The following is a 72089-nucleotide window of genomic DNA, read 5'->3' as shown; positions in this document are numbered from 1 at the left end:
TTGTTCTTTAAAAGCTTCCCAGTCCTCCGTTTTCCCGCTTATCTTCGCTAAGTTATACTTTTTCTCTTTTAACCTTATATGTTTCTTTACTTCCCTTGTCAGCCACGGCCGCCCATGTCTCCTCCTGGGATCTTTCTTCCTTTTAGGAATGAACTGATCCTGCAACTTCTGCATTATACACAGAAATATCCGCCATTGTTCCTCCACGGTCTTCCCTGTTAAGGTATTAAACCATTGAACTTTGGCCAGTTGCTCCCTCATAGCTCCATATTTCCCTTTATTCAACTGAAATATTGTCACTTCAGATTGTACCCACTCCCTCTCAAATTGCAGATTGAAGCTTATTGTATTATGGTCACTACTTCCCAATGGCTCCTTCACTTCGAGGTCACTGACCAATTCTGGTTCATTACACAATACCAGATCCAGAATCGCCTTATCCCTGGTCGGCTCCAGCACCAGCTGCTCTAAAAATCCATCTCTGAGGCACTCCACAAAGTATCTTTCTTGAGGCCCGATACCATCCTGATTCTCCCAGTCTACCTGCATGTTAAAATCCCCCATAACAACTGTAGTAACATCTTTGCGACAAGCCAATTTCAGCTCCTGATTCAACTTACCTCCAACATCCAGACTACTGTTTGGGGGCCTGTAGATGACTCCCATGAGGGTCTTTTTACCCTTAGTGTTTCGAAGCTCTATCCACACTGACTCAACATCCCCTGTCTCTAGGTCCGCCCGCGCAAGGGACTGAATATCCTCCCTTACCAACAAGGCCACCCCACCCCCTCTGCCCGTCAGTCTATCCTTACGATAACACATGTAGCCTTGAATATTCATTTCCCAGGCCCTGTCCCCATGAAGCCACGTCTCAGTTATCCCCACAATATCGTATCTGCCAATTTCCAAAAGAGCCTCAAGCTCATCCACCTTGTGTCTAATGCTTCGTGCATTCACACACAGCGAGGGAGGGACACACACACACACACACACACAGCGAGGGAGTGACACGCTCACACACAGAGAGGGAAGGACACACACACACACACACCACGAGAGGGACACGCACACACAAACACTGCGAGGGAGGGAGGGAAACGCATACAGCAAGGGACGGACACACACCGCGAGAGGGACACGCACATACACACACACAGTGAGGGAGGGACACGCACACACACACAGCGAGAGAGGGACACGCACATACACAGCGAGGGAGGGACACGCACATACACAGCGAGGGAGAGACACGCTCACACACACCGCGAGGGAAGGAGGGAAACACACGCAGCGAGGCAGGGACACGCACACACAAACACAGCGAGGGAGGGACACGCACACACAGCGAAGGAGGGACACGCACACACACACCGCAAGAGGGACACGCACACACACACACCGCGAGGGAGGGAGGGAAACACACACAGCGAGAGGGACACGCACACACACACCGAGGGAGGGACACGGACACACACAGCGAGGGAGGGACACGCACACACACAGCGAGGGAGGGACACGCACACACACAGTGAGGGAGGGACACGCACACACACAGCGAGGGAGGGACACGCACACACACACACACAGCGAGGGAGGGACACGCACATACACACAGCGAGGGAGGGATATGCACACACACACACCGCGAGGGAGGGAGGGAAACACACACAGCGAGGGAGGGAGGAAAACACACACACACAGCGAGGGAGGGACACGCACATACATACACCACGAGAGAGTCACGCACACACACACAGCGAGGGAGGAACACACACACAAACACCGCGAGGGAGGGACACGCACACACACACAGCGAGGGAGGGACACGCACACACACACAGCGAGGGAGGGACACGCACACACACACACCACGAGGGAGGGAGGGAAACACACACAGCGAGAGGGACACGGACACACACACACCGCGAGAGGGACACGCACACACACAGCGGGGGAGGGACACGCACACACACAGCGGGGGAGGGACACACACACACACACACAGCGAGGGAGGGACACACACACACACACAGTGAGGGAGGGACACACACACACACACAGCGAGGGAGGGACACACACACACACACAGCGAGGGAGGGACACACACACACACACAGTGAGGGAGGGACACACACACACAGCGAGGGAGGGACACACACACACACACAGCGAGGGAGGGACACACACACACACACACACACACACACAGCGAGGGAGGGACACGCACACACACAGCGAGGGAGGGACACGCACACACACACACACAGCGAGGGAGGGACACGCACACACACACACACACAGCGAGGGAGGGACACACACCGCGAGAGGGACACGCACACACACAGCGGGGGAGGGGGACACACACACAGCGAGGGAGGGACACACACACACACACACACCGCGAGGGAGGGAGGGAAACACTCACAGCGAAAGGGACACGCACACCCACACACAACGAGGGAGGGACACGCACACACAAACCGCGAGGGAGGGAGGGAAAAACACACAGCGAGGGAGGAACACACACCGCGAGACGGACATGCACACACACACAGCGAGAGAGGGACACGTGCACACACACACCGCGAGAGGGACATGCACACACACACAGCGAGGGAGGGACACGCACACACACACAGCAAAGGAGGTACACGCACACACACACAGCGAGAGGGACACGCGCACACACACACCGCGAGAGAAGGACACGTTCACACACAGCGAGGGAGGGACACGCACACACACAGCGAGGGAGGGACACGCACACCCACACACAGCGAGGGAGGGACACACACACCGCGAGGGAGGGAGGGAAACACTCACAGCGAGGGAGGAACACACACCGCGAGACGGACATGCACACACACACAGCGAGGGAGGGACACGCACACACACACATCGCAAGGGAGGGAGGGAAACACACACAGCGAGGGTGGAACACACACCGCAAGAGGGACACGGGCACACACACACACCGCGAGGGAGGGAGTGAAACACACACAGCGAGAGGGACACGCACACACACAACGGGGGAGGGACACGCACACAGCGAGGGAGGGACACGCACACACACACACACCGAGGGAGGGACACGCACACACACACACAGCGAGGGAGGGAGGGAAACACACACAGCGAGGGAGGAACACACACCGCAGGAGGGACACGCACACACACACACACACACAGCGAGGGAGGGACACGCACACGCACACAGCGAGGGAGGGACACGCACACAGGCAGTGAGGGAGGGACACGCACACACACACACATCGCGAGAGGGACACGCACACACACACCACGAGGGAGGGAGGGAAACACACACAGCGAGAGGGACACACACACACGCACACACACAGTGAGGGAGAGACACGCACACACACACAGCGATGGAGGGACACGCACACACACACAGCGAGGGAGGGACACGCACACACACACAGCGAGGGAGGGACACGCACACACACACAGCGAGGGAGGGACACGCACACACACACACAGCGAGAGAGGGACACGCACACACACACAGCGAGAGAGGGACACGCACTCACACACAGCGAGAGAGGGACACACACACACAGCGAGGGAGGGACACACATACACACACACCGCGAGGGAGGGACACGCATACACACACACCGCGAGGGAGGGACATGCATACACACACACCGCGAGGGAGGGACACGCATACACACACACCGCGAGGGAGGGACACACATACACACACACCGCGAGGGAGGGACACGCGCACATACACACCGCGAGCGAGGGAGGGAAACACACACCGCGAGAGGGACATGCACACACACACACAGCGAGGGAGAGACACGCACACACAGCGAGGGAGGGAAACGCACACACACACACAGCGAGGAGGGACATGCACACACACACACACACACACACACAGCGAGCGGGGACACGCACACACACAGAGCGAGGGTGAGACATGCACACACACAGCAAGAGAGAGACACATACACACAAACAGCGAGTTAGGGACACGCAGTGAAGGGGGACACACAAACACATACTGTGACGGAGTGAGACACATACACACACAGCGAGCGAGGGACACGCACACACACGCACCACGAGGGAGGGAGGGAAACACACACAGCGAGAGGGACACGGACACACACACACAGCGAGGGAGGGACACGCACACACACAGCGAGGGAGGGACACCCACACACATACAACGCGAGATGGACACGCACACACAAACACCGCGAGGGAGGGACACGCACACACACAGCGAGGGAGGGACACGCACACACACACAGCGAGGGAGGGACACGCACACACACACAGCGAGGGAGGGACACGCACACACACACAGCGAGGGAGGGACACGCACACACACACAGCGAGGGAGGGACACGCACACACACACAGCGAGGGAGGGACACACATGCAGATACATACACACCGCGAGGGAGGGAGGGAGGGAAACACACACAGCAAGAGGGACACGGACACACACACACAGTGAGGGAGGGACACACCCCGCGAGAGGGACACGCACACCCACACACAGCAAGGGAGGGACACGCTCGCACACACACACCGCGAGGGAGGGAGGGAAACACTCACAGCGAAAGGGACACGCTCGCACACACACACCGCGAGGGAGGGAGGGAAACACTCACAGCGAAAGGGACACGCACACCCACACACAGCGAGGGAGGGAAACACACACAGCGAGAGGGACACGCACACACACACACAGCGAGGGTGGGACACGCACACACACACACAGCGAGGGTGGGACACGCACACACACACACAGCGAGGGAGGGACACGCACACACACACACAGCGAGGGAGGGACACGCACACACACACACAGCGAGGGTGGGACACGCACACACACACACAGCGAGGGAGGGACACGCACTCACAGCGAGGGAGGGACACGCACTCACAGCGAGGGAGGGACACGCACTCACAGCGAGGGAGGGACACGCACTCACAGCGAGGGAGGGACACGCACTCACAGCGAGGGAGGGACACGCACTCACAGCGAGGGAGGGACACGCACTCACAGCGAGGGAGGGACACGCACTCACAGCGAGGGAGGGACACGCACTCACAGCGAGGGAGGGACACGCACTCACAGCGAGGGAGGGACACGCACTCACAGCGAGGGAGGGACACGCACTCACAGCGAGGGAGGGACACGCACTCACAGCGAGGGAGGGACACGCACACACACACACAGCAAGGGAGGGACACGCACACACACACACACAGCAAGGGAGGGACACGCACACACACACAGCGAGGGTGGGACACGCACACACACACACAGCGAGGGAGGGACACGCACACACACACACAGCGAGGGAGGGACACGCACACACACACACAGCGAGGGAGGGACACGCACACACACACACAGCGAGGGAGGGACACGCACACACACACACAGCGAGGGTGGGACACGCACACACACACACAGCAAGGGAGGGACACGCACTCACAGCGAGGGAGGGACACGCACTCACAGCGAGGGAGGGACACGCACTCACAGCGAGGGAGGGACACGCACTCACAGCGAGGGAGGGACACGCACTCACAGCGAGGGAGGGACACGCACTCACAGCGAGGGAGGGACACGCACTCACAGCGAGGGAGGGACACGCACTCACAGCGAGGGAGGGACACGCACTCACAGCGAGGGAGGGACACGCACTCACAGCGAGGGAGGGACACGCACTCACAGCGAGGGAGGGACACGCACACACACACACAGCAAGGGAGGGACACGCACACACACACACACAGCAAGGGAGGGACACGCACACACACACAGCGAGGGGGAGACACACACACTCACACTCACAGCGAGGGAGGGACACACACACACACACACACACTCACAGCGAGGAAGGGACACACACACACACACACACACACACAGAGGGAGGGACACACACACACACAGCGAGGGAGGGGCACACACACACTCACACAAACACACATACTCAGAGCGAGGGAAGGACACACAGACACACAGTGAGTGAGTGATACGCACCCACACAGCGAGGTTGAGACACGCAGACACAGCGAGGGTGGGACATGTGCTCAGAAAGCGAGAGGGGACACACACACACACACACAAAGTGAGGGAGGGAGACACAGACATATGCACACACAAACAAACACACACAGTGAGGGAGGGACACGCACACACACACAGTGAGGGAGGAACATGCACACACACACAGTGAGGGAGGGACACGCACACAGCAAGGGAGGGAGGGACACGCACACACACACAGCGAGGGAGGTACAAACACACACAGTGAGGAGAGTTACACACACACAGCGAGGGAACGGGACACGCACGCATACACACACACACAGAACAATGCAGGGACATGTGCACACACAGTGATGTGTCTCCTCGGACGTGTAATCGTCCAGCTCTCACTCCACTCTGCTCCCTCACAGGGTCACCGTCTCTGTGACTCCCAGACGTGTAATCGCTCAGCTCTCACTCCAGTCTACTCCCTCACAGCGCCACCATCTCTGTGACTCCCAGGTACAACTAGGCCTCGAACCCCAGTGCTGATTTAGATTCTCCCAGGTGAGAGTCAGCCTCAAGCTCCTGCTCCAAGTTGCTCCCTCACACGGTCCCTCCCTCTGTGACTCGGTGCTGATTTCGAGCCTCCTGTTCTGCTTTTTATCCAAATCCAAGTCCCAGTCGGCCTTGACCCTCGCTGCTGATTTATATTCTCCTGCTCTGTGCTGCACTCTCTCAGGTTCTCTCCCCTTGTGACTCCCAGGTAATGGTAGGCCTCAAGCCTCAGCTGAGATTTATAACATCCCATTCCACACTGCTCTCTTACAGGATCGCCGTTGGGCCTGGAAGACAGTGGGAAAGAGGAGGATGAGACAGAGCAGAGGGTGTTACAGTGATTGAGGGAGCTGTAGGGGATGAAACAGGTTATCGGGGGAGCTAGGCAGATCTGCAGTATCTAAAGAACGTTACTGGAAGATACAGCGAGAGTTGCAGACATTGAAGAAGGCAAAGGAAATAGAGAGATGGTGGATTGTTCATGACGGAGCTTTGTAGAGTCTAAAGGGCTTCAACGTTTGTGAGAAGATTTGTAGCTTGGGTGCTCGTTGTTGTGGTTCTGTTCGCCGAGCTGGGAATTTGTGTTGCAGACGTTTCGTCCCCTGTGTCGGTGACATCCTCAGGGAGCCTCCTGTGAAGCGCTTCTGTGATGTTTCCTCCGGCATTTATAGTGGCCTGTCTCTGCCGCTTCTGGTTGTCAGTTCGAGCTGTCCGCTGTAGTGGCCGGTATATTGGGTCCAGGTCGATGTGCTTATTGATTGAATCTGTGGATGAGTGCCATGCCTCTAGGAATTCCCTGGATGTTCTCTGTTTGGCTTGTCCTATAATACTAGTTTTGTACCAGTCGAACTCACGTTGATTGTCATCTGCGTGTATGGCTACTAAGGATAGCTGGTCATGTCGTTTCGTGGCTAGTTGGTGTTCATGGATGCGGATTGTTAGCTGTCTTCCTGTTTGTCCCATGTAGTGTTTTGTGCAGTCCTTGCATGGGATTTTGTACACTACATTGGTTTTGCTCATGCTGGGTATCGGTCCTTCGTTCTGGTGAGTTGTTGTCTGAGAGTGGCTGTTGGTTTGTGTGCTGTTATGAGTCCTAGTGGTCGCAGTAGTCTGGCTGTCAGTTCCAAAATGTTCTTGATGTGTGGTAGTGTGGCCAGTCCTTTGGGTCATGGCATGTCCTCATTCCGTTGTCTTTCCCTGAGGCATCTGTGGATGAAATTGCGTTGAGTTTGATCCCACCCCACAGCTCACCAATAGGATAAACAACACACTGAGAAACCTACAAACAAACGGACAGATAACCAGGTTTGAATTAGGAGAATGAAAACTGAAAGCAACAACACCCTTAGATTCTATGGACGACCCAAAGTGCACAAACCAGACATCGCACTCAGACCCATAGTATCACTACCAGGGACACTATCACACAAACTGGCTCAAGAACTACAGCAGAAACTGAAACACCTGATCAGCGGATCCAGACACTCTGTACAGTCAACACAGGAATTCTTGGACATCATCAGAAATATACACATAGACAAGGAAGAAACTATGGTCTCATTTGATGTAATGGCACTGTTCACCTCGATCGACCAAACCCTAGCCAGAGAAACAATAGCCAACCTGCTGGACATACAGAACAGACAACAGGACGGTGAACCTATCAACAAAGACGGTATACTCAAACTACTGGACCTGTGCCTCACAACACACTTCACATTCAACAACGAAATATATGAACAAATCAACGGCACACCCATGGGCTCACCCATCTCTGGACTCATAGCAGAAGCGGTAATGCAAAGATTAGAACAAACAGTCTTACCGCAAATTCAACCCAAACTCTGAGTCAGATATGTGGATGACACCTTTGTAATCATTAAAAACACAGAAATAGAGAACACACACCGGATCATCAACGCCACACTCACAGGAATCTGATTCACAAGAGAGAAAGAAAAGGACAACCAACCTCGACGTGATGGTACAGAGAACACCGAACGGAGAATTCACCATAAAGGTATACAGGAAAGCCACACACACAGACCAAGTCTTGAACTACTTTAGCAACCACCCCAACACACACAAAAGAAGTTGCATCAAGACACTGTTCAAAAGGGCCACAACACACTGCAGTACACCAGAACTGCAAAGAGAGGAAGAAGAACACCTATACAATGTATCCGCCAAAAACGGATACCCCCACAATTTCATTAGGTATTGTCTGTATGGATTTGCTCGACGACTGTCCTCTGATATTGATGAGGACAGTGCAGATGATGTGGTTTATATGGAGTTCATTAAGGTCTTTGACAAGGTCCCACACGGAAGGCTGGTCCAAAAGGGAAGATCCCATGGGATCCAAGGTAAGTTGGTAAATTGGCTCCACAATTGGTGGAGGGTTGGTTTTGTGATTGAAAGCTTTTGCCCAGCGGGTGTACCACAGGGATCTGTGCAGGAGCCATTGCTGTTCATTATGGACATTAATCACTCGGATGTGAAAGCAGAAGGTAACATTAGTAGGTTTGCAGATAACCTGAAAGGTGAGGGTGTTGTCCACAGTGAGGGGGATGGACTCAGGCTGCAGTCTGATATCGATCAGATGATAAACTGAGCAGAGTAATGGCAGACAGAGTTTACTTCTGATCACTGTGAGGTAATGTACTGTGGGAAGTCTAATAAATGAATGATATACATCATGAATGGTAGGTCCTCCTGGAGAACTGAGGGACACAGGGACCTTGGTGGGCAAGTCCCTGGATGTCTGAAGGTGTCAGCACAGGTAGACAGGGTGGGGAATACACCTGAACTGGGAGCAGGAGGGGGACCCACATCCTGGTGGGGAACGTTGCTGGAGCTGCTCGAGAGGATTTAAACTCGTCTGGCGGGGTTGTGTGACCACAAAGATTCGTAAGGCCAGAAAGAAAGTTGAGGCTGGTACAAATGTTCAAGAGAGCAATATAAGTAGACAAGGCAGGGCAAGAACATAGCAGACAATTAGGGAAACTTAGTGGATTAAACTGCAGTTATTTCAATACAAAGGGCCAGACAGATAAGGTAGATGAACCCAGAGCATGGATGGGAACATGGGATTGGGATCCCATAGATATTACAGAAACACAGCTGAGGGAGCAACAGGACCAGCAGCTCAATGTTCCAGAGACAGATACGACAGGAAGGATAGAACAGGAGGCAAAACAGGAGGAGAGCGGGTGGGTTCGATTGGGGGAAACATCCCAGCAGTACCTCGAGGGAGGATTCATGTAGGATCGCCCAGTTAAACGATATTAGTGGAACTGAGAAATAAAAATTGGTCATTAGTTTTCTGCGGTCGGACTACAGCGATAGGCAATGGGAGATGGAGGAGCAAATATGTCAGGAGATTTCAGATATCTCTTAGAATAATAGGTTTGGAATGATAGGGGATCTTAACCGTTCCAAACCTGGACTGGGATTGTTACTAAGTTAAGCATTTGGATGGAAGGAATTTGTTAAGTGTGTTCTGAAAACTCCCAGTCATTACGTAAATGGCCCAACTGGAGAATGGGACTAAACCTGACCTCCCCTTGGGAAACAAGGTCGGGAATGGGACTGAGGTGTTAGTGGGGGAGCACTTTGGAAAGTTACCACAATTGTATTAGATTGAAAATAGCGATGGAAAAGGACAGGCCTGGACCACAAGTTAAAGTTATTCAATGGAGCAAGATAGTATTAGACATGAATTTTTAAAGTAGATCTGGGGAGGCTATTTGCAGATAAAGGGAAGTCTGGCAAGTAGGAATATCTTAAAACCGAGATAAAAGGAGCATTCAGCGCCAGCATGTTCCTGTTAGTGTGCAGCTCAATGCTGACTGAATTAGGAAACACTGGCTGAGTTTCGAGGCTGTGGTCAAGAAAAAAGGGGTCACATGTCAGATATAACTGGCTGACTCAAGGGAATCCCTTCAGGAGCATCGGGGCTGTAGGAATACACTTAGGGTGGAAATCAGGAATGTAAAAAGGGAACACGAGATAGCTTTGGCAGAGAAAGTTAAGGAGAATCCAAAGAGACTCTACAAGTGTATTAAGAGCAAAAGAAGAGCTCGGGACAAACCCGGTCTCCTTAATAATCAATGAAGGCAACAAAGTGTGAAACTACAAGATCCAAAACAAATATTTCACTTTGGAACTTACTGTGGATAAAGACTGGGGGGCTCAGGGAACTAAACAGTGTTTGGCCTGACTACTATTGGAATACTGTGTGTAATTCTGGTCTCAATGCCATCGGAAGGATGTCGTGGAACATGAAAGGGTTCAGAAGAAATGACCAAAGATGGTGCCAGGGTTGGAGGGTTTGTGCTTCAGGGAAAAGCCTGAATAGGCTAGGGCTGTTTTCACTTGAACATGGGAGGCTGAGGAGTTAACCGATAAAAGGTGTTTAAAATCATGGTGGTCATTGACAGGGTCAATAGACAAGGTCATTTCCCCAGGCGAGGGAAACTTTTCAAAGGTATCTAAAGGACAACTGGCTCCCGCAGAGTGGATGGAATAAGCTGCCAGAGCAAATAGTGGAGGCTGATAGAAATACATTTAAAAGGCATGTGGATGGGTGTATGAATAGCAAAGGTTTATGGGGATATTGGCAAAATTTTGGCAAATGTGACTAGAAACGTCATGCAGGAGTTGGTCCGAAGGGCCTGTTTCTGTGCTGTACATCTCTATGACTCAATGTCTTGAAATGAGTCCACATTATAGAAAAGGAGGTGCTGGAGGTTTTAATACACAAAGGTAGATAAATCCTCAGGACCTGATCAAATGGATCTCAGGACATTGTGGGAAGCTGGTGAAGAAATTGTAGGGCCCCTAGCAGAGATATTTGTACCATAGAGAGCTATGTGTGATAGGCTGTTAGACTGGAGGGTGGCATTGTGGACAGTGAAGAAGGTTTTCTGAGATTACTAAGGGATCCTGATGAAATGTGTGAATGGCTGAAAAACTGTAGATGGATTTCAATCTGAATAAATGCGAGGTAATGCATTTGGTACAACAAACACAGGCAGGGCTTATACAATTAATGGCAAGACCTTCAGTAGTGTTGTAGAACAGAGGGACCTCAGGGTTCAGCTACATAATTCTTTGAAGTTTGCAACATGGAGAGACAGGATAGTTTAAAAAAAGGTGCTTGCCTCACTTGCTTTCATTGCTCAGTCCTTTGGATATAGGAGTTGGGAAGTCACATTGAGATTATACAGGCCATTGGTGAGTCCTCTTCTGGAATACTGTGTCCAGTTCTGGTCGCCCAGTTATAGGAAGGATATTATTCAGCTGGAAAGGGTTGGGAGGAGATTTAAGCCAGGGAACTACAGACTGATGAGCGAGACATCAGTGTGGGTCAGTTGTTGGGGTCATTCTGAGAGGTAGGCTGTCCATGCATTTGGAAAGATAAGGCCTGATTACGAACAGCCAGCATGGCTTTGTGCGTGGGAAAACATGTCCCACAATCTTGACTGGAGTTTGCTCAAGATGTGACCAAAAAGATAGACGAAGGTAGAGCAACAGACGTTGTTTCTGGCTTCTGCAAACCCTTGGTCAGGGTGTAGCATGATACATTGGTTAGTAAGGGTAGATCACAAGGGATCAGGGAGAGCTAGCCAACTGGATACAAAATGGGATGACAGTGGGAGACAGAGGGTGGGGGGAGAGGGTTGTTGTCCAGACTGGGGCCTCTGACCAGCAGTGTGCTGGAAGGATTGGTGCTGGGACCACTGTTGTGCACTACTTACATAAACAATTTTCTGAAAATATAGGAGTCCCTGTTAGTATGTTTGTGGATACCAAGATTAGTGGAAGAGTGGGCAGGGAATATAGTTATCGAAGGGGATGGTAATCAACTGGGCCAAGGAATGAAAGATGGAATTTAATTCAGGTATTGGATTTAGTTAAGACAAACCAGGGAGGACGAACACGGGTAATGGTTGGGCTCTGGACAGTGTTGTAGAAAAGAGAGAGACCAAGGGGTGTAATTACATTGTTCCTTGGACTGGCATCACAGGGCAACAGGGTGTTGAAAGCGGCAGTTGGCACACTTGTACTCAATGCTCTGATCAATGAAGACATGAGTTGGTGATATTGGTAACTCTGTCGTCAATATTTCTCCTGGGCAGAGGAGGCCACGGGGTGACCTTTGACCATGTCGGGTCGATGTAAGGTGAATTGCCAAGGGTAGGTGAATCCAAAGCTAGAGGCATAAACGTGAGGTGAGAGAGCAAGGATTTAAAGAGGGAGCTGAGGGGCAACATTATCCACAGAGGATGGTGCATAGACAGAATGAACTGCCAGAGGAGAAAGTTTGAAGGGATATGGGCCAAACACAGGCAAACGTGACTCATTCCATTTCGGAAACCTTGGCCGAAGAGTCATGCCGCACAGAAAAAGACCATGTGTCTCCAGTTATTGGAGGAGGAGATATCGAGACAAGGCATGTTGTAGAGACTGAAGCAAGTTACAGCGATACGGATGGTCATCTGGACTGGAGGCTTCAAATATGTGAAATAATTGGTGAGGGGGAGGAGATGACAGAGATAGGAACTGTTATAGGAGTTAGAATGATTGAAGACACTGGTCCTCAATACAAGCCATTGATACAGTGTTGGAGAGGGAATAGGGAACAGAAAGATCACAGGCAGCATTACCACCCTCTCGTGGGAGGCCTGCTTTCTCCCCAGTTGTTCTGATGCTCACTAAGAAAGCACAGGCCTGGACTGATAACTGGCAAATCCCGATGCTGTCTCATTACAACAAAACTTGCAGCAGGCGTGGTGATTGAGCCTGGGGTGTGTCTGTACTGTGCTCCCCCTCCAGCACTTTCTCGATGTCATGTCTTGTTAGCTGATGTTTGGATCCCCCTTATTACTGTCTGCTCTGTGCACTGGAATGATCTTACCTGGCAGCAGGATTTATTGAAGACTCCCGACCTCCCTGACTTTGTCTTTCTGACTGACCAACCATCGTCCCAATCAGCAGTGGGCAAGTCTATTGAGTCAGGAACTCCATGAGTACCTGTAGAAGACACAGAAATAGGCAGTATGGGCAATTAGACGAATGCTTTGAGGGTTACACATATAGAATGGCACTGACCCCACAGAGATCTGGAAAATCCCATTCTCCATTCCTGACCTGTGCTGCCTCATCTCTCTGGAGTGGAGAATTCTGTTGGCTCAGGATGTGGAGTAGCTTCAAAAGTGAGAGACGCTGACAGAGGCAGCAATTAGACCCACACAGTGAGGGATACCACATGGAGAGGTACTGAGTCACATCACCAGAGTGCCGGGTCAAACAATTGTGCAGAAAGAAAGGGTTTTGATTCATGTTGCTCTGGGATATACAAACTGTGAGCAGGTGAGGTGATGGCCTAGTGGCATTATTGTGTGACAATTTATCCAGAAACTCAGCAAGTGTTCTCTGGACACAGGTTCAAATCCCACCATTGCAAATGATAGAATGTGAAGTAAATGCTTCAAAAACGATGCAATTAAAAACCTGTAAGTGAGTATTAAACAATTGCTGATGTTAAGAAAAAGTCATCGAGTGCATTCCTGTCTTTAGTGAAGTAATCTAAGATGGGACTGGGATATCCCAGGTATTACAGAAACAACAGCGGAGGGAGGGACAGGACAGGCAGCTCAATGTTCCAGGGGACAGATGCTGCAGGAAGGACAGAAGGGGAGCTGAGAGAGGAGGAGAGCTGCTGGTTCTGATGGGGTGAAACATCCCAGCAGGACTGAGAGAGGATATTCCTGCAGGACCGCCCAGTGAAGCTGTGTTCGTGGAATTAATCAATAACAATGGGTCTTCCCTTTCCTCTGATTGTTCCATAGACCCCGGGAGCCCCGCCCTCCTGCAGCTTGACCTTCTCAAGATGGCGGCCATTAGCGCTCACTCTTCCCTCAAACAAATGGCGGCCGTGACCCTGGGCCGCTTCCCTGATCAGAGACCGCCGCCTCCTTACCCGGGCCTGGAGGGTCTTCTACGAGTTTTTTTTAACCTTTATCCAGGACTTGTGAATTCTCTCCGCTCCTTTCTCCCAGCGAGGCTCCCACAAACGGGCTCTGTGCGCCGCTTTCTGAAGCTGATCGCAGCCGCTGCCGGAGAAAGCAGCTCCATGTCTCTCTCTCTCTGTGCCCTGACCAATGTGACACTGCGCATGCTCTGCATAGAAACAAAACTGCGCGTGCGTCTGAGGTTATCAGTGAGTTCATAGAGAATATTCATATCTGCACAGACTGATGGGTAAAATATTAGTCATTAACAATTGCTTTGTCGAGTTATAATCATGGAGATGTATAACATGCAAACCGTCTGGTCCAAATCAACCATACCGGCCAGGTATGTAAATTACCAATCGTACTGGGAGTTTGAAAATAAGTTTCTTACTCGAGTCGTGTAAATCGATCGGAAATATGTACGTTATCTGATTTACATTTAAACTACAGTATTTTTTAAAACCTCACATTGATTTATGAGAGACGTTTAATGCTCCACTATGTCGTGAGAATGATCAATCCTGGAAATAGTTTGCTCTCTGACCAATGAAGCGTTCACTCCCGAGAATACTTTGGCTCCTCTTCCTCATTCACTATGGTTAAAGGACCGGCCACTCCTCGGTCCTCCTGTTCCGCCCCTTCCTCCCAATTGCAGAGTTGATTCAGGTGTGACTGACCAGGCAAGGGACAAAGGAAGTTCGAGTTGATGTTTTGTGACGCGGTGAAAATATCCCGAATCTTGGACCGAGAGGCCTGGGTTCAATTCACAGCTTGTGCAGATGTATGCAATAACAACTTTTAGCAGGTTCATCAGGAAAACCAAGGCAAGTCAGGAGCAGAGTGAAAACAAGAGAAAATGCATGCAATGTGGTGGGGCTCTCAATGCTCAGATGATTTGACTCTTTACCAAGCGTTTCAGGGTCCCAGTACAGACTGTTGCACTGCTCTTAGTGCACAGCCAGATACCACGATTGTAGGGCAAAGTGGTGGGATATAGAGGTTTAGCTGCATTGAACTCCATTTGCCACCATTCAGCCCAATTCTGCAGTTTATCCAAGTCCCCCTGCAACCTGCAACATTCTTCCACACTGTCCACTACTCCACTGACTTTCGTGTCGTCTGCAAATTTACTAATCCATCCATCTATGCCTGCATCTAAGACTTTTATAAAAATGACAAACAGCAGTGATCCCAAAACAGATCCTTGTGGCACACCACTAATAACTGCACTGGAGGCTGATTATTTTCCATCATCCACCACTCGCTGCCTTTTTCAGAAAGCCAGTTTCTAATCCAAACTGCTAAATCACACTCAATTCCATGTCGCTGCATTTTATCTAACAGCCTACCATGTGGAACCTTATCAAAGGCTTTACTGAAGTCCATGTATACCACGTCAACTGCCCTACCCTCATCTATATGCTTGGTCACCATCTCAAAAATACTCAATGAGGTTTGCGAGACACGACCTGTCCTTGACGAAACCATATTGACGATCTGAACTCATATTGTTGTTTGCCAGATGATTACAAATGGTGTCTCTTATAATCCTTTCCAAAACCATTCCTACAACAGAAGTAAGGCTCACTGGTATATAATTACCTGGGTCATCTCTACCGCCCTTCTTGATCAAGGGCATAACATTTGCAATCATCCAGTCCTCTGGTACTGAACTTGTAGGCAATGACAACTCAATATCAAAGCTGAAGTCTTTGCTATCTCCTCCCGAGCTTCCCAGACAATCTACAGATAAATCCCATCTAGCCCAGGGGACTTGTCTACTTTCAATCCTTCTAGAATTGATAACATCTGTTCGTAACTAACCTCGATCCTTTCTAGTCTAACATCTTCTACCTCATTATTATCTACAATATTCTAATTTTCCTGAGTGAAAACCAATGAGAAATGTTTGTTTAGCACCTCTCCGATTTCCACAGTGTCCACACTCAACTTCCCACTTCTGTCTTTGATTGGCCATATTCCTACTCTATCGTTTATTCCTCACATACCTATAGAAAGCTTTAGGGTTCTCCTTTATTCTATTTGCTAAAGACTGCTCATGTCCTCTCTTTGCTCTTCTTAACTCTCTTTAAATCCTTCCTAGCTGATCTGTAAGTCTCCATCGCCTCATCTGTACCATTTGTCTCATCAACACATAAGCCTCCTACTTCTTCTTAACAAGAGATGCAATTTCTGTAAACCATGGTTCCCTTACCTTATCACTTCCTCCCTGCCTGACAGGGACATACCTATCAAGGACATGCAATATCTGTTCCTTAAACCAGCTCCACATTTCCATTGTCTGCATCCACTGCATTTCGCTACTCCATCCTATGCATCCTAATTCTTGCATAATCGCATTATAATTGCCACTGCCCCATCGATAAGTCTTCACCTGTGGCATGTACCTATCCCTTTTCATCGCTAAACTAAACATAACTGAATTATGATCACTCTCTCCAAAGTGCTCACCTACACGTAAATCAAACACCGAGTCTGGTTCATGACCAAGCACCAGATCCAATGTGGCCTCCCCTCTTGTCAGCCCTTCGACATCCTGTGTCAGGAAACCCTCCTGTACACATTGGACAAAAACTGATCTATCCGACATACTAGAGTTATAGCATTTCCAGTCAATGCTGGGGAAGTTGAAATCCCCCATAATGACCACCATGTTACTTTCACTCCTACCCAGAGTAATTTTTCTAATCCTCTCTTCCCCCTCCCTGGAACTCTGCGGCGGCCTATAAAAAATCCAAGCAGTGTGACCTCCCCTCTCCTGTTTCTAACCTCAGCCCACACTACGTCAGTAGACAAGTCCTCATCAAAAGTTCCCTCAGCCACCGTTATACTATCCTTGACTAACATGACATCCATGGGCCCATTGCGGTGCTTCAAATTCCATGAGGCAGCCATACTGTCTATGACAGACAGACTCAGTCTGGAACCTCCTCTATCCTTAAGACCTTACGCACTGCCTACGCTCCTCCATTTCCCCTTTGCACGTTCCCTTTTCAACCCACCCCATCCCACCCCACCTGCATCACTCCACAATTGGAGCTGTCAAGGGCAGAAGTGTGTAGAAAACCCTCCAGAAACTTCTCTATTCTCTTTTAAGATGTATTTTAAAATCATTCTCCTTAATCAATGTTTTGATCATCCATGAAACACCTTCGGAGATTTGCCATTATGAAAGAGTCCATACAAAGCAAGTAGTTGTTGTTATTGCTGTACATTAGGGGAAACAGAAATGATGCTTTCAAAATTCTAACAAGAAAGTCACTGATAGGCGCAGTGTGCAGGCTAAATAATAACATCACATTGGGATGGACAATAAACAAAGAAATAACTAATGCCTGTAAAAATGGCATGTCTATTACCTTGGGTGATTTTAATCTACATGTAGATTGGTCGAACCAGCTCAGTCAGGGTAGCCTTGAGGAGTTCATTAAGTGTATACATGATAGTTTTTTTGAACAGTATGAAATGTAACCGACAAGGAGCCAGCTATCCAACATCTGGCCCCCGTGCAATGAGACAGGAATAGTTAATGACCTCAGAGTTAGGGATCCTCTTGGAAGAAGTGATCACTGTATGGTTGAAGTTACAATACATATGGAGAGTGTGAAGATAAATTACCTGCCCTTGATCTCTTCATAGCCAACTGCCACTGTGACATTAACCACCTCAACTTCTCCACCCCTCTCACCCACTTCAACCTCTCACCCTCGGGTCGTGCATCCCTCCACTCCATCCGTTTCAACCCCAACCTCACTATCAAACGGGCAGACAAGGGAGGCGCGGTAGTAGTTTGGCGCACCGACCTTTACACCGCTGAGGCGAAACGCCAGCTCGTGGACACCTCCTCCTACTGCCCCCTTGACCATGACCCCACCTCTCACCACCAAACCATCATCTCCCAGACCATCCATAACCTCATCACCTCAGGGGAGCTCCCAAGCACCGCCTCCAACCTCATAGTCCCTCAACCCCACACCGCCAGTTTCTACCTCCTACCCAAAATCCACAAACGTGACTGTCACGGCCGACTGATTGTCTCAGCCTGATCCTGCCCCACCAAACTCATCTCTGCATACCTCGACACAGTCCTGTCCCCCTTAGTCCAAAAACTTCCCACCTACATTCGGGACACCACCCACGCCCTCCACCTTCTCCATGATTTTCGTTTCCCCGGCCCCCAACGCCTTACCTTCACCAGTCCCTATACACCTCCATCCCCCATCACGAAGAACTCAAAGCCCTCCGCTTCTTCCTTTCCCGCCGTACCAACCAGTACCCTTCCACTGACACCCTCCTTCGACTGACTGAACTGGTCCTCACCCTGAACAACTTCTTTCCAATCCTCCCACTTCCTCCAAACCAAAGGAGTAGCCAGGGGCACCCGCATGGGCCCCAGCTATGCCTGCTTCTTTGTAGGATATGTGGAACATCTTCCGCAACTACACTGGCACCACCCCCCACCTTTTCCTCCGCTACATCGATGAATGTATTGGCGCTGCCTCATGCTATCACGAGGAGGTTGAACAGTTTATCCACTTCACCAACACCTTCCACCCCGACCTCAAATTCATCTGGACCGTCTCAGACTCCTCCCCCCCTCTTCCTAGATCTTTCCATTTCTATCTCGGGCGACCGAATCAACACGGACATTTACTATAAACCTACCGGCTCCCACAGCTACCTAGACTACACCTCCTCCCACCCTGCCCCCTGTAAAAAACGCCATCCCATATTCCAAATTCCTTCGTCTCCGCCGCATCTGCTCCCAGGAGGACCAGTTCCAATACCGTACAACCCAGATTGCCTCGTTCTTCAAAGACCGCAATTTCCCCCAGACGTGGTCGACGATGCCCTCCACCGCATCTCCTCCACTTCCCGCTCCTCCACCCTTGAGCCCCGCCCCTCCAACCGCCACGAGGACAGAACCCCACTGGTCCTCACCTACCACCCCACTAAACACCATATACAGGGTATCATCCATCGTCATTTCAGCCACCTCCAAATGGACCCCACCACAAGGGATATATTTCCCTCCCCTCCCCTATCAGTGTTCCGAAAGGACCACTCCCTCCGTGACTCCCTCGTCAGATCCACATCCCCCACCAACCCAACCTCCATTCCCGGCACCTTCCCCTGCAACCGCAAGAAATGCAAAACTTGCGCCCACACCTTCCCCCTTACTTCCCTCCAAGGCCCCAAGGGATACTTCCATATCCACCACAAATTCACCTGCATCTCCACACACATCATTTATTGCATCCGCTGCACCCGATGTGGCCTCCTCTATATTGGGGAGACAGGCCGCCTACTTGTGGAACGTTTCAGAAAACACTTCTGGGACACCTGGACCAACCAACCCAACCACCCCGTGGCTCAAAACTTCAACTCCCCCTCCCACTCCACCAAGGACATGCAGGTCCTTGGACTCCTCCATCGTCAGACCATAGCAACGCGACAGTTGGAGGAAGAGCGCCCCATCTTGCGCCTAGGAACCCTCCAACCACAAGGGATGAATTCAGATTTCTCCAGTTTCCTCATTTCCCCTACCCCCACCTTGTCTCAGTCAAATCCCTCGAACTCAGCTCCGCCTTCCTAACCTGCAAACTTTTTCCTGACCTCTCCGCCCCCACCCCCACTCCGGCCTATCACCCTTACTTTGACCTCCTTCCACCTATCGCATTTCCAACGCCCCTCCCCCAAATCCCTCCTCCCTACCTTTTATCTTAGCCTGCTGGACACACTTTCCTCATTCCTGAAGAAGGGCTTATGCCCGAAACGTCGATTCTCCTGTTACTTGGATGCTGCCTGTCCTGCTGCGCTTTTCGAGCAACACATTTTCAGCTCTGATCTCCAGCATCTGCAGTCCTCACTTTCTCCTCCAGTGCGAAGATAAAATCTAATACCTTGGTCCTGTGCTTGAACACGGGGAACTAAAATAGAATGAGGCAGAACCTGGATAAGGTAGACTGGAAACAAACATTTTATGGTGGAACAGTTGATGAGCAGTGAAAGATTTTCAAAGACATTTTAGGAAGTGCTCAGCAAAGGCATATTCCAGTGAAAAGGAAGGACTGTAAGAAAAGGCGGTGGACAAAAGATACGGAATTTTACACCAGTTAGTTTATTCTCTGTAGTTGGAAAGATGTTTGGGTCTATTATCAAGGAAGAAATAACAGGGAATCCCGATACAAATTGTCCCATTGGGCAGAGAGAGCATGGATTCACAAAGGGCAGGTCATGCTTGACAAATCATTTTGTATTCTATGAAGACATTTCGAACAAGGTGGACAACGGGGACCCAGTGGATGCGATGTACCTGGATTTCCAAAAGGCCTTCAACAAGGTGCCACGCAAATGTCTGTTGCATTATATAAGGGTGCATGGGATAGAGTATTAGCATGGGTAGAAGATTGGTTGACTAACAGGAAGCAAAGAGTGGGGATAAATAAGCTGGTTTATTCTGGCTGGCAATCAGTAACTAGTAGCGTGCCTCCAGGATCAGTGTTGGGACTGCAATTATTTAGAATTGATACAGATGATTTGGAGTTGGGGACCACATGTAGGGTGTCAAAGTTTGCATATTAGACTAAGATGAGTAGCAGGACAAAGTGTGTGGAGGACTGGGAAACTTTGCAGGGGAACATAGATACATTGAGTGAGTGGGCAATGGTTTGGCAAGTGGAATATTATGTTCATAAATGTAAAGTCATACTCTTTGGTTGGAGTAACATTAATAAAAAGATTATTACTTGAATTTTTAAAAAGTTACATAATTTGCTATGCAGAGGCACCTGAACATCCTTCTGCAGGAGGGTTAGTCACCAGGTATAACAATCAATTCAGAAGGCAAATGGAATTTTATCCTTCATTGCTGAAGGGATTGTGTTTAAAAGCAGAGGTTATGTTCTCGCTACAGTGGGTGCTGGTGAGGCCACACCTGGAGTACTGCATGCAGTTTTTACCTCCGTGCGTGCTCAAGGATGCACTGGCCCTGGAGGGGGTGCAGAGGAGGTTAACTATGTTGATTCCGGAGGTGAAGGGTTTGACTTAACAGAGACTGAGTAGATTGGGATTATATTCATTGGAATTCAGAAGAATGGATAGATATAAAATAATGAATGGAAGAAATAAAATAGAAGTAGAGAGGATGTATCCACTGGCAGACGAAGCTCGGACAAGAGGGCATCACCACAAGGTTAGAGGCAGCAAATTTAGGAGTGAATTGAGAAGGAACGTCTTGACCTCGATAGGAGTGCATTACCCAGGGAAGTAGTTGATGCTAGTTCAATGAACGGTTTTAAAGCTAAGTTAATTTTTTAAAAAAGAAATAATTAATTAAGGAATATGCTGCGAACGTGGGTAAATGGTTCTGCATCCACAAAATGATCAGCCATGATCTTATTGAATGGTAGAGCAGGCTCGAAGGGCAGGACGGCCTTCTCTTTTTCCTTGATCTTTTGTTCTTATATTATGCATGCCTCCATCACTCGTGACTTGGAGGTGCTGGTGTTGGATTAGGATGGACAAAATTAAAATTCACAGAACACCAGGTTATAGTCCAACCGGTTTATTTGGAAACACTACTTTGCCGGTCCTTCATCAGATGGTTGTGGGATTTTAACTTTGTCCCTCACTCTTGTAATTGAGAAACAGCAACAAAAGCCACGAAGCAGTGCACAAGCTTCAGCCAACAGTTGGTATTGTGGACAATGAAGAAGGTTATCTCAGAATACAATGGGATATTGATCAGATGGGCCAATGGGCTGAGGACAGGCAGAAGGGATTAAAATAGATAGATGGCCTGGGTGTCCTTGGAGAAGGAGCACGCGGGTGTCCACTGAAAAAAAAAAAGAAAAAAAGAACTGGAGTGCTGCTTGTCACTGGCCACTCGGGTGTCTTTCCTATCTTCCTGGTGGTGGAAATTGAATAAAGATCTGTGCACTTTGTGTCTTTCACTGTGTCTCACAAAAAAAAAAGAAAAAAAAAAATTAATATAGATAGATTAGGTTAGGATATCTGGTTGTCATCGACAGGTGTGATTGATGTCAGCGGCGGACCAATGGAAAGGCAGGGGCGGAGCTGGAGGACCTGGCGGGGCAGTTGGTCCTCCGGCCAATCAGGGAATAAGGACGGGACTAGACTATACCACGTGATCATCCTCACGGTGGGCGCGGATGTTCGGAATGTGTGTGTGCGGAGAGCAGTCGGTAAGGAAAGAAATAAACAGCAGGAAGCGGGAGGGAAATGGTGTTGGTATGGTCTGAGAGGTTTTACAATCATTTGCTGCACATCGGAAAATATAAATTTGAAACTTACAGTTCCGTTTTTGCAGCAAACGGGAATATGTCTCGTTGAGTAATCGGCCCGAGTGAGCGCCGCCATCTTTATTCGGGGCAATGATTCACTGGACACGTGCGCGGCCGCCATCTTTGTAGGGGGCAAAGTTCAGAGGGATGTATGTACAGCCTTCCCTGGTAAAAAGAGTCAGAGGGCAGGATTTACACAGAGCACATTCAAACCCAGAGAAATGGACTTTTTTCTGGATTTGTTTCGTCATTCATTTAAATGATTTGGATGTGAATAGAGGCCGTATAGTTAGTAAGTTTGCAGGTGACACCAAAATTGGAGGTATTGTGGACAATGAAGAAGGTTATCTCAGAGTACAGTGGGATATTGGTCAGATGGGCCAATGGGCTGCGGAGTGCCAAAAAGGGTTTCATTTAGGTAGATTAGGTTAGGCTATCTGGTTGGCATAGGTTGGACCGAAGAAGTCTGTTTCTGTGTTAGACATCTTTGACTGTGGGATCATAAAAGTGAACTCTGCACTGGTTCACCTCTGGGTTCTCTGATTATCTAGCTTCTTCAGTCTCTCGTGGGTATATTTTTGCTCTGTATAGTATTTTACTATTACTTTCACAGCTGCTTTGTAAATGAATTGAAAAATGTAGAGCTGGAAAAACACAGCAGCGCAGGCAGCATCCGAGGAGCAGGAGTATCAACGATTCGGCATAAGCCCTTCTTCAGGAATGCAAATGAATTGTCCACTGCTGCCCGGCTCCTGACCGTATGATGTTCCATTATCAGTTTATCTTTTCCACAATATCTTTGACGGTCAAGAATTCTTTTTTCCAATAAGTGAGTGCATTTTCCTTCAATTTTCTGACAGTCAAATTCTGCACCATTTTCATTCCCTGTAATTCATATTGCACTCCCTGAAACATCAACTGTGTATTTCACCTTCCACAGAAACAAGTGATCAATGCCAAAGCCTTGTTGCCTGTGGAGAGGGTGATGTTTGACTTCCTTGTACTGCTGCAGTTTGTGTGGTGAAGGTGCTCCCACAACGTGGTTGGGTAAGAGACATTACAGATTATTCACTCAGCGATATTGAAGAGTAGAAGATATCTGTACAAATCATCATGGTTTTAATTTCACAAAAATATTATTGAGAACTTTTGACATAAGGCTACAGATGGAGAATATTGTGTCCAGTGACCAAAACCATTGCCAAATAAGCAGTTTTTCAAGAATGCCTTAAAGGAAGAAAGTAGATCTTAGAGAGTTAGAGTGGGGATTCCAGACCATGTTCCCTTGGAGTCTATAGAAACAGTCACACAGGTGAACTCAAAACTAAACACATCATTGAGAGTCTGAACTAAAATGAGTTATTGAGATATGAAAAGGTGTGTGGTGCAGGGAGATAGGAATAATTACAGCCAGCAATTAATTCAAAGGTGCGAAAGTAAATTGTTGTCACTTATAAATGGGAGTCTTTTGATTGATCAGCAAGTTTTGGTACAAGTGAGCACTTCGGCAGTCGAGTTTTCAATATTCTTGAGATTATCGGGAGGGTGACTGTGGGATGCTGGCCAGGAGTGGGTTTAGACAATGAAATCGAGTGTTAACAAAAGGAATGAATGAGAGGTTCAGCAAATGAGCTGAGACTGTGGTGAGGTCAGGTGATATCACTGAAGTCGAAATAGTGGTCTTGGAGGGGGTCTGGCCTGTCATCCTCACCTCATTCAGCTGTTTGTCAGTATGTGAATCAAGTGTGTAACAAGCTCAGGAACTGAGTGGCCCTGGCAGAACCCAAAATGGGCATCACTGAGCAGCTGCGTGACAGCACTGTTGATGACACCTTCCATCACGTCACTGCTGAGCGAGTGTGGACTGATGGAGGGGAATTGGCTGAGTTGGATCTGCCCTGTTTTTTTGTGTTGGAACATCCCTGAGCAATGTTCCACAAAGTCGGTAGGTGCCAGTGTTGGAGCAGTACTTGCCTTGGTGGGCAGCAAGTTCTGGAGCACAGACAACATTATTATTGCCAGAATATTGGCAGGGCCCATACCTTTACACTGCTTATCCATTTCTTGATCTGATTTGAAATGAGTTTTCAACCAAGTCGATTCATATCTGTGATGTCAGGGACCAATGGAGAAGGCTCATCCACTTGGCACTGCTGGCTGAAAATCGCTGCTAATGCTGTCCTCTTATCTGTTGCATGAATGTGTGAGACCCCTCCATCGGTAAGGGTGGGGATATCTGTGATGCTTCCTCCAGTAAGTTGTTTAATTGTCCATCACTATTCTTGACTAGGTGTGGCAGAACTGCAGAACTCACATCTAATCTATTGGCTATGGGATCACTTAGTTCTATTTAGTGTTGCTTGTGGTGTTTGGCATGCAGGTTTGGTAGCTTCACCAGGTTGGCACCTCATTTTTAGGTATGCCTGGTACTGCTCCTGGCATGCCCTCCTGCATTCACCATTGAACCAGGGTTGATTCCCCTGGCTTGATGTTAATGGTTAAGTGGGGGATATCAGGCCATGAGATTTCAGATTGGGCTGGAGTACAGTTCTGCTGCTGTTGTTGGCCCACAGTGAGGCCGAAGTTGTAGGGTCAAGAGGGCTGATTGTGTGGTTGTATTTTCCAGTGCATTGGTAGATGTAATGTGGTCCATCCAGTTTCATTCCTTTGTTGAGTCTGAGCAGTGATTAATACAATGAGTGACTTGATGGTCCACTGTCGGGTTTCTTTCCCTCAAGGACATTGTCAATAGCAGAAAAACATCCCCAATGGTTCCATGGCAAACAGTAGATTCTTCATTCCAGTTAATTTTTTCTTGACTTCAGAGCCACCCTCTACCAATTTGGGATTCAAACCTGAACTTCAGTTGTATATTTTAATATTCTTGATAAATACGACAGGTTTGTTCACTTATTTTTAGAATCACTATCACAGGTTTGTTTTTATTTCCAAAACAATAAACAAATGTCCATTATCCTGTCTCCTCCATCCAACAACAAGAGTGAGGAGCACATGGAGTTTCTCTGTCAATAACATTGAAACAATCCGATCAGCTGCCTCTGCTTCTTTCCTCCCTCTCCACAAGCCCACCAAGCCATTCTGCCCCACAAGGATGCTCCTAAGTCCTAAACTTGCATTTCCTAGAGTCCCTTGTCAAGCCTTATTTGAGGTCATCTTGGCCATTTACCCGAGTGTAGCTAAATCATGGACATTCCAAATCTCTGTCTCATCCTCCTGCTTGTCACCGTCATTTCTGCCTGCACCTCCCCCCCACCCCCCGCCTTGCAATTCACAGATATTGTTCCATGAGCTGTCTGTCTGTCTTTTCTGGTTATGTCCTTCTCTCCAATTCTGCTAAAACCTAATATTTGACCTCACCATCATTGGAAAATCCTGCTCCATCTCCACTCTCCCTTTCTGAATTCATTGTATTTGGTGTCCCTCCAGGATCTATCCTTAGTCCGTCCTGTTTCTCACCTACATACTGCCACGAGGTAACATCGCCCAAAAGCACTGTGTTAGGTTTCACATGTACACTGACAATGTCCAGCTCTCCCTCCCCATCATCCCTCTCCATTACTCCACTATTACTCAGTTATCAAACTGCTTACCACGCTTCGATTAGCTGCAATTCACTCCAATGAAACACCGCAATTGTTAAACCCATTGCCTTCAGATGCTATTCCAAATTCATTTCCCTTACTGCTGTGCCCCTCCCTCTCACTGGGAAGTGTCTACACTCTTCACAATATTGCTTTCATATCTGACCCCAAGGTGTCCTTCTGATCAGACATCTACACAATCACAAACACCAGGAATTCCAATCTCTAAAATGCTGCTTGTCTCCTTCTCACCCCAGCTTCATTGCGACTGAAACCCTAACCTGTGTCGGTGTTGCCTTTAACTTAACAAATCTGAAACAGAATCCTTGATTCCGCGACTGACCCAGAATCTGGTTCAAGACTCACCCGTAATGGGACACATCCTCTCCATATTTACCCTGTCAAACCTCGACAGCATTCTGTATGTTTCAAAGAGATCATCTCTCATTCTTCCAAAGTCCAGTGAGTATATTCCCAACTTATTCAGCCTTTGCTTACAGGATAATCCCTTCAAAACAGGGATCATCCCAATGGATCTTCTCTGAAATGCCTCCAATAAACTGCTCTATTTCATGAACTAAAGTGACCAAATCTGTTCACGTTACTCCAGATGTGGTCTCAGTTGCCATTTGTTTAGTTGCCCGAAGGTATATACTCCAAACTCTTATATTGCAAACTCTTTGAAATAAGGGACAGCATTCCATTCCCCTTCCTGATTCCATGTTGTAACTGTGTGCTCGCTTTCTGTGTTTCCTGCTCATTTTCCCCCAGTCCCTTTGTGGTGCAGCTTTCTACAGTTTATCCCAAGTTATACTCTATTTGCCAACTTGTTGCCCAGGTTTCCTGTGAATATCTCTCTGTAAACTGTTTATAATCCTTTTGGAACTTTCCTGTTATGCTTTTTCTCGGAGATTTCCCCCCTCATTATTCGAAACATGTACTGTGAGCACTGGGCAGTGGGAAGCATGCTCAGTTGCTATCTTTCAGGGATACTCTGTTTCATGACTGGTAGGACCTTGTTGCCCATTGGTCAGAATGGAGACAACTTGCCCATCAAGGTGCATGAGCCTTCCACACCCCCATGTCTTATTGATGAGGCACAGCGGCAGAACGGAAGGAAAGAAAAGGAAGGAAATCCTGCTCTCCACATCTCACTGAATCTTGGGACATTCTGTCTCATGTTCAGTCACATGAAGTCCCAAGGTGGAAACTCATCAATACCCACATAGATTTGCCCTTGAAGTTCCTGCTAACCTCCGCCAGGGGTAATGTGTACAGTCCTCCTGGGCCAGGAGGAGGGGATTGTATGAGTTTCAAACTTGAACTGACAGTGACGGATTTTATAAACTTGTATTACAGGCAGATATTCAGATGGTAATCTCCGTCACTCTAATGCCAAACTCTGACAGAATTACTCCATTCATCAGGACCTGGATATTCATATTGTGTGAGAGTATTGTGTTCCAGATCAATACCATTTGCTGAATAAAAGATCTCCTTTGAATCAAACCATCCTCTCAATAGATCTTCCCAAATCTTCAACATGTGTCCTGTAACCCTTGTATAATGAGCTGATGGGTCTAAGGTTTATTATTACAACGTGTAACTTTTGTAAACCGCTTTGTCACAGCTCGCCAAATTTCCTTTGCTACAAGGAGAACTCCTCAGTTTCCCCAAACCCCTGATTCTCCAATGTCTGTTTTCTCTCTATAAGGTACACATCAGGATTGTGTTGGAACATTCTCCACTTGCCTGCATCAGTGCACCCCCCCCCCCCCCAACAATATTAAAGAAAGTGAACATCCTCCAGGGTAAAGCACTGTACCTGAGTGGTTTCCCATCCACCACCTTCAGCATTCCCTTTCCCCACCCTCGAGGGACAGTGGCATCACTGTGTAAAAGACCAAGTCAGCATTGTCCTACCCGACCATAGGACTGCTCTCTCATTATAGAGAGATATCTGGTAGTGGTTAACCTGAATATTACCACAGCACATGCAAGGGGAGAGGTTGAAAAGGAGAGTCCATTAATTGCGGATGGTTATTCTTGATGTGTATTAGCAACACACATGTCACGTGAACAATTAGTGTTAAAAAAGCCCCACAAATTCTGCAACTAAAATCCCCCATTCCTTGAACCATCCTGGTAAATCTCCTGTGCCCCGTCTCAGGGACCCTGCCATCCTTCACAATGTGTGGGCGATCTGTGGTTCGCACAGACCCAGCTGCTCTGAACCCTGTGGGTGATAGCATAGAGCAACAGTTGCACTAAACCTCACTGTCTGGAAGAGAGTGAGAGACAGAAATCCCGAAGGCATTTAAAATCTATTTAGGAACACACTTGCAATGCCAAGGCTGACAGGTCTATGGGCTCTGTGCTGGAAAATGGAATTAAAATAGTTAGCTGGGAGATTTCTTTACAGCATAAACCCAATGGACCACAAAACCGTTTTCCGTCCTGTAGACCACAGACGCGTAATATAGGAATATGACAAGCCACAAATAGCAACCGGGTCAGAGAAGGTGATATTAGAATAGGTGATACGTGATTGATTAATGTTTTTTGGAGGAAAATGTGACAGAGGTTAAGCGGGACATTGTGGAGCTCAGGGTGCAGGAATCTGAAATAGAAATGGGTTATCCTGAAGGCTGGAATTAAAGAAAGGCACATCACAGAGATTTGTGAGGGTGGAAAAGATTAAAGATAGAAAGTGTGTTGAGACTGGAGGAGATTAGAGGTTGGAGGATGTTGCAGAGATTGAGATGTTTTTGATCCCAGAGATAGTGATAGTTCTGAGGCTAGAGAGGAATTACAGAGATAACGATGAGTTGTTCGCTTTCCCAACACTACCTCTTTACTGATAATGATTGTTTCTCTGTCATCATCTGCCACATCCTCCATAGGCCTGCGACAATGAGAGTACACAGACAGTATGTTCCTGTTAAGGCCAAGGCTGGGAAGCGTCGAGAATGCTGCATGACCTGAGAAATTGGGGCTCTGGTCAAGAAAATGAAGGAAGGATATGGCAGGTACAGACCCCACTGTGTTTGTGTGAATCCATAGAGGACGATAAGGGCAGTCGGAGTATACTCACGGGAAACCAGGAGGCAAAAAAGGGGACATGAGATAGCTTTGGGAAATAGGTTTAAGGAGAATCCAAAGAGATTCTACAAATACACTAAAGAGAAAAGAATAACTAGGCAGAGAATAGCCACCCTCAAAGATCAACAAGACTGTCTATGGAACAGCAGGAGGTGGGAGAGATTTTAAGTATTTGATGTCAGATTTTAATGAAAGGGGATATGAAAGTTAGAGAAGTTGGAGAAATAAATAGTGATAACTTGGCAAGTGTACATATTACAGAGGAGGAGGTACTGGATGTCTTAAAATGCATAAAGGTGGATAAATCCCTGGAATCTGATCAGGTGTATCCCAGAACTTTGTGGGTAAATAGGGAAGCTTTTGCCGGGCCCCTCGCTGCGATATTTGTATCATCGATCGCCACAGGTGAGGTGCTGGAAGATGGGTGCCATTATTTGAGAAAGGTGGTAAGGAAAAGCCAGGGAACTATAGACCGGTGAGCCTGAAGTCAGTGGCACAGAAGTTGTTGGAAGGGATTCTCAGGGACAGGATTTACATGTCATTGGAAAGGCAAGAAATGATTCGGGAGAGTCAGCATGGCTTTGTGAATTGAAATCAGTACCTTGGACTTGAGAAAGACACAAGGTTTCACATAACACACTGGTTAGCAGGTTCAATACCATAGAATTCTGGCGGAACTAGCTGTTTGAATACGGAATTGGCTGGAAGGTCAAACAGTCAGAGATGGACAGCACAGAAACAGAGACCTGTCGGTCCAACCAGTACATGCTGATCAGATATCCCAATGTAATCTAGTCCCACCTGTCAGCACCCGGCCCATATCCTTCCTATTCATATACACATGAAGATGTCTTTTAAATGTTGCAATCGTAATGGCCTCCACCACTTCCTCTGGCAGCTCATTCCATACACGTACCCCCTCTGTGTGAAAACGTTGCCTCTCAAGTCTCTTTAAAGTCTTTCCCCTCATACCATAAACCTATGTCCTCTAGTGCTGGAATCCCCGACGCCAGGGAAAATACTTTGTCTATTTATCCTATCCATGCACCTCAGGTTTTCATATACATCGATAAGATCACCTCTCAGCCTCCGACGCTGCAGGGAAAACAGCCCCAATCTATTCAACCTCTATTTAACCCCCCAGCCTAGCTCAAATCCTCCAACCCTGGCAACATTCTTGTAAATCTTTTCTGAACCCTTTCAAGTTTCACAACATCCTTCCAATAGGAGGGTGACCAGATTTGTACGCAACATTCCAAAAGTGGCCTAACCAATGTCCTGTACAGCTGCAACATGATCTCATAACTCCTGTACTCAATACTTAGTCCGATAAAGGCAAGCATTCCAAATGCCGCCTTCACTATCCTATCTACCTGCACTCCAAGGTCTCTTTGTTCAGTAACACTCCTCAGGACCTTACCATTAAGTGTATAAGTACTACTAAAATTTGTTTTCCCAAAATGCCACTCCTCAGCCCATTCACCCATCTGACCGAGATCCCATTGTACTCTGAGGTAATCTTTTTCACTGTCCACTACACCTCCAGTTTTGGTGTCAACTCACTAACTTTACCTCCTATGTTCACATTCTAAGTCATTGATATAAATGACGAAAGGTAGTGGATCCAGCAGTGATCCTTGTAACACTCCACTCGTCACAGGCCTCCAGTCTGAAAAGCAACCCTCCATCACCACCCTCTGTCTTCTGCCTTTGAGCCAGTTCTGTATCCAAATGGTTAGATCTCCCTGTATGCCATGAGCTCTAACCTTGCTGAGCAGTCAGTGTCATAGTGCAGGATGCTTTTTGGACTGGAAGCCTGTGATGAGCAATATGCTGTCAGGCTGGGTGCTGGGTCCACTGCTTTTTGCCATTTAGATAAATGATTTCTATGTGAATATCGGAGCTATGGTTAGTAGGTTTACAATAGACACCAAAATTGGAGGTGCAGTGGACAGCAAAGTTACCTGAGAGTACAATGAGACTCCGATCAAATGGGCTGAGGAGTGGCAGATGCAGTTTAATTTAGATATATGTGAGGTTCTGCATTTTGGAAAAGCAAATCAAGGCAGGACTTCTACACTTAATGGGAAGGTCCTAGGGAGTGTTGCTGAACAAAGAGATCTTGGAGTGCAGGTTCATAATTCCTTGAAAGTGGAATCATAGATAGGCAGGGTAATGAAGAAAGTGTTTGGTGTACGTGCCTTTATTGGTCAGTGCATTGCGTACAGGAGTTGTGACGTCATTTTGCGGCTGTACAGGACATTCCTTCAGCCACTTCTGGAATTCTGCTTTCAGTCCTGGTCTCCCCGCTATCGGAATGATATTGTGAAACTTGAAAGGATTCAGAAAAGATGCAAAGACGTTGCCAGGGTTGAGGGATTGAGCTATAGGGAGATGCTGAATAGACTGAGGCTGTTTTCACTGGAGAATCGGATGCTGAGAGGTGACCATAGAGGTTGATAAAATCATTAAGGGCAAACAGCCAGGATCTTATTCCTGTTTCGGTGAGTCCAAAACTAGAAAGCACAGGCATGAGGGAAAAGATTGAAAAGGGATATTAGGGGCAAAGTTTCAAGCTGAACGTAGTATGTGTATGGAATGAGCTGCCAGAGAAAGTGTGGAGGCTGGTACAGTTACAACATTGAAAAGGCATCTCACTGGATATGTGATTGGGAAAGGTTTTGAAGGCTATGGGCCAAGGGCTGGCATATGGGATTAGATTAATTTAGGATATCTGGTCGGCATGGACAAGTTGAACTGAAGGGTCTGTTTCTGTGCTGTACATCTCTATGATGCTAATAAATTAAAATTAAGATAGGTTTCTCTTTTATGGAGAGTTACCAGAAGGCCAGACAATTCTCCTTAGAGCTGAGAAGGTTAAGCAGTGATTTTGACCAGGAGTTGATTTGTTTCCAGGGTATTTCATTTACAGAGAGACAGAGTGAGAAGTTTTTAACGTCACAATTTTTAGTAACTATTTTCAGGTGACTGGCAAATAATGCAAAGAAAAATGTCAAGATTTTTTTACTCAGTAAGTTCTGAGCATCTGGAACAGTTTGACCAACAGCTGGATGCAGATTCAGTAGCTATTGTCAAAACAATTTTGAAATTTAACATTTTTAAGGAAGGATTTGGAGGGCTATGTCCAAATGGGAGGTGAGTTGTGATAGACTGGCACCATCTCCAGAGGAAGAGAGTACAGCCCCAATGGGCTGAATAGCCTCCAGTCCCTGTGCTCTGTGATACTGACCCATTCACTGTGAATGATGAACCAATGCAGGGCAGAGCCGTAGAGATGTACAGCATGAAAATAAACCCTTTGGTTAAACTGGTCCATGCTGACCAGATATCCCAACCTAATCTAGACCCATTTACCAACACTTGGCACATATCACTCTACACCCTTCCTATTCATATTACCATCCAGATGCCAAATCGTTTAATTGTACCAACATCCTCCACTTCCTGACAGAAGATTCCATACACGCACCAACCTCAGTGGGGAAAAATATTGCCCCTCAGATCCATTTTAAATTATTCCCCTCTCATCTTAAACCTATGCCCTCTCATTCTCGACTCCCCGACCCCAGGGAAATGACCTTGTCTATTTATCCTACCCATTGCCCCTCATGGTTTTATAAACCTCTATGAGGTCACCCCTCAGCCTCTGATGCACCTGGGAGGATCCCACCACTCGGGTCACAATGGGGCCTGGCTGATTGACACAGCTTCAAACCAATAGGAGAGTTGGCGTGATCCTCCAGCCAATGGGAGTGAATGAGGGGTGGGTCCAGCAGGCCAACACATGACCATCAGCTTTGCAGGTGCAGTGTCACTGTGAGAGGGGACTGAATGTGAAGGAGTGGGAGAGACAGCAGATACTGGGAGAGAGATGGAGTTAGTGTGGACTGAGAAGGTTGATAAACACTGTTTCAGTCTGCTGGACCTGAATTAGATACTCCGGGTAAATTAGAACCACAAGAACTTCGGATGCTGTAAATCACACACAACAACCAGAAGGTACTGGAAAAGCTCAGCAGATCTGGCAGCATCTGTGAAAAGAAATCAGTTCGCATTTTCGATCCAGTGATGCTTCCTCAGGAACTGATGTTACTGAGAAAAAAAGAGTCTGTTTTTACGCAGAAGGTAGGGATTAAGGAGTAAATGATAAGTGGGGATAGAGTCCAAAGAGAGAGAGAGGAGCAGTTGGACAGAGGAGTGAATAACGATCGGACAGGGGGAGGGTGAAGAGCTGTTTATGGGGACTGTTAGTGGCTAACCATAGGTAGTGTGTAATGGCAGGCTACGTAATAACAAGGCCTGGTATGTGGGGTAGGGGGCAAAGACACTAGGACGTGGGAGAGTTCAGGACCTAAAATTATTGAATTTGATGTTGAAGCCAGAGGGTTGCAGGGTTCCCGATTGGGAGATGAGGTGTTGTTCTTCCAGTTAGTGTTAAAATGTGGCGCTGGAAAAGCACAGCAGGTCAGGCAGCATCCAAGGAGCAGGAGAATTGATGTATTGGGCATGTCAGCACTTCATCAGAAATGTGGGTGGTGGAATACGGCTGAGAGATAAATAGGGAGGGGTGTTTGGGGTTGGGGGAAGCGAGCTAGGGAGGCAATAGGTGGTTGTAGATGGAGGGTAGTGGTGAGAGGGTGGAATGGATAATTGGAAAGGAAGATAGACAGGTGGGACTGTTCAAGAGGCCAGTGCCGAGTTGGAGGGTTGAATCTGAGATAAGGTGGGGGGTGGGGGATGGGAGATGAGGAAACCTTCATGCTGTGTGGTTGAAACTTCCCAAGATGGAAGATCAGGTGTTCTTCCTCCAGGTGCCGGGTGGCTCGGAGTTGGGGATGGAGGACTTGCATGTCCTTGGCAGCGTGGTGACGGAGGGGGTGGGGGGGAAACCGAAGTGGTCGACTACAGGGCGGTGGGGTTGGTTGGTGCATGTGTCCCAGAAATGTTCCATGGAATATTCCACAATTTGGCGTCCTGAGAGCAAGGGACACAATCGGTGAGGTGTTTGGGTGAGCAGGGAAATCTCTGCTGGATGTGGGAGGATCCAGTGGTGCCTTGGATGGAGTTAAAGGGAAGGTGTGGGCACAGGTTTTCCACCTCTTGCAGTGGCAAGCGAAGGTGCTTAGAGTGGAGTGTGGGTTGGTGGGGAGTGTGGATCTAACGTGGAAGTCACAGAAGGTATGGTCTCTGTGGAATGCTGAAAGGGGTGGGGAGGGAAATATATCTCAGGTGCTTGGATCTGATGGTGGAAAGAGCAGAGGATGATGCGTTGTATCTGGGTGGAAGGTGAGGATGGTGGGATTCCATCTTTGTTGCATTTGAAGGGGTGGGGTTCAAGGGCAGTGGTGTGGGAAGTGGAGGAGATACACTGGAGGGCATTGTTGACCACATGGGAGGGGAAATTGCAGTCCTTGAAATAGGAAGCCATTTGGTATGTTCTGAAGTGTTCTTCCAGCTTGCATCAAACTTCACTGGAACACTGCAGTAAGCATGAGACAGATGTTGGACAGGGAACAGTCTTGTGTGTTAATGAGCAGGCAACTGGAAGCTCAGGTTCTTTTTTGCAGCACAATGTAGATCATCAGCCACCATTTCCACCACCGCCACTGAGATGCGAGAAGGTTCCTGTCTCCTCCATTAACAGCTTTCCACCTTCCCACTCCTTTATCTTTCCAAATGATCCTGTGTCTCTTTGGGCTCTGTCCCCACCTATTATTTACTCTTTAACCCCTGTCTCCTGTAGTCCAAAGATCTGTAGGTTCGGTGAATTGGCCCAGCTAAGGTTCCCGTAGGGTTCAGGGATGTGCATTAGTTCGGGGGAAATAGAGAGTAATAGAATAGGAGAATGGGTCTGGGTGGGATAAACTTCGGAGGGTGGGTGTGTAATTGTTGGGCCAAAGGGCCTGTTTCCTGAAGGGATTCTAATTTTCCCAGCTGTCATCGGTTCTGAGGAAGGGTCACTGGACCCATGATGACCCATGGTGTGTGTAGGAGGCGGAAAGGGGAAAGTGGCAGCAGAAACCAGATGAAATGTATCAGTGTAGACTGGGAGGGTTTAGTTACACTCTGGGCAGGTAGTTAGTCTGAATTAGAAACTCTTGGTCCCACGTTTGCAGCAAAGGGGAAGATGGCTTGGGCCTCAGGTAGTGAGAAGTCCTGGGTTATGGCCACCATCTTTATTTGGGGCAAGGTACAGCAAGGAGCATGCACGGGTCCTCTTCCTGGGTGGGGGCGGGGTGATTTGAAGAGGAGCATTTACACATCAAACACATACCAAGAGAAGTGTTTACCTTCACTGTTCATCATGCACTGACTGAGCTTTGTTTTGTGAATTCATTTTATAGGATATTAATTGAGGATAATTGAGACTGGGATCTCAATAAACAAGTTTCTCCAGATAGCAGAGTCCTCAGGATCTGAATATCATTGGGATTTAACTGTGGAACGAGAAAGGTTTGTCTGTTCTGTCTGTGGGAAAATATATCTTCAATATTTTTGTCAAGCCAAAAGCAGAACGATGTTCAAGTTCATGGTTGGATCACCCTTGGGGTATGTGTTCAATTCTTGGCCCTCTAGCTGTGGAAGGAGGTATTGGCCTGAGAGAGAGCACAGATTTATCCAAATTACACCTCGTCTTTTTGCAGGAGCTGTCAGATTTAGTCTCACTCATCCACTTTATAATGTTAATCTGTAAACTCCCGACTTCCAATTCTCTGCAAATTTCTCGTGGACTCAAATTCCAGCACCATTTCAGGTGGAACGTTCCAGATTCTGACAACTGTCTGTTCATTCAGAAACTGCTGAAGTCCATTTTGACTCTGGGGTTACAAAGGGCTGAATTGAAAGATGCAATGCTGGTCTGAGCTCCCATTGAGGTGCATTGGAACAGTACAGGAGGATGAGGGAAGTGTAGGTGTGAGCAGACAATGAAAATGGCAGGGCTGCACTGTGAGGGCTGCTTGGCTCAATGAGAGTGTTTTGCAGTTGGGTGTAAATAGTGAGGTGAGACAGGGAGAAGGTGAAGCTGAAACTCCGTTTTAGTTCAGGCCTTTCAGAAATTCACAGTCCCAATGGGAATAGCCAATTTGTCAGTGATACCTGTGGAGTATTTAAGTTTTTAAAGTGTGACATATCAGCTTAAGTAAAGATTTTTTTTTGTTATTATAATGGACATGTTTGAAGTGAAGGAAGGTTACTCACTCATTTAAATTCTCTTAATGGGAGTAACTAGATGAATGTAGAGAGACGTTGTGACAGGAGCCCTCAGACCTGTGGTGTGCACCTCTTGCACAATGTGGGAAATAAGGGCCGCTTCCAGTGTCCCTGACGGCTATGTGTGCAGGAAGGGTTCCCATCTGCAGTTACTGGGAAACTGCTTTTCAAAGCTGGAGCTGAGAGTAGACTCACTGTGGAGCATCTGCAATACTGAGTATGTTATGGACAGCACGTTTAGTGAGTTAGTCACACTGCAGGTGAGGGTTACACAGGCAGAAAGGGAATGGGTGAACATCAGATCGAGTAAAAGGCTCAGGAAGTGAGTACAGGAGTCCCCTGTTGTTATCCCCTTCTCATACAGATACTGTATACCGCTTGGGATTCTGTAAGGGCGGGAATGGGTGGGGTGGCTTCTTGGGAAATCAGCATCAGCCAGGTTCATGACACCACAGAGAGCTCTGCTGATGAGACCAAGAGGAATGATAGTGGCAGGGTTATAATGACAGGGGATTCAATAATCAGGGGTACAGCCTGGCACTTCTGTGCCCACAGACATGAATCCAGGATGGGATGTAATCTCCCTGGTGCCAAGATCCATGATATCATGGAGTGGCTGCAGGACGTTCTGGAGCTGGAGGGTAAACAGCCCATGGTGGTGCAACACACAGATACCAACGACATCGCTAAACAGAGGGATGAGGGCCTGAAAGCTGGATATAGGGAGAGCAGAGATACATTAAAATGTAGCTCCTGAAATGTAATAATGTCAGACTTACTCCCAGTGCCATGTGCTAATGAGAGCAGGAATGAGAAGGTAGATCAGCTGGATGTGTGGCTGGGGTAATGGTGTAACCAGAGAAGGGTTATGATTCTTCAGGCACTGGGACCGTTTCGGGGACGGACCTGTACCAGCCTGACCGGTTACCCCCGGGCAGAGCTGAGACACATCCGTTGGGACTTTTGCCAGTTCTATTGGTGAGTTTGTAACTAGTCTGGCAGGGGAATGGGAACTAAAGTGTAGGCTTAGATGGGTCAGATTCAGGACAGGGAATGGGAGGTAGAATATTAGTGATTTTTAGATTAGATTAGATTACTTGCAGTGTGGAAACAGGCCCTTCGGCCCAACAAGTCCACACCACCCCGCCGAAGCGTATCCCACCCATACCCCTACATCTACATCTACCCCTTACCTAACACTACGGGCAATTTAGCATGGCCAATTCACCTGACCTGCACATCTTTGTGACTGTGGGAGGAAACTGGAGCACCCGGAGGAAACCCACGCAGACACAGGGAGAACGTGCAAACTCCACACAGTCAGTCACCTGAGGCGAGAATTGAACACGGGTCTCTGGTGCTGTGAGGCAGCAGTGCTAACCACTGTGCCGCCCACTAATGTAGTTAGCGGCTCAGAAAGCCAAAGGAAAGGAGGATTAAATGAAGATTGAGTCCCTCTTCATCCATCAGTCCTGACATCCTAGGAAGGTGAGTCAACAAAATCTGGAGCTTTGTACATGTCGATGACTCTGTGCTTCAGCAAAATGGTGGAAATCTGCAATAAAAACAAAAAGCGCTGGAGATCCTCAGCAAGTCTATCAGCATCTGAAATGGTGACAGATGCAGGAAACATTGCAGCTTTGAAGTGTTTAGATGATCACACCAAGCACTACAATATTGGTTACATGCTGAGTGCCAGAACGTGGAACTAGCATAAATAGGTGCTTGATGACCAGCATGAATACGATGGGGCTGGAAAGGTGACGTTTCGGGTCAGGGCTATTTATCAAGACTGACAAAGGGTCCTGACCCAAAACATCAACCTTCCTTCTCCTCTGATGCTGCCTGACCTGCTGCACCTCCCCAGGTCCACTTTGTACAGACTCTGACTTCCAGCATCTGCAGTCCTCAACTATCTTCCCATCCCAGGACTCATCTGGTGATCCTCCTTTACACACTCTCAATAACCAGGAGAGCCTTCCTTGGAAAAGGGGAACAAAGGTGTATACAGTACTCCAGGTGTGGTCTCACCAAGGCCCTTCCAGAAAGGGATCCCTGTCCCCATCTTATCCATAATGGTCATCAAGCACACATGCCTGGTGTGATCATCTCAACACTTCTTCAAGGCTGCAATGTTTCCTGCATCTGTCACCATTTCAGATGCTGCCAGACCTGCTGAGGATCTCCAGCACTTTCTGTTTTCTCTGTTATAGAGTATTGAAAGGGGGGATTTGCAGTTGAGAAATTCAAACTAAACTTCATGTTACTTGATCCGTGCCGATCTGAATATCATTGGCCTTTTCATCTGGAAGGAAAGGTGTGTATTCTGTCCGTGGGTGAATATTTCAAATGTCAGTGTGACTGGAAAAGTACTGAGACAGTGAAGTCCATGTTAGTGTGGGGACTTGGTTTTTGAAAGTCTAAAAAATCATGGCACATTTCCCTGGAATAGTCAAGCCACAGATTGGTTTTGTATGAGGACAATTAGCCATGAAACCAGAAAGACCAAAGGATTCCTGCATCATGGAAAAATCTATGAAAATGGGATTGTTGTAATAGAGTGAATTATGTAATCCATTGGTGTTGTCACATCGGTTCCAGCGCCGTAGGGAAACACGGGAAATGTGATGAATGCAGTGTAGGTTTCAGTTATTCAACTGGAAAGGTGAAGAAGAAATTTACAAGGATGATGCCAGGTCTCAGGAGTCTGAGGTACAGGGAGAGGTTGGACAAGTGAGGACTTTTTTGTTTAGAGCAGAGGACACTGTGGGGGAATATTTTATAGAAGTGTATAAGACCATGAGAGGCATGGGTAAGGTGAATGAACTCGGTCTTTTTCCCAGGGACTCAAGTGTTGGAGGGCATCAGGTTAAAGTTAGAGGAGAAAGAATACATGGGAAACTGAGGGGCAACTGTTCTACACAAAGGTGGTATGTATATGGAATGAGCTGCCAGTGGAAGTGGTTGAGGTGGGTATATTAACAACAAGTAAAAGACATTTGGACAAATGCATGGATAGGAAAGTTTCAGAAGCAGATGGGCCAAGTGCAGGGAAATGGGGTTAGTGTGGATGGACATTCTGATTGGCATGGGCCAGTTTGGGCCAAAGGGCCTGTCTCTGCTGCAGGATGCTATAACTCTAAGTGCATTTGCTATTTCTCCCCCTAACTCTGTTGGTATCCTGGGATGTATTCCATCAGGGCAATGAGACTTGTCTACCTTTAACTCCATTAACTTGTCCAGCTCTAACTCTTTCGTGATAATGATTGTTTCTTGGTCCTCACCTTCCTCAGTCTCCTTATCAATTACTGGCATGTTCTTCGTATCCTCCACTGTGAAGCCTGACTGCTGTGTGCTCATATTCCTGAACCCTGCTGGATAGGAATAACCAGGCACAGAACTCTGAGAGGGCTTCTTTGAGTCTTTTATTGATGAAACATGGCAGTTACATGGATAGTGTACATGCAAAACACCTCCAGGCAGCATCAGGTAACTCCCCGCCTGTCCGATGTGCCACTCCCATTCTTAAACCTTTGTGGTTTGGGACCTTGAATAGAGACTGTCTCTCAGTATTATCTCCATGGCAACGGCAGTTAGAAAGTCGAGGTCAGTTCAGCACTTTGTGGTTAACCACCCCCGCCCCCCCAACGCCCCCGTGGCTCCCTCAAGTACCTGACAGGCAGTTCAGTTTCCGTGGGGCTCTCTATCAGGATGCTGATGTGCAGGAGCCAGGGTTGGGGTGGGGTGGACAAAGTTAAAAATCACGCAACACCAGGTTATAGTCCAACAGGTTTATTTGGAAGTACAAGCTTTTGGAGTGTGCTGTGATTTTTAACTTGATCAGGATTATCTCTATGGTAACAGTTAAGTGCTTCAACAATTACAGAGGCCATGTGTTCCCCACACAATAGGTTCCCCTCGAGCAGTGTAAACTGCTATTCTGTCCCTGGGGAGAGCTACTCATCACTTTTTATCCCCAAATCCATCATGCTTTCTGTTGATCTTTGAGGTTTTAAAATCTCTGAATTTATCCTTGGTCTTTGCCAATTTGTATGCCTTCTACTTCAATTTCATAGACTCCCTTATTGCCTTAGACATGGCAGATTACTCCTTTTCCTACAGTCCTTCCTTTTCACTGATATATACTTTTGCTGAGAAATTTGAAAAATTACTTTGATATTCCTCCACTGTCTGAGAACTGTCCCACAGTAAAGTCTTTGCTTCCAGTCTGCATTAGCCAACTCCTGCCTCATCCTATTGTAGTCTCCTTCGTTTAAGCTCAGGATCTTGGGATTGGATTTAATCTTCCCGCTTTCCATCTGTGTTCTAAATTCTATCAGACTTATCACAAGTCTTTTTATCAGATTATGAGGTGAGACGATGTTTCCTGGGAGTTTTGGGTTTCATTGTCAGCGACCACCTTGGCTTTGTAATAAAGTACAGGTTAGATATTCACAACACAAGGTCTAAAATCATAAATCACTGTCTCCCCTCAGTTTAAAATTGCAAAATCATTATCTCCTACACGCTTCCTCACTATCTAAGTTTGGAACACTAATCCACCTGACTATCCTGCTGTTTCTGAAGATCTCCTTTGGTGAAGATGGTGAGTTTTGGATTCATCTTTCTGGTTATTACTGTAAGAAGATAAGCACTGGGCACAGGAGAGGCAATGCAGCCCTTCGAACCAGCTCCACCATTTAATACAGTGATGATTGAGCTCACCTCTGTCTCAACTGGATTTTCCCGCCAGCTCTCTCTCACCCTTCAACCCATTGCAAATTCAACAACTGTATCTCTTCATTAAATTGGCTCATTGTCCTGGCATCCACCGCATTTTGAAAAGGGAATTCCACAGATTCACAACACATCGAGATAAGTACATTCTTCCTCATGAGAATAGAATAGAGTCCCTATAGTGCAGAAACAGGGTATTCATCCATCGATTCCACACCAACCCTATGATGAACATCCCATTCAGACCCACTCATTCCCTGTAACCCTGCATTTCCCGTGGCTAATTGCCTAACCAGCACATGCATGGACCCTGTGAGCAATTTGGCCTGACCAATCCACCTAACCTGCACATCTTTGGACTGTGGGAGGAAACTGGAGCACCGAACAAAACCATGCAGACATGGGGAGAATGTGTAAACTCCACACAGTTGCCTAACGCTGGAATCAAACCCGGGTCCCTGACGCTGTGAGGCAGCAGTGCTCGCCACTGAGCCACCTCTGCTTAAAATCTGCTGCCCATTATTACCCTCCCCACCCCACAATTGGCTGAATGTATATTCCTTACGTCAGAAGTCCGGGTGTCTAAGTGGATGTCTCAGTAAATCCCAGTGACAGCCCACATGTCCTGTGTGTCTGAATAGATATCCTATAGACAACACCCTCCAGCCCACACTTTCTTTCACTTTCCAGGGGCAGGTCCCCAGAGGCTTCATGGGGACTACAACTCCCACAAGCCCTGAGGCAGGGACCACACGTGTGTGGGGAAACCCAGCCATGTACATGGACAGAATGTGGACGGGTTTTGGAGCATGTTCTTTGGGGTAACTAGCAGAAAGCATTTCACACTGTGAATGGCTGGAGAAGGGACGCATCTGCCTATAATATTGATCTGTTGGGGGGGTCAAAGTGACACTACGCCTAGATGGGACCAAGTTCCATTCGCAACTTGTCATAACAGTGGGAATTGACCAATGGGAAACAAGGAAGAATCTGACCCATTCTCCCAGCCTGAAGGTTCCTCTTCTGTCCAGGATCTGCCACCTCCCTTTCTGTTTCCTTTTGTTTCATTCTGCTGTTACATTATTGACTTGCAGCAACTGAAGTGAAAGGAAGTGAACCCAGAAAGTGTGCAGACTCTAACCAGGCACGGGAAGTGCTGGCAGAGACCTGTTTATCAACAACTCCATGAGAATGGGGAGGGTGTACTTTAGGGGGTAGCAGAGTCAGAATGGTAGGAGAGAGTAAGTGGGCTGGAGGGTTACAGCTTTTGGGGGAGAAAGGGGAAAAAGATATTCCAGAGAAACTAGAATTGTCTGTTCTGAATTTCTAATCTGTACATATTCCTTTAGACAGGGTGCTAGATGGTGAAGATTTGCAGACTGAAATCTCAAAATCACATGCAGATTGTGATTAAGTTAACCAGTATTTGATGAACCAAAGATGGAATGCTCTGCCCCAGAGGGCAGTGGAGGCCCAGTCTCTGGATTCTTTTAAGAAAGAATTGGATAGAGCTCTTAAAGATAGTGGAGTCAAGGGGTATGGAGATAAGGCTGGAACAGGATACTAATTAGGAATGATCAGCCATGATCATATTGAATGGCGGTGCAGGCTCGAAGGGCAGAATGGCCTACTCCTGCATCTATTGTCTATTGTCTATTGTCTATTGTCTATTGGAGAATCACTCGGCCAAAATCCTGCAACACTCTCTCTCCCAGCATTGTCGGTCTATCTGCGCCAAATGGACTGTGAATGGTTCAAGACAGGAGCTCACTACCATCTTCTCAAGGGTAACTAGAGATGGGGAATAAATGCTGGCTGAGCCAGTGATGCCCATATCCTGGAAATGGGTTCTATCTCTCATTGCTGAAACCCAGTTGTTGTTACTGCAGGATGATGAGGGACGCTGAGTGCATCCTCCAGGAGGCAGCACCATCACATTACCCCCACCTACACCCACACAGTAACACCACAACGCCAATGGAACAAAAGGCAGTGAGGCTAAAGGAGGACTGAAATATAGTTCTTCAAGGTAAAGTCATGAAAGGGGATTGGAACACAGCAGGAACAGGAGACTGAGCTGGATGGTCAGCTGTTTCCCATTGAATGGTGGAGCAGGATTGAAAGGCTGAATGGTCTCCTGCTGCTATCTCCCAGGTATGTATATAGTCATGGAGCACGGGTAGGAAGGAGTGGGCAGGGATTCTCCAGGAGATTGCACTTCCACATCAGTTTTCAGTGAGGGATGGTTTGATGGATTTTATTTAACATTTATCTTTAACACAAGGTTTCTAAATTTTGGCTTTAAAATGTTGCAAAAGCTTTTTGCACAGCAAATAAAATGAAAGAAAATAACGTAAACTGTCTGAATATAACAGTTTTAACGCTTTCAACCTCCTGTAAAACAAAATCCTGTCTATTCCCAGACACCATCACTTTCCAGCTACTCAAACTCCAGGGAAATATTCCCTCCCTGTCTGAACCTTTGGTTTGATTTAACTGCTTTTCAGTTGTCATTCTGTGAGGTGTGAAGCGTTCTTTTTCCCCATTTCTCTGACCCAGAAATGTGAGTACAGCAACCTTCCCACCATCAAAATTATCATTCTGCCATTGTGCTTTTGGTTAACCTATAATCTCCAGCAGTGCAAAAGTGAGGACCGCAGATGCTGGAAACCAGAGCCTTGATTAGAGTGGTGCTGGAAAAGGCCTCTCGCCAAAACGTTGATTTTCCAGCTCCTCGGATCCTGCCTGACCTGCTGTCCTTTTCCAGCACCACTCTAATCTACACATATAATCACCAGCAGTAAACCATTTGTGTAACCAATTGAATATTTCCAAACAAAGCCTATTACAGGTCAAGCAAACCATTACAAGTGACAGAGTGAGAAGGGACTAAATCAAAGTAGAGTTGTGGGGAGGGGGTAGCGGTGGAGATAAAGCACTATCTCCCCTGCGGTGCCCATAGAGAGCATTGATCCACACTACATGCTCCTTCTCCAAGGACACCCTGCTGTGTAGCCTTTATCCTCAATCATAGAATAAAATCCCTACAGTGTGGAAGGAGAGCAGTGGCCCATCAGACACCACTGACCATCAAAAGAACATCACGCCCAGAGCACTCTAACAGTGTAACACTGCATTTCCCATGATGCACCTATTCTGCACAATCCTGGACACTGGACAATTTAGCACAACTGATCCACCTAACCTGCACATCTTTGGACTGTGGGGAAACCAGAGCACCTGGAGGGGACCCACACTATCACGGGGAGAATGTGGGGACTCCACACAGGCCGTTGACCAAGGCTGGACTCCAACCTTGTACCTGGTGCTGTGAAGTAGCCGTGCTACAATCACAATTTAAATCAAAACGGATGATCCCTGCTCATTGTCGCATTGCTGTTTGTGGAGACTTACTGCTCAGAGAGACATCCTGAGGTTCAGAAAGTGGCAATGTAAGTTCAGTCACCTCCAGCCCAGTTAATGTGGTTAACAACGACATCAATACTCCAACAGTGTCATCATGTACAAGGTCCACTCCTGACTCTGATGGACAGTAACATCAGAATCAGAGTCCTGCAGTCCACACGGAGCAGGTGGATGACCACGTCCCTGTGAGCACTCACTGGGCTCTCAATCGTGTTGAAGATGCAGCAAATCCCGTGTCACACAGAGGGGTGAACAGCTCCTACCCAGTGTGAACACGCTGGGGTCTCAGTGGGGCAGGATGAATCACTGAATCCTCTCTCACATGCGACCATCTGAATGGCCTCTCCCCCAATGTGGACTCACTAGGGATTCCGCAGGTGCTGCATTTGAGTGAATCTCCCCCCACACTGGGAACAAGTGAATGACCTTTCCCTAGAGTGAGCTCGCTGGTGTTTAAGCAGGTCAGAGGACTGAGTGAATCCTTTCCCACACACTGAGTAGGTGAAAGGCCTCTCCCCAGTGGGAATGCACTAATGTCTCCGCTGGTGAGAGATTTGAATGAATCCTTTCTCACACATGGAGCAGGTGAAGGGTCTAAATCCACTGTGCTATCTCTGGTGCCTCAGCAGATTGTAAGATCGAGTAAATCCCTTCCCATACGTGGGGCAGGTGAACAGCCTCTCCGCAGTGTGACTGTGTCGGTGGGTGTCCCACTGGTAGGGGTAAGAGAATTCCTAATTCTAATTGAGTACGTCCTCCTGTTTTCTCGTTTGTTATCGACAATCGCATTCCCCTCGCACCAGAGCCTGTTCCAGTGTTACAGAAACAACAGAATGGTCAGCTACAGCTGGTCACCTGACTGATCACTGGACACGAACGGTTCACTCTCCACAGATGCTGCCAGACCTACTGAATTTTTCTAGCAATTTCTGATTTCCCAGCATTTGCAGATGTTTAGTTTTCCAAAACTCATCTTGTGTGTTTCAGAGGAGTTTATTGATGAAATTAGACGGTTTTGAAAGTTGTACATTAGGTCACACATCAGCTATGATCATCATGAATGGCAGAGCAGAGTTGAGGGGCTGAATGGCCTCCTCCTGTTCCAATGAAAGTTACCCATCAGCAGCTTGTTGTTACATTTCCCCTCACTGCTCACTTCACCTCCATGTCTAACACACTGTTACTGACTGAACAAACCTGCTCATGGTCAGTGGCTCCCTCTCCTGCCACCCGGGTTTAACTCTCATCATGGAATGCTGTCTTGTATTACTGCAGGAATGCCCACAAGGACTAATCCTGGATGTTCAACGTTTGGGAGAAGATTTGTAGCTCGGGTGCTCATTGTTGTGGTTCTGTTTGCCGAGCTGGGAATTTGTCTTGCAAACGTTTCGTCCCCTGTTGAGGTGACATCCTCAGTGCTTGGGAGCCTCCTGTGAAGCGCTTCTGTGCCGTTTCCTCCGGCATTTATAGTGGCCTGTCTCTGCTGCTTCCGGTTGTCAGTTCCAGCTGTCCGCTGTAGTGGCTGGTATATTGGGTCCAGGTCGATGTGTTTGTTCATAGAGTCTGTGGATGAGTGCCATGCCTCTAGGAATTCCCTGGCTGTTCTCTGTTTGGCTTGCCCTATAATGGTAGTGTTGTCCCAGTCGAATTCATGTTGCTTGTCATTTGTGTGTGTGGCTACTAAAGATAGCTGGTCGTGTCGTTTCGTGGCTAGTTGGTGTTCATGGATACGGATCGTTAGCTGTCTTCCTGTTTGTCCTATGTAGTGTTTTGTGCAGTCCTTGTCCCATGCAATGATCACGCAGTTTTGTCAATTTGTATTTTAAAGAATTGTCATGAGATTCCTGTTTATTTAACAGTATTATTCATTTATTCTATTCTTATTTTAAAATATTGTTTAATTTCCAGTTCATTACACACAGAAACTACCTAATTAATTCCCATTCAAATTACAACAATAAACAGCTGATTAGTTTTCATTTGAGAAACTACAATGAGACACAATATTGCAGTCCTACCGTCCTGAGTGGGAACATTATGAAAGGAGCTTGTGGAGCTGTGGTAGTATCTCTATTACTAAACCCGAGGGAAGGTTTCAACTCACACCTTCAACAGAAATATATCAAGAGCTATCTGAATGTTGATTAGAGAGTACCTGAGCACAGACTGAATTACTATTCAATCCAACATTAGATCTGCTTTTATCTATTATATCAATCATCACAAAATCTGATACTTATCAGATTGCCAGGTTACCAAGAAATATGTGTTGGAAAATTTGCTTTAGCCACTTTGCTTTTACAAAAGACTTTCATCTATCCCTGTTTTCTCTAAGTGAAAGAAATCTGAAGAAGATTTTCACTTTTACGAAAAAAGGGGACATGTTTCCAATATAAATTAATGCTTCTTCGACTAACGCCTTTTCAGATTATGTAAGGTTTCATAATAATGCTTTAATTTCGGATAGTGGGGATATCTGTATCGAATTCTGTCGCTTATAAATTCCTGGAGAATATTTGAAACTGTTGCAGAATTCAAGATTACGATGTCTAAGTAATTAGATTGATTTTTTTTTGTTACAAAGGGGCAAGTCCAAACAATTGAAACACATTAAACATTGTTCTCTCATGCTATAAATTTGAAATAAAGTTGATACCTTCTTCAGTAAACTAACAAACTCTACCATCTATTACTTGTCAGTCAGCTGATTGCCTACTTTGTAACTAAATGTTGTGATTCATCTAAATATTACTCTGTCCTTTGATCAAAGTGAATTTGTAATTGTTGTTCAGTTTATGAATTGTCAGATACTTGTTTTTATTTTTCCATTCACCTGTTCATTTTGACCGTAAGATTGAAATGCTTTGAAAATATTGGAGTTTATCATTTAAAAATAAGGTTTGCACATCTCTCACATATCTCATTTCTTGTATTATGATTCAAGAATGTTTTCTGGTGGAATTCAAGTAAATTCCAGACATTTGTTCACTTCAAATAAGGTCTTTAACACCCAGTTATCAATCTGATGTTAATGTTTCAGCTGGTTACATTGACATTGATTAGGTACTCATTCAGAGAGATCAACTGACAATTATAAACTATTTGCAGGATTATTGAATTGAAAGAAAGATTCAGACGTGCAAACATTTTTTGGAAGGAATTGCTTTTTCATTCAAATGTGTAGGCTTTTCAAGAATTCTATATCGCCTTTCACTGGTTTTCTTGAAGAGAAATCAAATTTATAATTCATGTGAATGCAAATGTGTTCGTATTTTGAAATTTGCATCAGATTTAAGAAGAAAAAGAGGAAGAATTAACATGAAAACTTCAGTGAATAGAAAGCACAGTAAATTAAATTGACAGAGGCAACTTTTAGTATTATCTCTGAATATTCAGTCAAATATTTCTAATGTCAAAAGAGAGTGGTGCCGGAAAAGCACAGCAGGTCAGGCAGCATTCGAGGAGAAGCAGAATCAACGTTTTGGGAATGAGCCCTTCATCAGGAATCTTTTCTGATGATGGCCTAATGCCCAACAGGTTGATACACCTGCTCTTTGGATGTGCCTGCCCTTTTCCAATGCTACAGCTTTCCTCACTTTCTCCAACTATGTTAAATGAACATGAACTGAAAATGTTCGCGTCAGCAGTTGAACAAGACCAAATTAACACATTTTTTGCAATATTTATAGTGAAAACCTGTTTGAGAACATGCAACAAATCAGATCAAACAACACCTCTTGCCGTTAGAACCCTTGGCCATTCATAATAAAGTATAACCATGCTTTGAACAACCAGTATGGTGTATAACTACTGAACTGAAATACCAGAGGACAACAATTGCATTTATTGGAGGGAATGATAACCAGATCTTTTATGTGATAATGGTGATTGATCTCAGAAACAATAACATTTTACTGTGATTATTCCACTGAACAGTACTTAGATGGTCATGAAGAGCTTTGTGCGGCTTTATGTGCAGTGTTTTGTGTGAACGTTGATTTCAGTAACATTGAGATATTTTACAAGATTGACAATTGACAGTTAAAGATAAGTTTTAAATGCAACATTTTAAAAAATTGTCAGTTTTGTTTAGCAAAACACAATTCTAAGTTTATGGAATCCCTACTGTGTGGAAACAGGCCATTTGGCCCAACAAATCTACACTGACGTTCCAAAGAATAATCCACTCAGCACCATTCTGCTCTCCGATTACTGGACATTTACCCCTGACTAATGCACATAACCTACACATCCCTGAACAGAACATGCAGCTTAGCATGGTCAATGTACCTAACCTGCATATCTTTGGATTGTGGGAGTTAACCAGAACATGCAAACTCCACAAAAACATGTGGCCGAGGATGGAATCAAACCCAAGTGCATGACACTGTAAGACACGAGTGCTAACCACTGATCCTCTGTTCTCAATGCCTAACCCCATGCAAGAAGTGAGATAAGTGAGAGACGTGCAAAGTCAAATTTCAAATGAACACTCTCTGATGTTGCCAAAGCGTATCAATCTTACATTCAATATGTATAGGTGAATCGAAAACAAAAAATAGAAATCCCTGACAAATCATGAATGAACAATAATTAGAAAATTAATATGATCAAAGGGAACAACAATATTCAGGTGAATTGCATTGTTTAAATACAAATTTGGGAATGAGCTAACTAATGAATAACGGGAAGTGACATTTGTTTATTTCACTGATGACGAAATTGACTTGCTTTTCATCTTTGTAACACTGCAGAATAACAATTTATGTGCCTGAAATGTTTGAATTAAGCTCTTCCCAATAAAAGAAATCAGTACAATCACATTGACTTCTTCATCTTTAAGACTGCAACAATATCAAATACTTTCCAGGAATTTAGAACTAGCAGAATTAGTTAATTTGGTTTCTTGGGAACTCAAAGAGAATAAACAGCAGATTCTGTGAATTAGTCATTCAATGTGATTATTCAGCTGAAGACAACATCCCATCTTTGCAAAAATGCTCAACTTTGAAAAATTCAAAATCCATTGTCATTGTTTAATGAAACAATACAGAAATGTTAATTCTTTTTCATTTGACTTAACAAAACGCAGGAATTATACATGATTTTGTGTCATGAAAAATACTTCAATCTTATGATGATTAGAAATACAGTAAATGTTCGCATCAAAGTGAAATATATTTAAATGAATTCAATTATGTTTCTGCGGGTAAAATAAGAATTAATATTAACAATGATTGAGAGATTGCACACTATATTAGTTATTCATGTAAAGACCCATAATTCCACATTCACAGCACGTACTGGATTGAATAATTATTAGGTATGAGCAACAACTGAATTATAAAATTCGATCAATGAATTTAGAAATAATGAGAAATCTCGTTTTGCTATGTGACTGAGGAATATGTGCAAACAAACAGGAATTATTGCAATGAAAAGTAATTGCAGGTCTGTGAATTTAAATTCTGTGATTACGGAGATCATTCAAATAAGCAAACATCAGACATTCACAATTAATGTTGGATGGGAAGTCCTTAGATCCACTGTGGGAAACTTGACCTGAAAATAAAGTTTCATATTGCAATGTTGGTACTCAGAAACAATTGGTTAAATTAAAATGTGAATCTCACTTTACTTGTTCAAAAGACTTTCTTAAATAATTGCACGATTATTACCATGACAATGACTTGATAATGTTGCTATATGAGCAATTAAAATGATTCAATATTTCAAAATATTTGCTGTTATGTTGATTGGATATTTATTAAAATTGGTAAATTGTGGAATAAAATATAGTAACTAGCTTTATGAATTGAAGAAAAAATGAGCCATTCAGTGATTATAGAAATTTTTTTCTTTCTTTACTAAAAACTGAAGGTAACACAAGAAATATAAATTTCTATCAAATGGTTTCATCATAGAGACATGTTATTTTAATTTAGATGATAAATATTATGGTCAGAATTCAGACATTTTTGCCAGAATTTGGAAGAAAGTTAATAGATAATGAAAGTGAGCATGAAAGTGAACAAATGATACAGTCAATGACATTTGGTACATAAAGGAATTATAATAATTGTTCATTATTGTACAGTGATGAATAATGTTGGAATAGAAAAGACAAAGAATTAACATGTTCAAAACAGTTCTTTTCTTACAATTAAATGAAACCAATAATCATTTTGCAAAGCACGTGATTTGGGAAAAAAAAACCCAGTCATTTACTGTGTTATATAAACTGAAAACTACTTCCATTTTGCAAAAATGGAAACTTTCCCAAATTCAAAACTTAGGTTTGCTGAATTATACAACAAAAACGGTTGTAATTTGAAATATCTCTTGCACACAAATTTAAAATAAGTAATCTTAAAGATTTTTAGAATGACAAAACGTTTGTTGTTTGCATGATTGTATTACAGTCAATATCCGTGATAAAGTAGAAGCATTGTTTTAAACAACATAAATCATCTTTAACTACTGAACTGAAATAGAAGATATCAGTTCCACTTGTTGCATGGAATAGTAAACAAATGCTTACTGTTGTCATTGGTTTCAGGAGCAATAAGGTACTTACTCAGGTTATTCTACTGAACAATAATCAGATGGTGATGGAAGTCTTTGTGTTGCTTTATGTGTATTGTTCAGTGTGAACATTGGGTTCGATAAAATTGAGGTATTTGCATGAATTAGGAACAGAGTGATAATTGGGTGCGAATGATCTGATTTAAAATCAGACAGTTTTTGATATTTACGAGGATTGCTGAATGAAACGTTCTTAAACCATCATGCAATCAATGGCATAAGTGAGAGATATGCAAATTGAACTTTCAAGTGAACACACCCTGATATTTTCACACCATTTCAATGTCACATTCAATATAAATAGATGACTGGAAAGCTAAAAACAAATCTCACACAATTCATAAACTGACCAGTAATTAAAAATTGATAAATAATAGCAAGTGACATTTGTTTATTTTACTGAAGAAGTAATTGATCTTTTCTCATATTTATAGCACTGGAACATAAAATTCTGTGTTGTTTTAACTAAGATCTACAGAACAAGAGAAAATTAATGACTATCATGACTTTGTATATTTCAGCTTTATGACTGCAACATTCTCAAATATTTTCTGAGGAATATTGATTGAGTGGAATTAGATACATTTTGCTATGAGTAACTAGAAGAAAGTATATAGCAGATACTGTGATTATTGGAATGGACGATGAGACCTCCAAATAATCTACTGATATTGTGATTGGATATACAGTAAGTGTCAGAATCAAAGTAAATTATAATCAAATCAATTCAAAAATGTTTCCAAGTTTAAAATAAATACAATATTCACAATGATTGAGAGATTGTACATTGTAATGTCCTTGCAGTATTTATTGTACAGAAGCATAATTCCACATTTGTAGCCATTACTGGATTGCACAATTATTAGATATAAGATATATTAGCAACAAACGGATTTTAAAAATATATATTTGTGAATTTGAGAATAATGAGATATCTCATCTTGATATTAGACTGAGTAATATGTAGAAATGAAGAGTAATATCGCAGGGAAAAGTAATTGGAGTTCTCTGAATTTCAAAGGCTGAGATAATTGTTATATTTCACCTGAGCAAAAATCAGATATTTACAAAGAATTTTGCAAGGGATATTATTGGTCGTTTGGTATGTGCATGGGCCTGAACAAATAGGTATTAATATAGTAGCATTGACAACAAGAAATAATGAATGGAATTTTCAAAAAAACACTGCATTTTTACAAAGTCTATGTTAAATTGCTGTGCAATTATTGTAATTGATAATTGCTTTTAGAATCCTGATAGATAAATTGACTTAATATTTTGAAAACACTTTGCTCTGAAGTTGATTGGATATTCATTAAGATTAAGGAACTGAAAATTAAAGCATAAAACTTAGCTGGATGGTGTGAAAAAATCATTCAGCAGCAATTGAATAAAATGATTTTGTTTAAAAATGCAGGCAATGCAAGATTTATATGGTTCCAATAGTTTTATTGAAGAGTCATGTCAATTTTGTTGATGTAATTTTTACCACAATAAATGTTTCGAGATTTATTTTAGAATTAGGAGGAAAAGAATTAGGCCATGAAAGTGACTATTATTGTGAACAAAATACAGGGTCACTGACATTTGATACGGAAAGGAATTCTCATAATTGTGTGATTATTGTTCACTGACATCTAATATGGGAGGAAAAGGAGAATTGTCAACATTTCCGAGCAATTTTGTTTCTTATAATGAAATGAAAATAAATATAATTTTGTCGGGCAATTTGTTTGAAAAAAGGAAACAGTGATTTCATATGACATTTGAGCTGAAGACTCGTTCCCGTTTCCCCCATTGTAGTCTTCACAATAATTTAAAACTTAGTGTTGGTTGAACAAAAGAACAAATGGATATAATTGAAATGTTTTCTTGTACACCAAAAAAAGTAAATGTAAAGCAATTTTATCATGAAAATTATATCGCTCTGAATATAATCATTTCACACACAATAAATGTATGTGTTGAATTGAAATGTCATCATAGCTGTAGAATTGTTTTCACTGGCAGGGAATGAAAACTCAGGAGGCAATCTGAGCTCAGGCATGTGGAAGATGTTTACTCATGCAGCAACCAGTTAATGAAGGGATCGTCCCCCGTGGCCAATCTCGGAAGGGAGATCCATAACACACTGTAACATGTACAGTAAAAAGCAGCATTTTTATGGACTTTCTGCATCACAATGGCCACATGTAATGTGGTTACAGCCCTTCCCTCCTCATCCAGCCACCCAATTGAAACACATAATCGCAGATGGGCATTCTAATGGACATCCCCAGATTCCTATTGGGATCTTTCCATGCATCTTATTGACTTAGATTCCAAAGTTATTCCTGAACTCCCTCAGGCCTCTCAGGATATCTTATCAGTTGGGACATTTTGAGTTCTGCTATTCATTATATTTTATTTTATCAAAGCCAATTACTCCTCATATCGTTCACTGTCTTAATTATATAGTACAAAGAAATAGAAAAGACAGTTAATTTTAGCTTACTTGCTATAAGATTAGTAATATGACTTAGTTATAAAGTTTGTTATATTGTGTAAAATTATACAGCTACTCTTTCTGTCAGGACTTTATAATTAATGAGCAGTCAACATCATACCGTGAAGTTAATTCCTAAAACTAGCTAACTTCAAATCTCTGGCTAAATGCTTTTCTATAATGTTTTTAGGAGGCATTGGTTACATATATCAAACTTATGTTGCAAATTTCCCCTATTATACTCAAGAATCTGTAATTAGAACCTTTGTTTAATATTCTGAGTAACTGTAAAATAATAACTATATCTGACAAATGAACTTTTCTGTTGTCATGATAGCTGCTTAGTGAGGTAACTGGGCTGCACCCTGCAGCTGCTGTTTATTCATTTACTGGGACAATTATCCTTTCATTTATGAGGATCAGGATTGGTCATTTGTCTGTATGTCGGCATGCTGTTATCAAGAAATTTCTGGAATGCTGTAGTCCTGGCGTTGGAGTAGGTCCATTGGTAGTGTGCTTTCTTTTAATTTAAGGCTGAAACAGAATGTTAGTGTCGTTTATCACCCCCTGACACCTTGTATTTTAGTTCTAAGGTAGGCTGCGTGTTTTTGATTGTCAGGCATTTTGTATGAGCCAATATGGACCATTCTATTGCAGGTGGGGGTAGGCCATGCCCAGAACAGCAAATCAGCTAAGATTCAAGTATTGAAATAAAAATCACCATTCGCTACCATTGGTTTCTGTACAATGCAATACGTTTACGTTACTGAGCCTTAATTTCACACTTAAAGCTGGATATACTGGATTTGATCAATTCTTAAATATTAGATATAAGCAACAATTAATCTTAAAAACATTTCATAGCAAACTTAAAAATGATTAGAAATCTCATATGTGTAAAAATGAACAGCATTTATTGGAGTGTAAAATAATCAGACGTCTCTTAATATGTAAGGACGAATATTAATCCAATGATTTCTGTGAACGTTCAAATGAGAAGGGAACAGATATTATCTGTGAGTGTTGGATAGGGAATCATTAATTAGTTTGTGTTTGCGTTATCCTGGAATAAGAGAACTATTATTCTTCTTTTAATATTGACACTAAGAAATAATGGATTAAATTAAAATGTGAATTTGATGATGTTTGTTTCAAAACCTAAACTGAATTACTGTGTGATTTTTGGAATGACAATGAATTCATCATTAATTTTAGAACTTTGGCAAAGTAAATGATTCAATATTTCCAAATGGATTTGCTCTGATGTTGACTAGATATTTCTTAATCTGTCAGCTGAGAATGCAAATTCTGGCGTGATGACATGGAAAGACATTAGACATTCAGTGAACGTTGATCAGAAATGGTTTGTCATTCACAATTCTCAGATCTTCAAGACTTCTATCCTTGGTTTCTCTACTTGTCTTCTGGAGAAATATAATATATAACAAGAACAAATTCTGCATTGTATTTAATTCATGCAATTTTTCATATCATCAATATTTAGACATTTGAGTCAGAATTATAAGTCAATAAGGAAGATTTATTTTCACAGAAGCATACAGTCAACAGCATTTATCAACGTATTTGTTTCAATAATGTCTCTGAATAAACGGATAAATACATTTAATGGGGATCTGTTGACAATGTAATGAACCACAATATCATTTTATCATAATTTTTGGATTGGAAATCTATCAGAAAATAAATCCTATATTCAGGACTTGCTTCATCTCGATACATGTTACACGTAGTCATAACATGTCATCATGGGTCTGGGAAAGATGTAGTGTGTAAATTATAATAAGGTGTCTCCTCCATATGTTTGGATCTGGTGAGACTGTGATGTTTGCTATGATTATTCATCCTGAGCACAATAAGGCACATACAAAGTGTTTTTCACCGACCAGTAATTAATGGTCTTGAAGACCATTACAAGTACTTTGATTTCAATAATGTTGAGCTGATTTCCATGATCTGGGAAATGTTTCACAACATTTTACCAAAATTCTGGATTCTAAGCATTCAATGTGTTTCGTGCAAACACCCTTCACTTGTCGTCATTCTCAAGTGAGGTGTCTAATGCTCAGGCACTGGCTGGAAGTCAAGGTGCCAGGAAGTCTGCTTCAACCTCTCCAAAACACAGCTCTTGGGCTGGTTGTAACAGGATCTCCCGAACCTTTGTGAGCTCTTTGACCGGGCTTTCCACTGTTTTCTGGAGCTGGTTACTTTGTCTACTGTTTCCTTTACTTTGACCTTTTTAGCTCTGCTTTCCCCAGCTGTAGGAATATTTAGAAAGTTCAATTATGGGCCACAGGTCACTTGACCTTAGCGGACAGATAAAATATGGTTCACTTATTGTTGTAATAACGAATTGAGAATGAATCTTTGCATTTTAACAAATAAAATGTTTCAATTTTATCAGTGGTTTACAATGACATTGATTAGATAGTCATTAAGAGAGATCAACTGACAATTATATTGCAGCTATTTGCAGGATTATTGAATTGAAAAAGGATACAGATGTACAGAGATTTTTTTGGAAGGCATTGCTTTTTTAATTCTAATATCTTTGTTGTTCAAGAGGTCTATGTAGCTGTTCATTGGTTCTCTTGTCCAGATGCTAGTTAATAATTCATATCGCTTTTATTGTGCCCGGAGTTTTGAGATTTGTATCAGGTTAAGACGAAAATGAGGAGCTATTAAAATGAGAACTTGAGTGAATAGAAAGCACAGTAAATTTAAATTATAGAGGAAACAGAGAGTATTTGCTCCAAATAAGCAAATTTTTTTTAATGTCGAAAGTGTGGTGGTGGAAAAGCACAGCAGACCAGGCAGCATCCATGGAGCCGGAGATTCCCGATGAAGGCTTATGCCTGAAACATGGTTTCTCCTGCTCCTCAGATGCTGCCTGACATTCTGTGCTATTCCAGCACCACATTCTTGACTCTGATCTTCAGCATCTGCTTTCCTCACTTTCTCCAAATATTTGTAATGGACATGAACTGAAAATGTTAGCCTCAGTAGTTGAACAAAACCAAATTTACACTTTTTTGTGCAATATTTGGACTGAAAACTGTTTGTGATCATGCAACACATTCGGACATATGAACACCTCTTCCATTAGAATCCTTTGCCATTCATAATAAAGAATAACCACTGCTTTGAACAACCAGTATCGTGTGTAATTATTGAACTGAAATACCAGAGGACAACTTCTGCATTTATTGGAGGGAATGATAACCAGATCCTTACTGTCGCAGTGGGGATTGATCTCAGGAACAATTCTGATTATTCCACTGAACAGTAATTAGATGGTCATGAAGACCTTTGTGTGGCCTCATGTTTAGTGTTTTGTGTGAGCAATGATTTAAAAAATATTGAGATATTTTACAAGATTTAGGAACACTGAAAATCAAGTGTTAAAGGTATTAACTAAAGTCAACTTTTAAAAAGTTAGAATTGCTTAGAGAAGCGCAATTAAACTATTGTAGAATCCCTGTTAGCACAGTGTGGTAACAGGTCATTTCGTTGAAACAAAATGACCCTCCAAAGAGTAACCCATCCAAACACTTTCCCAACCATATTCCTCGACATTTACTGCTGACTAATATACAGATCCCTGAACACAATGTGCAATTTAGCATGGCCAGCTCACCTAACCTGCACTTCTTCGGATTGTGGGAGGAAACCACAGCAAAGTCACATAGACTTGGGGAGAATGGGCAAAGTACACAAAGACAGTCACCGAGGATGGGATCAAACCGAGATCCCTGGCACTGTGAGGTAGCATTGTTAATGACTGAGCCACTGTGCAACTATATGCAATAAGTAAAATCAGTGAGAGGTATGCAAAGACAAATTTCAAATAAACACCCTCCGCTATTGTCAAAGCATATAAAATTTACATTCAATACGAATAGATGAATGGAAAACAAAAAAAAACTCCAACAATTCACGAATCAAAAATAATTAGAAATTTAATTTGATCAAATGTCATTCCAATATTTAGATGAATTGCAATTTTTAATAACAAATGTAGGTAATTAGCTGACTAATGAATAATTGGAAGTGGCATATGTTTACTTTACAGATGAAGAAAGCGACTTGTTTTCTCTCCTTGTAACACGGCAGAATAACAATGTGAATGTCCGAAATGTTTGAATCAAGCTCTTTCGAACAAAAAACTAATCACTTACGATCACTTCGCCTTTTCACCTTTAAGACCACAACATTCACAAATATTTTTCAGGAATTTAGAACCAACAGAACTAGTTAATTTCTTTTCTTGGGAAACCGAAGAAGAGAATAAACAGCAGATACTGTGAAGAAGTCATTCAATGCGAACATTCAACTGAAGACAACATTCCTTCTTTCTAAAAATGTTCAACTTTCAAAAATTCAAAATTTATTGTCATTGTTTAATGAAATAATAAAGAGATGCTGATGCTTTTTCATTGGATTTTGTTGCATGAAAAATGCTTAAGTCTTAAGTGTTAGCATTGAAGTGAAATATATTTACATTAATACAACTATGTTTCAACAGGTAAAATAAATATTGATTGTTACAATGAATGAGAGATTGTACACTGCAATGCATATGAAGAATTAACATGATTCAATATTTCAAAAGCACTTTGCTGTGATGTCGATTGAGTATTTATTAAGATCAGGGAACTAAGGAATAAAACATAGTAGCTAGCTTTACGTATTAAAGAAAAAATGAGACATTCAGTAATTATTGAACAAAATTCTTTTCTGAACTCAAAAATATATGCAATATACAAATTGCGAATTTCTTTCCACTGGATTCCTTGTAGAGATGGTATGTTGATTAATATTATAATCAAAGTGTCAGAATTAGGAAGAGAATTAATAGATCATGAAAATGAGCATGGAAATAAACAAACAATGAAGTCACTGCTGGGTGGTATATGAAGCGATTGTAATAATTGTGTTATTATTCTACAATAATGAATAATGTTGGAATTGAAACAACAAAAAATTCAACACTTCTTTTCTTACAATGCAATGAAAGCAATAATCATTTTGTAGCATGCATGATTGGAAAAAGCAGTCTTTTAATATGACATACAGTGAAGACTAACCTTTTTGCAAATATGTAAGAAGTTCATAAATTCAAAATGTAGCGTTTGTTGAATTTGCAACAAAAATGGTTATAATTTGAATTATCTTTTGCACACACTCAACAGAAGAGGAGCTTAAAGATTGTTAGAATATTTTTAAAAAATGTTTCCAGTTTTATTGTATTACAGTCAATATCCATGATAAATTAGAATTATTGGTTTAAACAACAAAAATTGTCATTAACAACTGAACTGAAATATAAGATATCAAATGCACTTACTGTATGGACGAGTAAACAAATGCTTACTGTTGTCAATAGTCTCAGGAACAATAAGATACTCAAGTTATTCCACTGAACAGTAATCAGCTGATGATGAATATCTTTGTGTCGCTTCATGTGCACTGTTTTGTGTGAACATTGACTTCAAGAAAATTGAGATATTTACATGAATTAGGAATAGATTGGTAATTAGGTGTTAAGGATCTTATTTAAGATTCGACTTTTTAAATAGTTGATAGAATTGCTGAGCAAAACACACTTCAGACATCATACAATAAATGAGATAAGTGATTGTGAGAAATGAAGTTCAGTCACTTCAATAACTTCAGTCCGGAACAAGACTTGAATCAGTAATGTCGTTTATTACGCTGTTGCAAGAGAGGTGTGGTGTCCACTGTCTACAAGGCACACACACACACTGAATTTAACGAGTACACAATATTTATGTAATTCGTTTCTCTTCCCTCCTCCCATTGCTCCTTCACTGTTTACAACTATTTCTAATCTAAATCGGCTGTTTATCTCTGAACTCATCCAGCTTCGTCCCTGACAAAATGTTTATCTCTGGCCTCATAAGGCCGTTTGACCACCTCCCTCTGTGGTCTTATTGTTATTTATCCTTCTTCACTGCCATCTGTTTCCGTGCTAACCATAGCATAATTTCCTTTTTTTCTTTATTTACACCTAGCCTTATGACCTTTTGATGGTGTTTTTTTTGTTCCTGTTGAAGCAGGAAACAGATGCTTGTAACTGTTTGTACAGGCATATCTAGCTTAACCTACACCCCCTCCCCTCACAGCACCTTAACTATTTGTCTATAACATCTACCATTATTTGCAGACACATTTCATTCTTGTATGCACATTTTAGCTAATACAAAAGCAAAAATATATTTCATTCACATAGTTTTCATTCTTGTTAACTCGGCTCTTGGCTGAAACAATTATACACTGGTGCGAGTTCATTTACCTTGAATAAACAATTATGATTGCAGAAGTAACACTGCTTTATATATATCCCACAGTGATAAATATGCAAAATCAAATTTCAAATGAATGCACTTGGATATTTTCACAGCAGTTCAATCTCACATTCAATATAAATAGGTGAGTGGAAAATGAAAAACAAATTTCACACAATTCATAAACTGATCAATAATTAAAAATTGATAAATAAAAGGAATTGGCATTTGTTTATTTAACTGAACAAGAAATGTATTTTTTTCTCCTCATTTTTATAGCACTGGAGCATCAAGTTCTATGTGCTGTTTTAACTCAGCTCTTCAGAACAAAAGAAAATCAATGAATATCATTACTTTGTATATTTCATCTGTATGACTGCAGCATTCTTAAATATTTTCCAACGAATATTGATTGAGTGGAATTAGATACATTCTGTTATTAGTGACCTGAATAAAATAAACAGCAAATACTGTGATTATTGGAATGAATAACAGATGGAAGCATATCTAATTTTGAATTGAAAGGCAATTCAATTGATTCTTAGATATGTTCTAATCAACATTCAGAGCTGCTCTGACACAACTCTGTGCAAGGTGGGAATTGAAACTGTACCTCCTGGTCTGGTAACAGAGATACTATCAGAGCTGCACAACATTCCTTCATAACGTTCCCAACCAGGCTGGGCAGCTCTATAATCACATGCTCACTGTGGTCAGTCAAGTGAAAATTAATCAGATGTTTATTGTGATAATTGGATTGGAATTAAATGGATGGATCCTATGTGTAATATACTTAAAATTAAATAGTAATTTACAATAATGATGGGAGTTAACAGATGTCTTAATTAAATATGACTTTTATGATAATTTGTGGAATGACAACTTGATAGATTTGTGTGATTACTGTAAATTGATAAATAAAAATGAATACAATCCTTCTAGATGTTCATAATAGTTTCTCATTTTATGAAATGCAACGTAATTTTTTTTGTTCTCCACGTAAATTGGAACAAAATGATGGTCAGTCAATGGGACTATTCAGCTGAAGACAACTTTCATTCTTTCTGAAAATGTCTGATTTCTAAGAAGTCACCATTTCCCGTGATTGTTTAATGAAACAAGAAAGATGTCAATCCTTTTTTTGTGTACTTCAAAAAAATTCATCAGAATTTAAATAATTTTGCACAAGAAAAATATTCAACTATTATTGTGATTAGAAGCACAATAAATGTTAACATTGAAGTGAATGACAATCAAATCATTTCAGAAGTATTTCCAAGTTTAAAATGAAAAGCAATATTCACAATGATTGAGAGATTCTACATTGCTAAGTCCTTGTAATAGTTATTATATGGAACCATAATTCCACATTTACATCCTTTACTAAATTGAACAATTATTCGATATTAGCAACAAATTGATTTTAAAACTACTATTAATAAAGTTAAGAATAATGAGGTATCTCATCTTACTATTCCACTGAGTAATGTGCAGAAATGAAGAGAAATATTGCAGTGTAAAGTAACTGGTGTTCTCTGAATATCAATGACTGTGACCTTTCAAATGAGCAAAAGTCAGATATTGACAAAGGATGTCACAAGGGCAGTTATTGGTCTTTTCTGGGTGTATTGGCCCGACCAAACAGGTTTTTATATTGTAGCATTTACAATAAGAAATATGGAAAATATTAAAAACACATTAACTTAGACTTCGTAACAAGCACAAAGTGCTGTGTAATTATTATAATTGTTAATTGTTTCTAGAATATTGATAGATAAATTAACTTAATATTTTGAAAGCACTTTGCTCTGACATCGATTACGTAATAATTAAGATTGATAAACAGAAAATTAATATATAAAAAGTCTTTTTAATAATTCTAAAAAAATACTCAGCAACAATTGACACAGTTCAACACTGGGTTTTTTTGTTGAGTCATGTTTATTTTTTTAATTTTTATCGTGATAAATGTTTAGACATCTATGTCAGAATAAGGAAGAAAATAATTAGACCAGGAAAGTGAGTACTATTGTGAACAAAAGGTCGAGTTAATGACATTTGCTACAGAAAATTATTTTGCTCAAAATGACTGATAATTACATGATTATTGTTCATTGACAACTAATGCTGGAAGTAAAAGAAACAATTCTAACATTTCCAAAGCAGTTTTTTTTTCTTACAATGAAATTAAAATACAAATCATTTTAGAGGTCACATGATTTGAAAAAGTGTCATTTAATGTGATATTTGAGATGAAGAATCGTTCTTTTTCCCCCAGTGTAGTCTTTTCAATAATTTAAAATTTAGTCTTATTTGAGCTAAAGAACAAATGGGTGTACCTACATTGTTTTCTTGCATACAAAAGAAGTAAAGTCAACAACATTTTTAAGTTTCGTAGAGTTAATTAGCAAAATGCATTGAAGCTATCATGCATGAAGTGAGATAAGTGAGAGAGAGAGACAAATTAAATGTTCAAATGAACATGTCGATATTTTGAAAGCATATCAATCTTATGAATTATGAATAGGTGGATGGAAAATAAAAACAAATTCCTGACAATTCAAGAATGAATAGTAATAAGAAATTTAATTTGTTCAAAGCACATAACAATATTTAGATGAATTGCAATATTTAGTCACAATTGTAGTTGGTCAACTGACCAATGAATACTATGAAGTTGCTGAATAGGAATTTTGATTGTTTATTTTTTCACCTTTATGATACTGGAGAATAAGTATTTATGTGCTTGAAATGTCTGAACTAGGTTCTTTCAAACAGAGAAAAAAAAATCAGTATCATTTCTTCGACTCTTCCAAATTTAAGATTGCAATATTCTCAATTACTTTTTCAAGGAATGTTGAACTAGCAGAATTAGATGCATCGTTTTATCAGTGACCTGAAGAAAATAAGTAATAGATATGGTGATGATTGAAATGCACAGCAGATTGAAGTATATTTCATGTTGTTTTGAAAAGTAGTTCAATCTATTCTCAGGTATTTTCTCATGAATATTTGGAGCTGCTCTGACACATCTCTGCTGAAGGTGGGAATTGAAATCATTCCTCCTGATCTTGTCGTAGAGACACTGTCAGAGCTCCACACGGACCCTTCATAATGTCCCCACCCCGGAAGGGTAGGACCATAGTCACATGCTTACTGTGGCAACACAAATGAAAACGAATCAGATGTTTATTGTAATAATTTGTACGGGAATTAATTACATATTTACTGTGTGTAATGAACTGACAAAATGAATTAGTATTTACAGTAATGATGTAACAAAGCAATAATGACTTTAATTAAATATGAATCTCATGATGATCCATGAGAGGAAAAAATGCCTAATCATTTGATCATTGTAAACTGATGAACAAAAATCAATAAAATAAGTCCATATGTTCAAAGCAAGTTTTCACAGAATGAAAGGAAAATTCAAATGTTTTTTGCAACATAAATGAATAGGAAAATAAATTAATTAGTCACACAATGCAACTATTCATCTGAAGACAACTTTCCTTCTTTCCAGAAATGTTCACTTCCCAAAGTTCAAAATGTACTGTGACTATTTCATGAAACAATAGTGATGTTAGTTCCTTTTGTTGTACTTCAAAACGTCACAAGAATTTTAAATGATTTTGTTCCATGAAAAATGATTAACTTGTACCGTGTTTATAAATACAGTAAATGTTAACATGTAAGCGAAACATAATTAAATCAATTCAACTTTTGCTCAGGTTAAAATAAAAAGATATTTACAACACACACTGCAAATCTTTACATTATTTCATGTATGAGCCATAATTCCACAGATATACCCTGAACTATATTGAACAATGATTAGATAATAGCAGTAATTGGATTGTCCAAATTCTATCAGTTAATTTAAGAATACTGAGAAATCTTAGTTGATTATTTCACTGAACAATGTGGAGAAATGACTAGGAATTATTCTAATGAAAAGTAATTACAGTTCTCTGAACGCTTCAGGCTGAGATTACCGTGATCATTCAAATGAGCAATCATCAAATATTTACAATGAGGCACTGAATGGGAAGTCATTGCTTCCATTATGGGATCGTTCAACTGAGAAGTAAATTGATTTTTATATTGTAGTGTTCATACTCAGAAACAATTGATGCAATTGAAATGCGATTCTCACTATTTGTTAGAAAGACTAACTCCAATAACTGTACAATTATTGTAATGGCAGTGACTGGAAAAATAACATTATAATCTGTAAAAATAAATTGATTTAATATTCTAAAACACTTTGCTGTGATGATGATTGGATATTCATGAATATCGGTAAACTGAGGAATACAATATAATAGCTAGCTTTATGGATTCACAAAAATGAGCAATTCAGTTATTATTCAGCAGAATTGTTTTTGGGTCAAACATGCAGGATTACAAGAATAACATGTTACCATCCATTGGTTTGCTTCTTGAGACGTACTTTTAATTTATATACTTTTGTTCATAACCAATGTTTAGACATTCCTGTCAGAAGTAGGAAGTTAATAAGTAGATAGTGAAAGTGCGTATGACAGTGAACGTAAGATACAGGGAGCTTCCATAATTTTGTGATGATTGTACATTGATAAATAACTTTGGAGTAAAAAAAGTAAATCAGCATGTTCAAAACAGTTTTTTTGCTCATAACAAATTGAAAATTAAAAAAATCCTTCTGCAGTGCACATGATTTGAAAACACATCAGTCACTAGTCAAAAAAAATACCAGTCACAGAAAACATCGGCTCGAGACAATAAGGCCCTTATGAAGAGTATTCTATTCAACAGTAATTCGAGGACCTTGAACATTTGTGGGCGGCACGGTGGCACAGTGGCACAGTGGTTAGCACTGCTGCCTCACAGCGCCAGATACCCAGGTTCAATTCCCGCCTCAGGCGACTCTCTGTGTTGAGTTTGCACATTCTCCCTGTGTCTGCGTGGGTTTCCTCCCACACTCCAAAGATGTGCAGGTCAGGTGAATTGGCCATGCTAAATTACCCGTAGTGTTAGGTAAGGGGTAGATGTAGGGGTATGGGTGGGTTGCGCTTCGGCGGGGCGGTGTGGACTTGTTGGGCCAAAGGGCCTGTTTCCACACTGTAAGTAATCTAATCTAATCTTCATGCCATTCTTGCAAAGAACACTTAATTATTCCTGAAGTTTTATTATCGTAAATATTTCAACATTTGGATCAGAACTAGGAAGATAATGAGAAACTATTCACATGAGTATTTTCGTGAGTGAAAGTCAAAATAAATTTACAGTGCCAAGTTTCACTATTTTGTCTGAATAAACAGATAAAGATTTTTTATGTGCGAGCTCAAAATGTTTTCAAGTACAGTTGTACCAAGCCAAAATACATTATTTTATTTTGCAATACTTCAAGGGGATTGGAAATCTATGTATGCTGATGTTAGCGTCCTTGCTCATTTGGAATAAAGCATTTTTATTAGGTTTAGCGAAATATGTCGTGTGCAATTACTGAAGTGAAATTTCAGAAATCAAGTGCATTTATTGGATGGAACTGCTCACCAAATATTTACTGTGATTCTTGTTCTCAGGAACAATAAAATATTTACTCAGGCTTTTCTCTTGAGCAGTAATTAGATGACCAGGAAGACATTTGTGTGGTTGTGTGTGCCGTGTTCAGTGAGCATTTTTTTTTCAATTACAATTATATTATAATAATATTGGAAGGGTTTAATAATCGTGTGTTAAAGATCTTAATTAAAGTCATATTTTCTTTTAAAAATTACAATTCCTTTGTGCAACAATAATTTGGAGATGTCGGTGTTGGACGAGGGTGCATCCAAGGAACAGGAGAATCGACGTTTCAGGCATAAGCCCTTCTTCCTGTTCTTTTGATGCTGCCTGACCTGCTGCGCTTTTCTAGCAACACATTTTCAGCTCTGCAGTCCTCACTTTCTCCCTGTTGGACTAGGGTGGACAAAGTTAAAAATCACATGACATCAGGTTATAGTCCAACATGTTTATTTGGAAGTACTAGCTTTCAAGGCTATGGCTCTGCATCTGGTGATCTGGTCTCTTAGGAGACACATTACTAGAGCTACACAAGTGCCTTTCATTATCGTCCCAACAAGGAAGGTTGGGCTTATAATCAATTGGGATTACTCAAATGAAAACTAACCAGTGTTCATTCCGATAATTGGGCTTGGAATTAATTAGACTTTTTCTGTGTCATGGACTGAGAATGTACTAGTAATTCACGATAATAATTGTACTAAGCACATATGCTCTCACTTACATATTAATATCAGGATAATTGGAAGAAAGATAAATCGACATATTGTAAATTCATAAAAAATACAACTGTTGAATATGTTTAAAGCAGTTTTTCTTATAAAGAAAAAGATAATGAGAATGTTTAGCAGTCAGACGGAATCGGAAGAAAAGATCATTCACTGTGACTATTCAGCTGCAGACATCTTCTCTTCCTTCCACAAATATATAACTTGCAACAATTCCAATTGATAAAGGAAAGAGCAAACACCTGTAAATTCTATTTTTGTGTTTACAAAAAATGTCACAAATTTAAATTTTTTTAGATTTAAAATATTTAAATCTTACTGTGATCAGAATTACAATAAATCTTTGTGTTGAAGAAAAATATACTCAAATCAAATCAAAATAAACATCGATATTCACAATAATTGGGAGAGTGAACACTGCAATATCTTTCCATCACTTGATGTACTGAGCCATAATTCCACTTTTCTATCCCTTTCTTGATTGATCAGTGGTTAGATATTAGCAATAACTAAAATTATAAATATGCTGTCAGTGAACTGAAGGTAATTGAGAAACTTCCCATTGCTGTTTGTTCGAAATAAACAGTAATTATTGGTGAAATGTCATTAGATATCTCTTAATCGATGAGGCTGTGATTACTTTGATTGTTGAAATGAGTAGTATTCCAATATTTCCAATGAGCATTGGATGGAAAATCGATGCTTTTTGGTGTAGACCTGATTTTTTTTATTGTAGTATTGGCAGTAATAATCAATGGATTAAATTATGGTGTGCATCACACCTGACTGAATATTTTCAAGTTTTCTAACAGGTTTCTAGTCCAATCTTCAGTTTAAAAAGGGTAATTTTGGCTCAGCACATCAGTAACTGCAAACATTTTCAACACATCTCCAAAGTTATTAATATTATAATTTTAAAAAATCAAAAAATTACCTCTGTAAATGTCATTAACTCTATCTTTAGATTATACTCAAGTTCGTTCTCTACTTATTTTCTTCCTATTTCTGACACCAGTGGCTAAATATTGATTAGATTAAATGTCATATGAGTGAGATATTAGTTTTCTCTCAAAAATCTGTGCAGCACAGGAATGCTGATCATAATGCAAAAGAAACTCATCCCTTCTGCCGACCCTTGATCCATATCCATCCAAATTATCTAAATGAACATTAAATAGCCTTAATGTATCTGCCTCCACCACCAACCCTTGAAGTTCATTCCAGACACCTGCCACTCCCTGTGTAAAAAATAATTGCCCCTCACATGCCCCTTGAACTCCCCCCACCCCCCAAGCCTGAAATGCTTGCCTCATAGTTTTGACGGTTCAATTCTGGGAAGAAACTTCCTGACTGACAACTCTACCTATGTATCTCATGATTGTACAGACTTCAATCAATTCTTCCCCACAGCCACCGCCACTCCACAAAAAAGCAGCGTCTCCAAATCCAGGCAGCATCCTGGTAAATGCCCTCTGTACCCTCTCCAAATCCTCCATATTCTTCCTGTAATGTGGCGAACAGAAGTAAATAAATACTTTAAGTATGCTTTAACCAAAATCTTATGAAGTTGCAACATGATATCCTGACTCTTGTAACCAGTTCCCTGATGAATAAAGGCCAGCATGCCATTTGCCTTCCTTACCACCCGATCTACTTGCATGGACACTTTCAGGGAGCCATGGTCTTGAATGCCAAGATACCTTTGAACAACAAAGCTGTTCAGGGTCCTGCCATTGACTATCTACTTTTCCTTAACATTTGAGCTCCCAAAGTGAGACACCTCACACTTGTATGGATTAAGCTTTACCTTTAATTTCTCTGCCCATAGCTGCAGTTTATCTTTTTCTCCTGCTGCATTCTTCGACAACCTTCTGCATTTTAGTGCAGGTGCGAATACTTTGTATCATCTGCAAGCTTATTAACTCACCCAATTAGATTTTAATTCATGTGTCTTCTATATATTTGTATCATAACCAGAAGGGTTCCAGTACAGATCCCTGTGGAAAAAAGACAGAAAATGAGGGAAATGCAGAATTCTTGAATAAATGAGGTTTTTTCAATTACAAAACAATTCTGATGAATATCTCTGAAGGTGTGATTTTTGTTTTAAATTAACCCAATATTTTAATTCTCAGTTTACTGATCTTAATGAATATCCCGTACAAACTGCTTTGAATATATTGAATCATTTTACGTGTTGAGTTCTGATATTAATTATTATTTAATTGTCATTTCAACTCTCACACCATCATGAGATTCACATTTTAGTTGAATCCATTATTTCTTAGTGCCAGTATCATAATGAAATATTAACATTCTTTTCAGGTCAACACACCTGTAATCAACCAAAGTTTTCTCACTCCACACTCATAGTAACGATCTCATTCTCTTATATTTGAATTCTCATATTAATGGAACAATTATTAATTAGCCTTATCAATTAAGAGATGGCTAATTATTTTTCACTTCAATATTTCAGTTTTTTCCGATATACTGCCCAATTACATTGCAATAAGGATTTTCTTATCAACCTTAAATTTGGTTTCAGCCATTTTAAAACTAATTATTGCTAATGTCTAACTGGTAATCATTGTTTGAATGCAATATATCCAGCTGTCGATGTGGAACAATGGCTCAATACATCAACTGACAAACAATATTGCACTCTCCAATCTCTTAATCTGAGCAAAATAATTTTCAGTGTGGAAGCTTAGTTAGAGTGAATTGGCTGTGAGCAAAAATACATTCTGAAGAAGGGTCACTGGACCCAAAGTATTAACACTGAATGCTTCCCACAGATGCTGCCAGACCTGCTGAGTTGTTTTCCAGCAATTACTGATTTTGTTTCTGAGTTCCAGCATCCACAGTTTTTTGCGTTCTTGTACTGATTGTATTTCACTTCAATGCTAACATTTCTATATTTCTGATTATTACAAAAGAGCTAACTATTTTTCACATTAAACATTATTTAAATTTCACGTGTTTCTTGTGTACACAAACCTGAATTAATAAATGTTTGCTCTATTCTTTTACAATAAATCTTGAATTCTTAGAAATCACAATTTTGTGAAACTAAAGAAAGTTGTCTTTCGCTGAGTAGTCACATTGAATGGCCAATGCATTATTTCCAATTCATGTGCGTTACAAAGGAGGTCAATGTTAATTTATGTATATGAATAACTGCTTCAAACATATTGACTTATTTGATTATCATGAGACTTATATTTATTTAAGATCATTGTCGCTTCGTTCCATCATTCTTTTTATCCATTACACAATGGAACTGTCTAATACAATCCCAGTCCAATTATCATGATAAATATCTGAGCAGTTTTCCCTGTGAGTAACCACAGTAAGTATGTGATTATAGTCCTGCCCTTCCTGCATGGGAACATTATGGAGGGCTCTGGTAATGTCTGTACTAATAGACCAGGAGGCAGGCGTTCAATTCCTACCTTAAACCGAGATGTGTCAAAGCACCTCAGAGTTGATTAGAAAATATCTAAGTGTCAATTGAATTACTTTTCAATCCAACATTTTCTCAACTTGTATCTGTTGTTGATTATAATGGTCACAATATCTTGAATTTATTTGCTTCAGGTCACTGATTAAAGTATGAATGTTATTAAGGTGAGGGGGAAAGTTTTAAAAGGGATCTGAGGGGGAACTCTTTTCACAACGTGTGTTTGGCATATTGAGATGAGATGTGAGAGGAAAGTCAGCAGCTGGTACAATTACAACATCTAAAAGACTTTCGGACAGTTACATGGATAGAAAACATCCAGAGGGATATGGGACAAACACAGGAAAATGGGACTAGTTTAGTTTCGGAAACCTGGCCAGAATGCCAAGTTGGGCTGAATGGCCTGATTTCATGCTGTATCAGTCTAACTTTCTACAATTCAAACTTGACTGTGATGGGTAAAGGAAAGCAAAAATGGGTGTTAATTCTACTTTGTGTCCATGAAAAAGTGACATGAATTTTAAATAATTTTGTCACATGAAATAGTTCACTCTTATTGTGACTAGAAATACAATGAATGCGAACATTAAAGTGAAATATAATTGAATTAATTCAACTGTGTTTCCATGGTTAAAATAAAAATTGATTTTCACAATGATTGTGAGTTTGTACACGGCAATATATTCACATCAGTTCACGTACTGAGCTATTATTGCACATTTATACCCCTTACTGAACTGAACAATAGTTACATATTAGCAACACATAGATTTTTGAAAATATATCAGTGCACTTCAAGGAAGGAGATATTTAATGTTGCTATATGACTGTGCAATGTGTAGACATGAACAGCAATCATTGCAGTGAAAAGTAATTACAGTTCTCTGAACTTATAAGGCTGAGATTACTGTGATTATTCAAATGAGCAAAAGTCAGTTTTCAAAGCATGCTGGATGCAAAATCATTGGTTCCACTGTGGGATACTTGACCTGAAATCAATAGTATTGTTACAATGGATTAAATGAAACAATGGATTAAATTAAAATATGGATCTGACTAGACATGTTAGAAAGACAAACAAATTATTCTGTAATTATTATAAGGATAATGAATTCATAATATATGTTGTAATCAGAACAAATAAGTTGACTCAACATTTTAAAAGCCCTTTGCTCTGATGTTGATTAGACATCATTAAGATCGGTAAACTGAAGACTAAAATATAACAGCTGGATTGATGGATTGAGGACAATAAATGAGTCATTCAGTAATTATTGAAAAGAAATGACTTTTGCTCAAAATGCAGACAATACAGAAGGAATGGATTTCATTCAATTAGTTTACATGTAGAAACGTATGTTTTTAAATTATTTAATTTAATCCTGATCGATGTTCAAACATTTGTGTCTGAATTAGGAAGAAAATAAGGAGATAACGAAAGTTAATATCAGAGTGACCACAAGATACAGTCCATGACATTTGATAGAAAAAGGAATTTGCATAATTTTGTAATTATTGAACGTTGATAAACAATTAACTCCTCAGGTACTGAAGCAGTCCAACCCCAAGAACAACTGAACTGAAATATAAGATATCAAATGCACTTACTGTATGGACGAGTAAACAAATGCTTACTGTTGTCAATAGTCTCAGGAACAATAAGATACTCAAGTTATTCCACTGAACAGTAATCAGCTGATGATGAATATCTTTGTGTCGCTTCATGTGCACTGTTTTGTGTGAACATTGACTTCAAGAAAATTGAGATATTTACATGAATTAGGAATAGATTGGTAATTAGGTGTTAAGGATCTTATTTAAGATTCGACTTTTTAAATAGTTGATAGAATTGCTGAGCAAAACACACTTCAGACATCATACAATAAATGAGATAAGTGATTGTGAGAAATGAAGTTCA

At 42.6% G+C, this 72089-nt stretch overlaps 1 long non-coding RNA gene across 4 annotated transcripts; it reads left to right on the top strand.

The window, feature by feature from the left end:
• The first annotated feature begins 22774 nt into the window (after positions 1 to 22774).
• LOC140458777 (uncharacterized) lies at positions 22775 to 43053 on the top strand. 4 transcript variants are annotated; one of them, XR_011953691.1, is made up of 6 exons: positions 22775 to 22835; positions 23548 to 23763; positions 23875 to 23981; positions 29440 to 29565; positions 36004 to 36112; positions 42958 to 43047. It is a non-coding gene; the product is annotated as an uncharacterized lncRNA (long non-coding RNA). The 4 variants fall into 4 exon arrangements; XR_011953693.1 differs by lacking the exon at positions 29440 to 29565; XR_011953694.1 differs by lacking the exon at positions 36004 to 36112.
• The last annotated feature ends 29036 nt before the right edge of the window (positions 43054 to 72089 follow it).

Source organism: Chiloscyllium punctatum, chromosome 34 (assembly GCF_047496795.1).
Source record: "Chiloscyllium punctatum isolate Juve2018m chromosome 34, sChiPun1.3, whole genome shotgun sequence".
NCBI lineage: Eukaryota > Metazoa > Chordata > Chondrichthyes > Orectolobiformes > Hemiscylliidae > Chiloscyllium > Chiloscyllium punctatum.
This window is presented reverse-complemented; position numbering and strand designations above follow the sequence as displayed.